This window comes from Malaclemys terrapin, chromosome 20 (assembly GCF_027887155.1).
Source record: "Malaclemys terrapin pileata isolate rMalTer1 chromosome 20, rMalTer1.hap1, whole genome shotgun sequence".
NCBI lineage: Eukaryota > Metazoa > Chordata > Testudines > Emydidae > Malaclemys > Malaclemys terrapin.
In genome coordinates this window covers 11,427,340-11,496,327 of record NC_071524.1, presented here as the reverse complement: position 1 = coordinate 11,496,327, position 68,988 = coordinate 11,427,340, and the positions used below count along the sequence as shown (strand labels likewise).

Genomic DNA, 68,988 nt, shown 5'->3' with positions numbered 1-68,988 from the left:
ACCTGCCTTGACCCCCTCTCCCTCTATATCCCCCAACACCTACCCTGATCTCTAACATCCTTTCCTGTAGCCCAGGGGTTTTCAACCTTTTTCATTTGCGGACCCCCAAAACATTTCAAAGGGAGGTGCGGACTGCTTTGGAAATCTCAGACGTACCCTGCAGACCCCCAGGGAGCCGCGTACCATAGGTTGAAAACCACTGACCCAGGACCCCCACCCCCGAACATCTACACCAGCACTTCTGTCCTCTAGACCCCCTGCCCACCCGCTTTCCTCCTCTAGCCTTCAGAGATGAAAGGAACCAGAAAGGTTCACGAGAGCTGGGCGGGCGAATGTGTTGCCCCCTCCACAGGCTGGCTGGACCATCCGAATAAATAATCCCTCCCCAGTTGTAATCTCAGCTCCTACCCTAATTTGCCTCTGGCGCTAATTCTGCCTCCTCTGATTCCTTCCCCACTAAACCTGCCTGTTCCCTTTACCCTGGCAATAATCCTCCCCCCTCTAATCCCACCTCCTTCCCTAATCTGTTTCTGGCACTAATCCCACCTTCTCCTCCAACCCCCCGCTCCCCAGGCCCCATCTCTAATCCTGCCCTCTCCTCTAATCCCCTCCCTGTGGCGCTAACTCCGCTTCCCCTGCCTGGCTCTAACCTCCTAATCTCCCCCAGATCTAATCTCAGCCCCTGGTCTCCTCCTAACTCCCCCACTCCCTGTTCTGCTGTCTGACCCATGGCTGGGCTCTTGCTCCGTTCAGCTGGCATGGAAGTGGTTCCACCAGAGGGTCACGGAAATCCCCGGCTGGTGACTTCGCTCTGGCTCCAGCCCTTGTCCCCGTGGGAGTGCCTGGACTCGGAGGGGAAGGATCCCTGGCCCGAGCCCGGCTCTCCAGATTGCGCCTCCTGGCCAAGGGGTGCGGCTGTGCAGGGGGCAGCTGGTGGGCATCAGTTGGGTTGAGCAAATATCAGGGCTGGATTAAGCCAGTCCGGAGTCCTAGGTGCATCATGGCATTGGGCTCTGATCCCCTTGCTGTGTCTCTGCCCCACCTGAAGTGACAGGGGGTGAGGCTCCCCTCCCCGAGAGGCAGGGGCATTGGTATGGGGTCCTATCCCCGGGAGTGGCAGCAGACCCTCTCTTCTCTGGGGCGGCAGGGCTGACAGCCCTCGCAGGGGGCCATACTACCTCCAGCAGCTGGGGAATGTCTGCTGGGATGTGGGCAGGCACTCTCCCCCTCCTGTCACACACAGCTCTCAGAGGGGTGGGCTTGGCCAGGCCCCCTGGAGCAGTAGGGCTGGGAGTCAACACCCGGTGAAGCTGAGGCAGTTCCCCCACACTCCGTGATAGGCTCAGGCTCTCGGTGGGCTCAGGCTCTCGGCAGCCTCGGGCAGCGTCGGTCACATCCCGAGCAGCTCCCCCCTTTGCAGCCATGGGCTCAGGCTCTCAGCAGACTCAGGCAGCGTCGGTCACATCCCAAGTACCTCCCCCCTTGCAGCCATGGGCTCAGGTAGCATTGTCACCTCAGTTACGCTCGGGTTACATTTTTTTGAGCTTTTCTTGCTAACCACAAGAACGGTATTTTGCTTTTGGGTGCAAGGCGAGATCCTGCTGGGGTCTCATGACTCTGGGAGCTGGGGGCCTCTGCCATCCCCCCTGGTGGTTTGGGGACAGGCTGGCACATGGCAGGAAGCTCCCAGTACAGTTTAACCAGACGAGACTGAGATGTGGACCCTGTTAGTAAGCGGGGGGAGCCATGGTGGGTGAGTGGGGCGGGCGTGTGGCTGCAGGTTGGAGGGAAAGCTGGACATCATGGCGTAGTGTGGGGTTGGTAGAAAGGGCTGGGGTTGGATGGATGGATGGTGTGGCATAGTGGAGGGTGAGGATGGGGGTGTGGCTGGCTGGATGGCATGGCCTAGTGTGGGGGGCCAGGAAGTGTGGTACACGGGGTGGCTGGATGGCTTTGTATGGGGTGGGCAGTGAGGCTGGGCCGCAGTGGGTTTAGCTGGAGAGACTCATGCCTGCATTTCCAACCGTGTGCCAATATCCATCCCTGGTGTCAGTCCCCCTGGAGAGCCCTTGTCTGGGCCCATTCCGCCCTGGGAGTGGCCGTTCCAGAGGACGTGCGCCAGAAACCCCAGGGTGCCGCTCAGCCGGTGCGCCCCGAGCCAGCTGCTCCATATGGAGACGGGGAACCCAGGTGAGTGTGACGGTGACTCCGAGCAGAGCCGCACTGGGCAGCTGGCCCCATAAAGCCAGGTGGGGGCCCCAGACTCCCCAGCCTGTGCTGATAATGCTCAGCATCAAAGATCTTTAATCTCTCGGGAGTTAGTGGCTAAGCTGGGAGTAGAACCCAGGCATCCTGGTTCCCAGCCCTCCTCCTGACCCCGCTCTAAGCACTAGACCCCCCTCGCCCCTCCAAGAACCGGGGAATAGAACCCAGGCATCCTGGTTCCCAGCCCCCTGCTCTAACCAGTAGACCCCACTCCCCTCTGAGAACCGGGGAATAGAACCCAGGAATCCTGGTTCCCAGCCCCCCGCTCTAACCACTCGACCCCACTCCCCTCCCAGAACTGGGGAATAGAACCCAGGAATCCTGGTTCCCAGCCCCCTGCTCTAACCACTCGACCCCACTCCCCTCCCAGAACTGGGGAATAGAATCCAGGGGTCCTGCCTAGTGCAGGGGATGCTCTGGTGCTCCCTAAAGCGACCGCTCCCCCTGCCCCTTGCGATTGGCGGCACTTTCTCTCTTGTCCTATAGCCTCAGAGCAGCGTCCAGAGGCCTATTTCCTGAGACCTCCGGTCACAGGCAAGAGCCAGGTGCCCCCAGGCAGCCCTGTCTGGCCCCACCGGGCCCAGTCCTGGGGGTCCCCCTAACTCATCTCCTCCAGCCGTGCCCAGGCCTGGGCATCCCTGTCTGGCCCCGTCACGCTGCTTCCCATGCCATGTGCCCTGTCCAACCCCATTGCGTCGCTCTGAACCCTGCCCTCTCCCAGGCCTTCTCCTCTGGCCTGTCATGCCACATGCTTCTGTGGCCAGTTCCTGATTTCCCCCCTCCCGGATCTCCATTGTGTCACTCCCCCAACCGTGTGCCTGATCTGACCCTGTCGCACTGCTCCCCCCAGCGTGCCCCATCCCCCCAGCTCCCTGCATGCCTGGTTTGATCCCGTCTCACTGCTCCCCCTGGTGTGCCCAATCCCTGTGCTGCTGCCCCCGGGTGCCCAGTCTGATTCCGTCGCACTGTCCCCCCTCCCCCATGTGCCCGGTCTGACCCCCACCTGGCATAAGGGGGTTACACTGACACCCATCACTGCAGCGTCTGGGCCGAGTCCCTCAATGCCCAGGGACCAGATCTGCTCTCTTCACACTCCCCGTCCCCCTGCTGCAGAAAACGTGTTCTCCCACGTGCATCGTTGTGCGGCCCTCACCAGCGACACCTTCGATCGGCTACTGGCAGGGGACCCACAGTACTGGAGCTGTAAGAGCAGCGTGGCAGCCTTCATCCTGGAGCGAGGTGAGGAGCATCTGGCTGGCCAGGCCCTGCCTGCCCCCCCACTTCCCCACAAGGCTGGATGGCTGCAGGAGAAGCTCACCCTTCCCCTGGCACCTTGAAGGAACCTGTTGAGCAGATGCAGCCGGGCAGCTGATGGCCTGCAGGGGGCTGACCCAGGCATTGCGGTGTGTGTTGGACAGAGGTGGCGCTCTCCCCGGCAGGGGAGATGCACCCAGCCCTGTGGGGTGGGAGGTTGGGGTGTATGGACTGGGGAGAACCCTCCGCAGATGAAAGAACAAATGGGTGGCTGATCATAAATGGGTTGGTGCGTTCCCTGGTGCTTGGAGCCAGGACTCCTGGGTTCTATCCCCAGTTTTCAGAGGGGAGTGTCATTTAAGGGTCGGAGCCAGGAATATAAGCTAGGAAACCTACCCACTGCCGCCTTCCAAATTCTAAGTGATGCAGAAGTCCCAGAACCAGGAATAGAACCCAGGAGTCCTGGCTCCCAGCCCCCTCCCCTCTTTAACCATTAGAGCCCACTCCTCTCCCTGAGCTGGGGATGGAACCCAGGAGTCCTGGCTCCCAGCCCCCCGGCTCTGATCACTAAACTGGAGGAGTCACAGTAGTTTGAGGCTGGGGCAGTGATGGCAGGTTACCCCTGACCCTGCTGCCTCCTCCCTCCCACCTCAGTCTTTGACCTCCTGGTGCCCCAGCACTGTGGTTTAACCCTTCCCTGCCCTGCAGAGGTGATGGACACGCAGCAGGGTTGCAGGGAGAGCTTTGAGCTGGTGGCGCTGGGCACTGGCGATACCTGCTACGGTGGCTGGCTGGATTTCAGGGGCTGGCGGCTCCATGACACGCACGGCCTGGTGGTGGCTCGCCGGGCGCTGCAGAGGTGAGATGTGCTCCGGTCGCTAATCTGCCATGGGAGGCTGGCTGGGCTAGAGATGGGGAGAGGCCCATGGGGTCTGGAGGAGCCAGCCCATAACAGTCAGGGAGGGGCCCCGATCCTCCTTATTGAGGATGGAGCCTAGCAGTTGTCATAGGGGACTCTGTCCCTCCCATAGGCAGGATGTGAAGGTTGGGGAGATCAGTCCGATCCTGTGGGGGTGGAGGCAGGGGTCCGAGCTCTTGTGGGGCCAGTCCTGGCCGTGACAGGGGATCTCTGTTCCCCCCCACACACACCCCGCCCAGCAGGTACCTGTACAAACAGCTGCTGCTGTGGTGCAACCTGAAGGAGCCGGCGGACCGGGAGAAATGCATCTTCCAGCCCTCGGCGGAGGGGGGGCTGCTGGCCCTCAAGCCGAAGGTCTTTGTGCACCTGTATCTGAGCCGCACACCCACAGGGGCCTCCGAGAACTTCCCGTGAGTGTGGGGGCTGGGGGGGGGGGGGGAGAAGGGTCGAGGGTGTGGGGCAGTGCTGGGGAGTGCCAGGGCAGTGCTGTGGGACATGGGTGTAGGGTGGTGCTGTGGGAGGGTGGGCGGGGGGGGGTTAGAGCTGGGGATCAACAGTGCGGTGACGGAGGCAGAGGAGTGGGACAGAACTAGAAGGCAAGGTGCTGCCATGGGGCAGAGGGGCACGGCAGAGCTGGGGAGCAGAACTAGGGTGTGGCAGGGCAGTGGGGTGGAGCTGAGGGGCCGAGATGTGGGGTGGCAGAGAGGTGCTGGGGGTGTGGTGCTCAGGATGGTGGGGATCTGCTGAGGGGCAGAGGCGTGGGTTGATGCTGGGGGGTGCTGCTGTGGGGCTGGGGACTGTTTGTCTTTTCTCCCTAGAAATCAGCCCTCTTTCTAGTGGCTGATAAACCCCAAGCTGCCCCCAGCCCAGTGCCCCTGTCCCCTGCCCCCCTGTGACCTGCCGTGCCCGTCCCCCCGCCCCGCTCACTGCAGCATCCCGTTCCCGGGGAGGAAGCCCTCGGTCGGCCTGTACGTCCATGCCAAGGGCGCGCTGACGCCCATCTCCAGCTGCCCCCCAAGCCTGCTGGCCGCCTGGGTCTGCTGCGCCTCGGGCAGTGACAAGCTGAGCCGCTGGAGCGTGCTGGGCCTGCAGGGGGCACTCCTCAGCCACTTCATGGAGCCGCTATACCTCTCCAGCATCATCCTAGGTGATAACTGAGGCCACCGTGGGCAGGGGGGGCTGAGTGGGAGGCGCTGTGCTGCAGGGGGCTTATGGGGAGGTGTAATGGGGCGGGGGGTCAGTAGCAGTGCCAGGCTGCAGGGAGTGGGGGGGGGCTAGTGGGGAGCAGGATGGTGCAGGGGGGTTCAGTAGGGGGCACTGTGCAGCAGGGAGTAGAGCATGGAGGGGGTTCGATGAGGGCACGGTGCTGAGGGAGTGGGGGAGGGGGTGGTCGGGGGAGGATCTGTGGAGTGGGGTGGAGGTTCAGTAGGGGGCGCTCTACCCGCACAGCACTGACCCCAGCATGGCTCAAGGGGGCGCTGTTCCCCCCGCAGCGGGGCAGGGGCTCATTAGGGGGTGCTCTCCCTGCATAGCGCTGATCTCAGTGTGTTACAAGGGGGTGCTGTGTCGCAGGGAGCGGGGCAGGGGCTCGGGGGGGAGGGGGGCGCTGTGCTACAGATAGCGGGACGGGCAGGGGCTCAGTAGGGGGCGCTGTCCCTGCACAGCGCTGACACCAGCATGGCACAAGGGGGCGCTGTGCCGCAGGGAGCGGGGCAGGGGCTCAGTAGGGGGCGCTGTGCCGCAGGGAGTGGGATAGGGACTCAGTAGGGGGTGCTGTCCCCGCACAGCGCTGACACCAGCATGGCACTAGGGGGCGCTGTGCTGCAGGGAGCGGGATAGGGGCTCAGTAGGGGGCGCTGTGCTGCATGGAGCTGGGCAGGGGCTCAGTAGGGGGCGCTGTCCCCACACAGCGCTGATGCCAGGATGGCACTAGGGGGCGCTGTGCTGCAGGGAGCGGGATAGGGGCTCAGTAGGGGGCGCTGTGCCGCAGGGAGCGGGGCAGGGGCTCAGTAGGGGGCGCTGTCCCCGCACAGCGCTGACGCCAGCATGGCACAAGGCGGCGCTGTGCTGCAGGGAGCGGGGCAGGGGCTCAATGCCTTGGAAGGGGCCATGCAGCAATGGCCTTGCAGCTGCCTCAGCCTCTCTCCTCCCGCTGCCCAGCGGACCCTGGCCCCAACCAGCCCGCCCTGAACTGGGTCATCAACGAGCGGCTGCAGCTGGGCCCCGAGGCCGGCCTGCCAGCCCCCTACGCCCAGCACCAGATCTGCTTCTTCCTGGGACCCCGCGTCAGCCCCCTCAGCTCCAGCGCCGAGTGCTGCAGGCTGAGCCTCAACTGGTGCCGCGGGGACGCAGCCCCAGAGCAGGTGGACGGTGCCACTGGGCTGGCCGTGCTGAAGTGAGTGGGGGGGCGGGGATCACGGTGTGTGTGGGGGAATTAATCTCTGGGTCCCCCGAGTACCCTGACTGGTCCTCTAGTGCCAGCAGGGTGGGGGGTGCTGGGGGGTGATCCCCAATGGACGGGGGTGAGGGGTGTACCCCGGGGGCTGCTCTCCAAAGCCAGGCTCCTGTGTTACATCCCCCATGAACACAGAGCTTGGGCTCCCCCCAGATGATGTCTCTGCCTCCTGCAGTGCCCCCCATCTAAGCCCCCTCCCCAATCCAAACCTGTATCCCCCTGGAGCTGGGGGGCTCTGGAAATGGGCACTGGAGCCTGGTTCACCCTCCGGTGCGGCCGCAGCTGGGTGTTCGCCCAGAGGCGTCCCAGCCCGGTGGCCCGTTTGTGACACTAAGGAGTGTCTCCGTTCCTAATGGCAGAGAACTGCCCAGGCCCCGGTGGTAACTGGCCCCTCCCTCGGTGGCTGCGGATGGGGGTGGGGCACTGGGACAGAGGTGTGTCTGTCCCCAGTCTGTGCAGAAAGCCGGGTCACTAGCACCCACAGCTGTTGATCAGCATCTGGAGCTGCCCTTGCCCCCTCCATCTGAGCGTCTCCTTCCCCCGCCCCTCCAGAAACCCCACCGTGGAGGACCAGGTCTTCCCCAGCCAGATCTGCAAAGCCGCCATGCTGCGATACTTCAGGGAGGTGGCGCAGCAGATGAACAAGAACGCCCTGCTGGCGCTGCCCACTTACCACCAAGCCAAGGTTGGGCGCTGCGGGGGGTAGGGGTGGGGAAGGGGGCATGTTATACGAGGGGGGAGGGGCTGCCAAGTGCGGAAGAGAAGATACAGGAGGGTGGGGTATGTGAGTATGTCAGGAAGAATGCTAGGAGTCAGGACTCCTGGGTTCTGCTCCCAGCTGTGGGAGGGGAGAGGTCTAGTGGTTAGAAGAGGAGGAGGGGGATGGGGACTTGGGGTCAGGACTCCTGGGTTCTGTTCCCATCTGCCACTAACTCTGCATGTGACTTTAGTCAGATCGCTTCCCCAGTTTATGCCTCAGTCCCTGTTCTGTCCTCCCCCCGCTCCGGCTCCGTAACATGGGGCTGATTCTGACCCACGTCTCACTGCCAGACTTAAACCTTATTGCTCGAGTTCGTTAACCCCGCCGTGCCCTGGCCAATTCAGAGTGTTTCTCTTTCTCCCTCTTTAGACCCAGGCGGAGTCTTACCAGAGTGCCAAGGACCAGCTCTTCGCTCACCTGACCTCCCAAGGGCTTGGCAAGTGGCCTCAGAAGCACCTGGTGGACAACTTCACCGGTCAGGCAGTGAAATAGACCCGGGGGGGTCTGGCCACCTGCCTCCCAGAAATGCCGGGGGGCGGGGGCATAGGAAGGAGTAAAATCTAGAGACTGTTGCAAATTTCGGGAGTTGGGGTTAGGGCTTTTAAACTCTGTTTGCCGTGCTGCATGGGGGAGGGGCCAGGGCTGTGAAGAAGGCCCACTTTTCATTTGATTTGTCTTTGAATTGCGAGGGCCGTCGATTTCCCCGAAGTGCTCCGGCTGGTTCAGCCCTGTTGGCAACCTGCTTTCACGGATGGGTTAGTGCCGGTGCATTTAGCCCAGAATGTCTCCCTCTGTATCAGCCTTGTCCAGTGGTTAATTACACTCATCTATCCCCTAGACTGAGCTGCTTTTAGTCTCGCTCGCTCTCAGGCAGATTTTCCAGCCCTGGAATCATTCTCGTAGCTCTTTGAGCCCTTTCCAGTGTGTCCGCAGCCCGTCTGAAGTGTGTCCATCAGAACAGGGACGTGTGCCCCAGGCTGCATTGAGCGGTCCCACCCCCCGGCCTTGCTCCTATAGGATCCCCCTTGGCCGTTCACCCGAGTGCACTTGTGCAGTGGTCTGCCACCAGACGCAGCGCAATCCGGTTGCTGCCTGTGGCACGCCAGGCTACAGCCCCACCCCGAGCTGGCTGCATGCGTGCGGTTCTGGGCCCCCGCTGGCCGGCCGGCCCGTTTAGCTGCCGGCACTGGTTGCAAGCAAAGCGTGAGCCCAGCTGCTCCCTGTGCTCAGAGGGTTTGGCCTGGCTCTTGAAATCAATAGGAAGGGGGGCAGGGTACACTGGGGGAGTATGCGGGGGTGCAGGGCTGTATGCTGGGGGAATGGGGGGGACACACCAAGAAGTGGTACGTGCCTAAATACCTTCAATGCAGAGGGTCGGGGTCCTTCCACAATCAGATGCTTTGGACAACGGCTGTACTGAGCTGCCCTGGCCACGCTGGGAGCTAAATCCATGACACCGTCGCATCTCTCTCTCTTCCCTAGATAAAATAAAGGCTCCTGGGTGGCCAAGCTGAGCTCCAAACTGGGTTTTAGCAGCCTGGCCCCTCAGCACTGTGCCTTTTGTTAGCTTTGTGCTTTGCACCCCTGCCTGGCTTCCCGTTCAGCAGCTGTGCAGGACTTGCTTCACCGGCCCATTTATTTTAACCTTTCGTCCTGCTCCGAAGCTGCTGGGGGTTGTTTGAGTCGCTGCAGTCTGGCCTTAAGAAACGCAAGAACCTCAAGGAGCGAGCTGGAGCCTGCTGGCTGGGGAATGTGATGCAGGCAGGAGGGAGCATGGCCCAGGGGTTAGAGCACTGGACACCTGATTCTATTCCTCGTGCAATGCCTGGGCCTGCTAGGGGACCATGGGTGAGTCATTTCCCTGCTCCGTGCCTCAGTGTCCCTATCTGTAAACTAGAGACAAGGCTGCTGACCGGCTTTGCAACGTGCTTTGAGCTGGACTGATGCACAGCTGTAGCTGCGAGCTAGGAATCAATGATAGGTGGAGCCTTTAATTCATAAGGCACCAGCAAGCCCTGCAAATCTCAGCGGTGTTAAATACTAGGAATAAATTGCTGGCCCACGCCGGCGTGTGCCATTTCTGGGCCCTGCGACCTACTGCCAGTGGTGGCTGGTGACAGTCAAACCCTGGCAGACAAGCTCCTGTTCAGAGCGTTAACTTTATTTCAAAGGCAATAAGAGAAATACCCAGAACAATTTTGCCAGGAAGTCCTTTAATCCAGCAGCCCATTCCAGCCCTTCCCCACCAACACCCATCACCTCCGGCCCCATCAAACACACATCCCTTAAATCCCCCATGCCTCAGGACAGGGAACATCCCATCCCACTCAGATCATGCATGAGCCAATTAATGCAGCAAGGTCCTTGTCCCTCCACAGGAGCTGTGTGTGTGTGGGGGGGTGGTATCCTGCCAAAAGATCAGCTGTGAGCCAAGGGGGTGGGGGAGGGATTCTGCCAGGGAGACAGAGTGGCAAATTTTAACCCAGGATCTCCTGTCACCTGCCCCCAATCTTTCTAGTCCAGGGGTGACGAACCTGTGGCTTGAGAGCCACATGTGGCTCTTCAGAAGTTAATATGCAGCTCCTTGTATAGGCACCAACTCTGGGGCTGGAGCTACAGGTGCCAACTTTCCAGCGTGCCAGGGGGTGCTCACTGCTCAACCCCTGGCTCTGCCACAGGCCTTGCCCTCACTCCACCCCTTTCCGCCCTGTCTTCTGAGCCTGGAGTGCCCTCGCTCCTCCCCTCTTGCCCCCAGAGCCTCCTGCATGCCATGAAACAGCTGATTGGGAGGGATGGGGAGGGGCTGAGCGGCAGGACTGCTGGTGGGCAGGAGATGCGGGGAGTGTGGGGGGGAGCAGATGGGGGGGGCTACTGACATATTACTGTGGCTCTTTGGCAATGTACATTGGTAAATTTTGGCTCCTTCTCAGGCTCAGGTTGGCCACCTCTGTTCTAGTCAAGACCCGCCCAGTTCATGTAAGTTTTGAAGGGCCCATTCTGCTCATCCCATATGACCTCTTGTGTAACCCAGGCTGGAGCCTCACAAAACCTGCTTCCTGCAGGCAGCCCCTAGCTGGTGGAGCTCGCTCGGCTGGAGAATGAGGCAACAATCTCGCTGAAAAGCCAGAGAGCTGAAGGCTCCATCCTGGCTCTGAGCTGTTCCATTGGTTCCCCACCCACCGTGTTACAAACCTGCACCCCAGTTCCCAGCTGAGACTCCCCACTCACGGGCTCTCGCTCTGCATTAGCAAGGCCCCTGCTGTCCGACATCACCTGCTGCTGCAGGTCCGGCGACACCCACATCGCTTCACCTTTTCCAGCTCCCCTTCCAGCCATACTCAGCCTTGAGCCGGGGGCGGAAGGGGGAGAAAGTCAAGCACTCGTGCTCTGCCTGCAATGACATTTGCGAAGAGACACAAATGGGGGGCGGGAATATCATTCGTTGATGCACTTCACATGCTCAAGGTTTATCTGATCGCCATATTTGGGGTCGGGAAGGAATTTTCCTCCAGGGCAGATTGGCAGAGGCCCTGGGGGTTTTTCCCCTTCCTCTGCAGCGTGGGGCACGGGTCACTTGCTGGAGGATTCTCTGCACCTTGAAGTCTTTAAACCACGATTTGAGGACGTCAATGGCTCAGACATAGGTCCGGGGTTTGATACGGGAGTGGGTGGGTGAGATTCTGTGGCCTGCGTTGTGCAGGAGGTCAGACTAGATGATCATAATGGTCCCTTCTGACCTTAAAGTCTATGATTCTTTCGAGGCTTTGGAGCTCCACGGGGCTCCTCGTCAGGCCAGCTGCAGAAGACCTCAGTGCAGCCCCACAGCCGTGTCTCTTATCGGCACAAGCTGGTTCCCTCCCCCACCTTGTCCTTCTCGTGCCCCAGGACCAACCCAGCTACGCCAACGCTGTCGCCTGAACCGGGAAGACAATTTCACACACCCCCCAATTCCATTTCACACCAACTACAGGAAGAACCAACGTCCAGGGCCGTGTCCAAGTCTCATCCCAAGACACTAACTCAGCTCTAGGCTCCCGTGAGGCTGCGTTAAGAGGGGATGCAGGCTACGGCGCAGCTTGAGAAGATTCCTGCTTGTCCTGGATGTCGCAGCCTAGGTCCTCGCTCCTTGGGCTGCGTGGCTGCATTTCCTTAACAAGAAGCCACTTCCAGCTCCACCCAGGAAGGTGCTGCACTGTGCTGCACATCCTCCAGCGTTCAGGGATTCCTTTCCGCATGGTTTGGAGCAGCTCGAGCCCCTCCAAAGGCCTGACGAGTGCAGAGCGGGGCTGTATGGCCCGTGCATGCAGCGGTGCAGTAGGGATCATCCAGACTGGGAATGGCTGTGGGAGGAGAAGATGGATCGTGGCTTAGCTCAGCCGGGAGCCCAGATTAGTAGCCAGTCCTGTGCGCCTTGTGGCTAGCGGGAGGGGAGGAGGTGCACCCACACGGTTGAAGAGGGATGGGGCGAGCCTAGAAAAATCTATTGCAAATAAATGGGGTGCTGCAAAGGCCCCCCCTGCCCAGCAGTCTTGGCCCCCAGCCATAGTCCCAGACACAGAGCAGCTCCCCCCTGGGGAGTGAGGAACAGCCCCTTCCCAACAGCCGCCCATGCCCCCATCTCTGCCCTCCCTGCTCCAGCCCAGCCCTGCTGCAGGGGGGCACTCTGGGTGTGGGGGGTTGGGCTTGTGGTTGTCATTGCGGGGAGGATCACCCGGTTCTTGAGCTCGGCCGCCATGGTGACGGAGGCCCGCTCCATGTTGGTGGCGTTCTTGGGGCTCGTCTCCAGGAACAGCACTTCCTGCGTGGACACATCTTCTTGCCCTGGGGGCACGCAAAAGGCCACAGGGCGTGCCAGGCAGCTGCTGGGTGTGCGTAGGTATGGCTGCCCCCTCCCCCGGCATGCAGAGTGGGGGCTGCTACCTGGTGCCAGCTGCGGGCAGTGGTCAAACAACCGAGGATTGCAGGGCGTAGCAAAGAGGTTTCCACGCTCAGCTGCTGCGTCCCTACAGTGCTAGGAAGGGGGCTTTTAGATTACCCCTCCCCCCCAGCTGACCATGTCTTATGCCAGGATCTCCTTGTTATTCACGGGAGTCCTCTCCTCCCGCCTTCCCCAGGATTATCGGGGATAATCCCCTGGGATTTCAGGGTGTACTAATCTGCTCCTCCCAGGGCCTGCCCTTGGCCGTGATGTAATCCAGCACCTTCTTGCCGGCATAGCGGCTGGTCTCTAGCCACAGGTGCATGTTGCTGATTTGCTGAATGAGTCCTGGGAGAGGCTCTGAGAGCACCCAGCCCCTTCCACAGAACCGAGCTCTTCCCTCTGGGAAGATCTGCTGCTGGGGAATTAGGGGAAGACCATTGCCTGCAGTCTAATGCCCATCTACAGATGGGAGCAGCTCCATCAGCCTTCACCTAGTCCATCCCCAGCCAGGGTGGGATTGCGCTCTACAAGTCCATTTCCTCCTTGGGAGGGAGAAAATGGCACCTTGTGTTAAATACAGTACGCCTTCCCATCCAAACCAGACTGAGACCCACCAGCTTCTATCACACACACACATGTTCCCCCCAGAGTGGCCATTAAGTGGGAGTGACTGTCAGTCATTACTCCCCTTAGCGGGATTAGAACCCACAGCCTGGAGGGAAAGGCTCCCTAGCTCCATCCCCAAGCAGCTGAGCTAACCAGTCTCGGAGCAGCCCTTCTCTTAAAGAGACACAGACACTCCTGGCGACGCAGCTCCTGGGATTCAGCCCAGAAGATTCATTTAAATGTCCAGTGAGACTTGATTTCTACCCCTCAACTTTACAAAGTTTGTGTTGTTATTTATCCAGAGCCCTTGGCTAGCACTGAGGGGCTCTGAGAGAACACAAAGATCATTTGCATCCAGCACTCAGGTCTCCCACCAAACACATGCGGCTGCCTCTAGGGTGGAATGTGGCAGCTGTTTTAAACGACATGGAGAGCACTGCTTCGCTGAAGAAATCCTGCATTTGAGATCAGCCCATGGCAGAAGGCAGTCAGGTCTGTATTCTCTACAGAGAAGCCAAAGAGAAGGACAGTTCGTTTAAAAATTATATCCCTGTGCAGTTACCATTAAACTTTCCCCTGCCCTTTCATTGGGATACTGGAGTCTCCTTCCTTCCCCACCTTAAAATTATGCAGTTTCTGTACAGCTGTTGAAACATCTCTCATATCCCAACACAGACGTAGCTTTATCTCTGCACTAGGTGACATGATCCCTGTATATAGGGCCACTGTGCCTCACCCCAGAGGTGGCTGCATCTCAGTGCTGGGTGAGCGATGCCTGTATAAACAGCTGCCACATCACTGCACCTCAACACTGGGCAACATAACTTCAGTATAAATAGTTGCCACATCCCACCCCAGAGGTGGCTGCATCTCAGTGTTGGGTGATCTGATCCTGTCCCACCCCAGGGCTATATACAGGCTGTGAAATATTTCAGGATTAGCCACGGCCATTTTTAACCAAGGGCTACAGCAAGTCCATTCCCAGCGTAACGCAGACGCCTTCCCTTAGGAAGGGCTCCGTGGTCAGCCTCACCTGGTCCGTTCCATCATACACGCTGCTCCTCCATAGTCACTGGATGTGACAAGCTGGAAGTGCTCCCAGCCGGCTGTGTCCCACTGCAGGGCAGGGAAAGAAAGAGACACAGCCCATACTCCTTCCCACCGCCAGAAGGGGAACCCAGGAATCCTGGCTCCCAGCCCCCTGCCCAATACTGCCTCCAAGAGCTGAGGACAGAACCCAGGAGTCCTGGGTCTGAGTCCTCTGCTCTGCTAGACCACAGAACCCAGGAGTCCAGACTCCCAACCCCCAGCTCTAGCCTCTGGCCAACATTCCTCCCTGCTCTACCCACTAGACCCCACTCCCCTCCCAGTGCCTGGGAGAGAACCCAGGAGCCCAGGCACCCAGACCCTTGCTTTAACCACTAAATGCCCCCCTCCCACCTCTGATAGGTGGCAAACGCAGGGAACGCTTCAGCTTTCTGCTTTCAGCAACGTCCCTGCTGGGCTGGGACTGCCCCAGCTGTGGGGAAGCTGATGTGGGGGGAGGACGGGGGAGCAACACATGGCAACAAGCGGAGGTCACCACCCCTAGGGAGCAGCCAGCGAGGACGCCCAGGAGCGTGCTGGCTCTTAGTTCTGCAGAGGGCGCTGCTGAGCCCCCCAGACTGGCTGGCCTTGGGATGAAAGCCCCAGACTCAATTCCCAGCTCTGCCCCAACTCCTCATGTGAGACGCTGCATCTCAGGCTCCCCAGCTGCCAGGTGGGGAGAACAGTCCTCTCTTTGGCTACTTCATCTGTCAGGACTTTGGGGCAGGGACTCCATGTCTGTGCAGCACCCGGTACGACCCGGGGGAAACCCCTCACCCTGCCTGGGGTCTGTGCAGCATCCGGTACAAACGGGGAGGACCCCCTGACTCCGCCTGGGGTCTGTGCAGCACTCGGCACATTAGGGGTGGCCCGATCTTGGTCAGGGCTGGTGCAGCTCCCAGCATGAGGGGGACCACCCAGTCTCAGCCAGGGTCCATGCAGTACCCCATGGCTGGGAGCAGGCCCCTTATGCCACCAGCATGGGAGGACCCCTGTGCGGCGGGGAGTTTCAGGGGGCCATGCTTGGCACAAAGGGGCTGGCAGGTGAGTGAGATTCAAGCCCTGTGCATGGGGGACTGGCAGGGAGGGGGATCAGCAAGGAGCCTTGGACATAATACAGAGGGAGCTTTTCAGCAGCCAGCAGGGGGGAGCTGAGTGTCCTCGGTGGTGTAGGGGGCACCAGGGAACAGGGCTGGGAATCGAGGGCAGGATCAGCTGTTGGACAGACCCTGCTGCGCCCATCCCAGCTGGTAAATGGCTGCTTCCAGCCTGACAACGCCAGGTGGTTCTGAGCCTTGGTCAGTTTCATTTCTGCCGGCTCTGTTGGGGAAGTCTGAGCAGAGCTGGACAGGCCCCATGGGGCTAACGGGGGGAATGTTTGCTTCCTGACGGGGCAAAAGGGGAATCAGCCCCCACAGCCTGGTTTACAGTTTAGTAAAATGCAGGTTCTAATAGGCAATCACACACATCCTGGGCCCCACAACTGATCCTAGATCTCCTGTACCCCCAGCCCCCCACTCTGAACCCCCCAGCCCTGCCAACTTGCATTCCAGCTCCTAGGCCACACAGACAGAACCCATATCCCCTATCCTGGATCCACACAGCCTCCAGATCCCCTATAGACCCTAGCTCCTCTTGCACCCCAAAAAGGACCCCCAGATTCCCCACCCTGTGTCCCAATCCCCACAGATCCTTGATGCCCTGCCATGCATCCCATAGACCCCCCTTGTATCCCCAAACAGACCCCAATCCCCATCATGTACCCCTGCTGAAGAGATCATAGAACCATAGGGTTAGAAGTCACCGCAAGGGTCATCTAGTCTAACCCCCTGCCAAGAGGCAGGATTTGTTGTGTCTAAACCACCGAAGACAGATGGCGCCAGCCACCTTTGGAAAACCTCCAATGAAGAAGCTTCCACAACCTCCATCCGCAATCAGTTCCATTGTCCTACTGTTCTTACAGTTAGGAAGTTTTTCCTTGAGATTTAATCTGAATCTGCTGGGCTGTAGTTTGAACCCACTGCCCCTTGTCCTGCCCTCTGTGGCAAGGGAGAACAATTCATCTCCATCTTTTTTATGGCAGCCTTTCAAGTATCTGAAGACCGCTATCCTGTCCCCCCTTCATCTCCTCTCTTCCGAACTAAATATACCCCGTTCCTTCAGCCTTTGCTCACATGACTTGCATTCCATCCCTTTGATCATCCTTGTCGCTTGTCTCCGGATCCTTCCCAGTTTCTCTACAACCTTTCTATACATTGGTGACCAAAACTGGACACAATACTCCAGCTGAAGCCTAACCAGCACCAAGTAGAGCAGTACTGTCACCTCCCATGACTTGCAGGCTATGCCTCTGTTCATGCAACCGAAAATTGCATTTGCTTTTTTTGCAAGAGCATCGCATTGCTGACTCACGTTGAGGTTGGGATCAACCACAACTCCCAGATCCTTCTCAACAGTGCTGCTGCCAAGCCAGTTACCCCCTATTCTGCATTTGGTTTTTCTTCCCTAAGTGTAGCAGCTTCCATTTGTCTTTGTTGAATATCATTTTGTTGTCTATGGCCCAGTCTCCAATTTATCAAGATGCCTCTGAATTTTAGCTCTATCCTCCAAAGTATTGGCAACTCCCGCAGCTTTGTGACATCTGCGGGCTTGATCAGTGTGCTCTCTATTCCTACATCCAGGTCATTAATAAAGATGCTAAACAACATCGGACCCAGAACCAATCCTTGTGGAACCTCTCTCCAATCTGACATCATTCCATTAACTCTTTGTTTGCAGTTATTTAACCAACAGAACTCCACTGGCCATCACCTACAGTCCTCAGCTTAAACCTCTCCAACGCATCATCAGTGATCTACAACCCATCCTGGACAATGATCCCTCACTTTCACAGACCTTGGGAGGCAGGCCAGTTCTCGCCCACAGACAACCTGCCAACCTTAAGCATATTCTCACCAGCAACCACACACCACACCATAACAACTCTAACTCAGGAACCAACCCATGCAACAAACCTCGATGCCAACTCTGCCCACATATCTATACCAACAACACCAACACAGGACCTACCCAGATCAGCTACAACATCACTGGTTCATTCACCTGCACGTCCACCAATGTGATATATGCCATCATGTGCCAGCAATGCCCCTCTGCTATGTACATTGACCAAACTGGACAGTCACTACGCAAGAGGATAAATGGACACAAGTCAGATATCAGGAATGGCAATATACAAAAACCTGTAGGAGAACACTTCAACCTCCCTGGCCACACAATAGCAGATGTAAAGGTAGCCATCTTACAGCAAAAAAACTTCAGGAGAGATTCCAAAGAGAAACTGCTGAGCTCCAGTTCATTTGCAAATTTGACACCATCAGATCAGGATTAAACAAAGACTGTGAATGGCTATCCAACTACAGAAGCAGTTTCTTCTCCCTTGGTGTTCACACCTCAACTGCTAGCAGAGGACCTCACCCTCTCTGATTGAACTAACCTCGTTATCTCCATACTGATTCTTGCCTGCATATTTATACCTGCCCCTGGAAATTTCCATTACATGCATTCGACGAAGTGGGCATTCACCCACGAAAGCTTATGCTCCAATACATCTGTTAGTCTAAAAGGTGCCACAGGACTCTATTGCTTTTAACCAATTATGTATCCACTTCATGGTAGTTCCATCAAACCCACATTTTTCCGGCTTACGTATCAGAATGTCACGTGGGACAACTGTGTCAAAAGCTGAAGTCCAGGTATATGATGTCCACCACATTCCCCCTACCCACCAAACCAATTACCCTGTCAAAGAAGGAAATCAAGATGATTTGGTATGATTTCTTCTTGCTAAATCCATGCTGGCTGCTAGTGATTAACCCATCATCCTCCAGATATTCCCAAATGGAATGCATGATGTTATCTGATTAAAATATGACCATATAGATCATTTTTTGTATCTGAAGTTATGAGTATTGGCTCTATACCTCAAAAAGAACAGGAGTACTTGTGGCACCTTAGAGACTAACAAATTTATTTGAGCATAAGCTTTCGTGGGCTACTGCCCACTTCTTTGGCTGCATCTATACCTGGATTTCAAATGTTGGCTCCTGGGGTAAAACCCACGAGGTAACACCCGGCATAGCTTGGAGGGACTTAGTCAAATTAAGTGGTTCATCAAGAAACACTTAACTGACAATGGACCATGGGAGATGCCCATCTACACTGAATGGCCTGTCCTGCAAACCTGCTGTCTGGGGTACAGGTAATGGCTTCTACTGTGTCCAAACCTTCATGTGTGAACATGTGACTTGCCCATGTGACTCCAAACACGATCTTGTCATGTGCAATTTTCCACTAGTTGTGCTGAGGGCTTTGTTGGAAGCAATGGGTTTCCCACCACAGGGCAGAAGATATAAAAGGCCCTGGAAACCCCTCCATTTTGCCTCTTTCCTGCTTAAACCTCTGGAACATGGACTATCCTAATGGGAGCATTCTAACCCAGGGACTGAGGTCCTGCCAATGATTTGGAAGCAGCCAGAGACTTGACTTAAGCCAGCAGTTTATTCCATCACTGCTAGGAGCCTGAACCAAGAACTTTGCCATTACTGTATGTAACTGATTTCTTTAACCAATTTTAACTCTTCTTTCTTTCTTTCTTTCTTTCTTTCTTTCTTTCTTTCTTTCTTTCTTTCTTTCTTTCTTTCTTTCTTTCAATAAACCTTTAGATATTAGATTTAAAATTGTTATTAAGATGATGTTAAAAAAAAAGTGAACAGTAGAGAGTTTAAGCATAGAGGGTGGGGATAGCTCAGTGGTTTGAGCATTGGCCTGCTAAACCCAGGGTTGTAAGTTCAATCCTTGAGGGGGCCATTTAAAGATTTGGGGCAAAAATCTAACTGGGGATTGGTCCTGCTTTGAGCAGGGGGTTGGACTAGATGACCTCCTGAGGTCCCTTCCAGCCCTGATATTCTATGATAGAAGTTTTTGGTTATCAGCGAATAACATATAGATTATCGAGGGTGCAAAGTTTGGTTTAAAATCGGGGGGGCATAAGGAATACATAATCTGTAATATCCCCGATTGGGGGTAAATGGTTGATGGGTCAAAGTACAGACATTGAGATATGAGGGTATGAAGTTCATAGAGTGGCTATGTTCGGGTGTGGAGTATAATGAGCGGATATGAGGATGGATTGACCCTCATTTGGTGAGATTTAATGTTCAGGGAGTTTATGGTTCCAGTTCATATGATCCAACGGAGAACGTCTCTTGGTCCCTTTCTCGTAGTCAAAGAATGATGTCACTCTGGCTCACGTTTCCTGTTGGTGGCCGGTGATGTGCTTGATGTAGATGTCCCTGGACCATTGGATGGTGTCTGAGACCATGAGGCGCCACATGAGCCGTGCGTAGCATCGACCGATCCTGCAGGACACGCTCATTCCAGGGGGTCTCAAGCGCCCAGGGCTCCGACGATCAGGGCGTTCATCTGCACCTCGTAGCCCTTCGCTCTCAGGGTGTCGGCCAGGGGGCGTACTTTTCTAAAGGATTAGCAACAGCATGATTTTTGGGTAAGATCTAAGTTATATATTGACCTGTGTGTGTGGCTGGTCCTTTGGGATCAGAAGAACCTTTTATTTGAAGAGATTGGTTTTAAAGGACCACTCATCTCATAGTGTTTTCGGTGGTAATACAAGAACTGGAATGCCTGAGAAAACTGCTTTTATGACTTCTTGTTAGCCAGTGGGGTGAAACAGAAGTTTGCTTTTGTTGCTGGTTTGATATATCCTATGGGGGATTAGCCACCAGTCTTGGGGTGTATCTGCCCTAGTTCTGAGCAGGTTGTTCTGAATTTGGCATTCTCAGTTGAGGGGTGCCATCAAACCTGAATCACGGCCTCAGCTGAGTCTGGATCCAACCCCCTGATCTCATGGGTGGGGGAGAGAGGTGGGGGTCAGGAGCTGTGGAAGGCTTCTCAGGTTTGCAGCTGGGTCTGTGTTCATTCAATGTGTTGAACCTCTGAACCAGGCTCCTAGCTCTAGCCACTAGACCCCACACTCCTCTTCCAGAGGCCATAAAACCCAGGAGTCCAACTCCCAGCCCTCCCCCGCTCCCCTTTTCTAACCCACCAGGCCCTACTCCCCTCCCACAGCTGGGAATGGAACTCAGGAGTCCTGACACCCCTGACCAGGGCCGCCTGGGGCGGGGGCAAGTGGGGCAATTTGCCCCAGGCCCCGCAGGGGCCCCCTCGAGATTATAGTATTCTATAGTATTGCAACATTTTTTTATGGAAGGGGCCCCCGAAATTGCTTTGCCCCAGGCCCCCTGAATCCTCTGGGCGGCCCTGCCCCTGACCGCCATGGACTCTGCCCAGTGCGCACTCACTATCTGGAGTTTGATAGTCTTCCACTCCAGCTTGATGGTCCGGATCTTAAAGCCCACCCCAGTGGTACTGATGGAGCTGTCCAGGTTGTTGTCATCCTAGGGAAGAGAGGACGGACAGTGAGTGATGGGGCAGGGGGAGCCCAGCAGCGCACCCCAGACTGAGTGCTTCCCCCTAACCAGATCATAGGCACCTGCCTCTGTCACCCTCAACACTGCACCTCCCGCCCTCACAGCCAACATGGTATCCCTGTGCTGCCCACCCCACAGCCCCTGGGAACTTCACAGCAATAAAAGGCTTAGAACCTGCTTCACCCTGTTCCAAAAGCCTAGCCACTGGAGCTAAAGGAGAATCCTCATCAGCTCTTAGCAGCATAGGGGCTAGGACACACTGATGAGCAGTTCCAATTCCATCCTGGAGAGGACAGTGCTTCACCACCCTCCTAGTGAAATAGTGTTTCCTAATATCCTAGACCTCCCTCCACTGCAACTTGAGACCATTACTCCTTGTTCTGTCATCTGCCACCATTGAGAACAGCCAAACTCCATCCTCTTTGGAACCCCCCTTCAGGTAGTTGAAGGCTGCTATCAAATCCCTCAGTCTTCTCTTCTGCAGACTAAACAATCCCAGTTCCCTCAGCCTCTCCTCATAACTCATGTGCCCCAGCCCCATAATCATTTTTGTTGCCCCCTGCGGGAGCAGGGCCTGGGGCAGAGCCGGGGGTCGAGCACTCCCCGACACATTGGAAAGTTGGCGTCTATGCACATCCTGATCTGATTTGCCCCTCTGTTAATCTGAAGTCCACAGGAACATGAGCTAACTCCGGCTTTTGGATAGAACATCTGCAGATGTCGGACCACAAGAGTGCCATGGCAACAAAATGACATATATGATAATAAGCTGAGCTCATGAATACACTAACCAATAGGAGAAGGACACTAGCAGAAGGACACCCCAATATTAGTAGGGTGAGGAAATACAAATAAGGAAGAGGGGAGAGACCCCTTCGGAATATGCATTAGACGTAGTGCTGTCAGTGTCACACGGTATAAAAGTTGAATCCCAGCCTGTGTGCAGGAAGAGAGGCAGATGTAGGCCTTGGGAGGTGCCAGGATGATGGCCACACCAGTGATGATGAGGAAGGTGATGGTGATGAGGAAGATGATGGCTAACATTTCAGGTTGTTCTGCATGGGATGGTGTGAGTAGACAGATGTACATTCTGTATTATCTCGATCTACCTTACTGGGCTAGAGTGTCTGGGACTTTGTTAAATGTGTTAATTAACTATTGTAAATATAAAAGGGTTCCTATAGGGCAGGGGAGGGCAAACTACGGCCTGTGGGCTGGATCCCGCCCATCAGGGATTTCAATCCAGCCTGCGGGATTGCCAGCACCGTGGCGCAGTGGGGCTAAGGCAGGGTCCCTGCCTGCCCCCCTGGCCCCACGGCCGGCACAATGTTTCTGCGGCCCCTGGGAGGAACCACGGCCAATGGGAGCTTCAGGGGTGGTACCCACAGGCGAGGGCAGCGCGTGGTGGAGCCACCTGCCCCACCCCACCCCCAGGAGCCACTGCCGGACATGCTGGCCACTTCCGGGAGCGGCTTGGGGCCAGGGCAGGGAAGGAGCCTGCCTTAGCCCCGTTGCGTGCCACTGCCACCCCGGAGCCACTTGAGGTAAGCGGCGCCGGGCCAGAGCTTGCACCCTGAACCCCTCCTGCCCCCCACGCCCCAGCCCCTGCCCTGAGCCCCCTGCTGCACCCCATCCCCCTGCTGCACCCTGCACCCCAACCCTCTGCCCTGAGCCCCCTGCTGCACCCCAACCCCCTGCTGCACCCTGCACCCCAGCCCCTGCCCTGAGCCCCCTGCTGCACCCCGCACCCCTCCTGCACCCCAACCCTCTGCCCTGAGCCCCCTCCTGCACCCCGCATCCCTCCTGCACCCCAACCCCTTGCCCTGAGCACCTTCTTGGGCTGCGGAGAGAGGACCCCAGTGACCTGACCAGCCAGTTCCAGCCAGTGGGGAACAAAGGATGGATGAGAGGAGTGGCTGAGTGGAGAGGTGCCCCGGTGGCCTGTTTACCTGGGACAGAAAACAAAGGACAGAGGCAGGACTTGGGGGAGATGATATTGCAGGGGTCAGCAACCTTTCAGAAGTGGTGTGCCGAGTCTTCATTTATTCACTCTGATTTAAGGTTTCGCCTGCTGGTCATACATTTTAACGTTTTTAGAAGGTCTCTTTCTATAAGTCTATAACATATAACTAAACTATTGTTGTATGTAAAGCAAATACGCTTTTAAAAATGTTTAAGAAGCTTCATTTGAAATTAAATTAAAATGTAGAGCCCCCCGGACCGGTGGCCAGGACCCAGGCAGTGTGAGTGCCACTGAAAATCTGCTCGCGTGCCGCCTTTGGCACGTGTGCCATAGGTTGCCTACCTCTGTGAGATGCCCTGCTGGAAGGAGGAGGCTCCTGGACTGGGGAGAGGGAGCAGCTAGTGCCCGCCTGGAGACGGGAGAGACCTAGATGTGCTGTGCTGAGGGTTGCTAGGCCGGAGGCCCTGAGAGTTTCCTGTGCTGGGTTCAGATGCTCAATAAACCCTCCTGTTTTACACTGGCTGAGAGTCGCTCCGGTCTAGAGATCAGGGTGTGGAGGCCCTGGGGGTCCAGAGTGAGGGGACTCCCTGAGGGGGCCCATGGAGAGAGACAGGCGTGCTGAGGGCTCAGAGAGGTGCGGTTCCAGGAGGCAGAGAGGCCTACGGCTTAACCCCCAAGAGAGAGTGGGCCCCCGAGAAGGACTGTCGCACTGAAGGGAGTTCCTCCCAGGGACCATATAGAGCCGAGAGAGAACACGAGTCCTGTGAGTCCGTGACACCCTGCACCAGGGCCTGCTCCAGGGTTTTTGCCGCCCCAAGCGGTGAAAAAAAAAAAAAAAAAAAAAAGCCGCGATCGTGATCGGCGGCAGCTCCACCGCACCGCTTTCTTCTTCGGCGGCAATTCGGCAGCAGGTCCTTCCCTCCGAGAGGAACAGGGACCCTCCACCGAATGGCTGCTGAAGAGCTCGACGTGCCGCCCCTTCCCCTTGGCCACCCCAAGCACCTGCTTGCTCAGCTAGTGCCTGGAGCCGGCCCTGCCCTGCACCCTCACTCAGCCATCCCTCTCCCCCTGTCCCCATGTGTCCCTGCACCCCACTCCCATTCAGCCCCCACCCTATTCTGTTCCCCCCTGACTAGCCCTTCTAAACTCCAGTCCCCAGGAGCCCCATGCTGTCCACCCCCACCCCCCATATCCCATGCCTCCTCACCTGGCTCCACAGGCAGCGTGCTGTGAAGAATGCAGCCTCTTCTCCTCTCTATCCACAGCTGTCTCCTCTCTATCCACAGCTGGCCGCTCCTGCACGGGAGCGGCTGCCCTCTGTTCTGGTGCCACAGTGGCGCAGAATTCCCCCACGAGTAACAGGGCTGGGTGGAGCTGGAGGGGAGTGAGGCTGGAGTCCCAGGTCCCACTGACAACTGAGCTCTTCCTGCCCACTGAGCCCAGGAGAAACAATCTGGGTTGTGAATGAGAGTCTGTCCCAAATCACGGTTGGATCCAAACAAGGAGCAAAGAAAAAGAGAGTGATTAAGCCTCATGGAGACTCCAATTCAAATTACAGGAGGTAACGTGTGACCATTACACCATGGGACAGAGTTTCTAAGAGCTTAACCCTGGAGTCGGCTTGTAGCTGGTTATTACCTGGTGGGCAGCCAGGGCCTCCCCTCCTGGTACTAATTAAAGGGCAAAATCTTTGTGAACCCAGAGGTAAGTTTGCTTGCCCCCTGGCAGATCTTATTTTCAGCAAATCTCAAAATTCTAAGAACAGGAAACACACAGTTAAGGTTACCCACATCATCTTAACTCTGCCCTCTTTCAGCAATGCCTCAATATCCCCCCTTAACACCAATACATTTCCTTTGCCAGCACCACAGCCATGGAAATGTACAAGCTCTTCACTTCCATTTACGACCTTTTGAACCACACCCCCAGCTCCAGTGGGGAGTTGGACTGACCAGGTACAACCCCAGGGGTTGTGCAGGCTGGGCCGGGCCATGAGAAGAACTGCAGAGCCAGCCCCCCATCATTCCTACCCAGAGATTCCCCCCACACATCACCAACCCCGTCTCACTCAACACCATTGCCACCTTATCAAGAAAGCCTGGGTGGGGCGAGCTCATTTTCCTAGCAGAGCTCTGAGCCAGCTGGCCTTCAGCTGCTGCCCTGTGACACCCAAAGGGTTAATTTAGAGGGAGCTGATTAGCCTCCAGGATGGCCTGGTTGATCTCCACCCACATCTTTATGGTTCTGGCCCATGTTTCTTACAGAACAAAATACGACTCGATGTCCCTTTGAGCCATTGTATAAATATGACCAAACAAATCAAATCAAGCCCACACAGCACTAAGGCTAAACCGGTATAAACACCACAACGCTAACTATGGGTTGAACACAGAGTTGTCAAGCTATGGGCAAATCAGTAACTCAATCAGTCAATGATATTGCATTGGAATCAAATCATCAATTTAGCCAGCTGATCAGAATAACACAACAGATAATCCACACTCATAAATCCTAAAACAGTAATGCGAGGAGCGGCGGCCTGTTTAGATATAAACCCGTCAGAAAAATTCATCCAGACTGTGCAATCCACACTGAACTGGCTGCAGGGCCGGCTCTGGCTTTTTTGCCGCCCCAGGCAAAAAGCCTCCAGCCGCCCCCCCAGCGCGGCAGGGGAGGGCGCCGGGGGGGAGGGCGGCCGGAGCCCCGGGGGGGGGGGAGGGCGGCAAGCCCCGGCCGGGGCTCCGCTCTCCCCGGCGGCCCGGGGGGAGGGCGCCGGGGGGGGGGGGGGGGGAGGGCAGCTGGAGCCCTGGGAGGAGGGCCGGGGGGAGGGCGGAGTGCCCGGCCGGGGCTCTGCTCTCCCCAGCGGCCCGGGGGAGGGCACCGGGGGGGAGGGCAGCCAGAGCCCTGGGAGGAGGGCGGAGTGCCAGGCTGGGGCTCTGTTTTCCCCAGCGGCCAGAGCACCGGGGGGAGGGCGGCGAGCCAGGCCGTGGCCCTGCTCTCCCCGGCGGCCGGAGCCGGAGCACCACACCGCCCCCCTCCAGGTGCCACCCCAAGCACAAGCTTGGTGGGCTGGTGCCTGCAGCCGGCCCTGCCTGGCTGAATATTTCAGTATTGAAACCAAATGACTGTTCATGTTTAAACTACAATCTTAAAGCCAATTAAAGCTTCCTCGTTAGATTGCATGATTGTGTGGGTAACCCTTCTCCTTCCCCCTCCAACACAGATACAGACCTTAGTGAGGCTTTTGAAGCAGAAGTTTAACAGCTCTCACTGAACCGTTCATAGCTGACAGTTTAGTTTCTTTAGAAGCTTTCACAGGATGAGAAGCAAATGTCAATGATGTTGTAGGGCAGAGTTTCAGGAGTAGTTAGATTTGGGGAACTATTCTTTCTGGCATCTTCCCTGTGCGGAGTTTACAGGTGATCAACACAGATGCATGTGAAATACACCTTGGAGACAGACAATGTGGCCCAATCTAATTGGAATGAGGCAGACTTTGGGCTAATCTCAGTTTGGAAAAGTCTCCCTTAACTCAGAAGTTTTCTTAATATAGCTGTTGTTACCAACCATATTCAGGATGGATGTGTGATCGCCAAAGGTATCAAAAAGGAAAGAAAAGCCCAGTTTTGAGGAGGTTTCCATAGCTTGGCCTCAGACTTTAACAGCCGGCCTCCTCAAAAGGAAAAGGGATCTCTGCACTCCTCAAAATAACTGGTTGCAAAACTTTTTAACAGAAAATTTACCCACTGCATCATGCATCCATCACCATTCTTAAAAACAAATGTGGACGTTTCATGACAGATGTCACCTCTTGTTTGCAAATAAATAAAACCTGAACTTAGCATAATACATCTGTCAAAACAATAAATATGCCTTTTGGGGCCTTGCAGTGAAAATGAGCACGTGAGTCAGGGTGGGGGAGAGCAAGCGACGGAGGGAGGGGGGAATGGAGTGAGTGGGGGGCGGGGCCTCAGGAAGGGGTGGGGCAGGGGCAAGGCCTCAGGAAAGAGGCAGGGCAGTGGGCGGGGCAAGGGTGTTCGGTTTTCTGGAATTAGAAAGTTGGCAACCCTAAATTTGGAGTGTGCTGTTGTTCATCATTTCAGACTGGAGATTTAAAAACACTGCAGTTTCCTTGGTAGCATGCCCAATAACTTGGAGTATTCTCTCCTGTTGACTGAACTGCACTTGAACTTTCTCGATGGCCTTGTGGATGGGCCAGGAAAGAAGCAAAAATAAACTAAGAAATAAAATCTCTACGTCCCCTGTAGATCTGAACTACATTTTGTCAAACAAAGTTACGTGACCAAATGGCCTTCAGGAAAGAGAGAAAACCGCATCTCAAAGAGGTAAACGACACTTTCAGTTTCATAGAAAGTCACATTCCAAGGTAGGTTAAATGGGATGACTCTGAATAAGGACAAGATTCTCCCACTGCGGTCACCTCTGACCTATTCAAACCTGTTTCACTCAGTACTGTCTCATTATTATGGAGTTGTGTTATTTAAGAAAATTTTATCATTATCATAATGGGAAAAAACCAGCCAGCCTTTTCTTCGGCAAATAATCCCAACTCAGCAGGAAAATGACCAGAAGTGGCTTTGGAAATAGATCCGAACTGGGATTTAAATTTCTAATGCTCATGTCATGTTTGGGATTGAATTCCCCTTTCCGGTTGGTGACTCTTTCATCTGCAGCCCTAATGAATCTGATTTCAGATCACAGAAATTAATGGATGATTTCCAAACACAGATAGCTGAGAACACTGCATCCATAGGCACCGGCTTGCTATTGTCCCGGGGGGGTGCACAACCCCCACTCAACCCCAGACGCCGCCCTCCACTCCACCCCTTCCCCAAATGCCTCACCCCCACCCCGCCTCTTCCCCACCTCTTTCCGCTTCCTCCCCTGAGTGTGCCCCGTCCCCACTCCTCCCCCTCCCTCCCAGTGCCTCCTGAATGCTGCAGAACAGCTGATCCATGGTGGGCGAGAGGCGCTGGGAGGGAGGGGGAAGAGTTGATTGGTGGTGCCATCGGCAGGCGAGAGGCGCTGGAAGGGAGGGGGAGGCGTTGATTGGTGGTGCTGTTGGCAGGCGAGAGGCGCTGGGAGGGAGGGGGAGGAGTTGATTGGTGGTGCCGTCGGCAGGCGAGAGGCGCTGGGAGAAGGTGGGGAGCTGGCTGCTGGTGCGTCCTAAGCACCTGCTACTTTTTTTCCATGGGTACTCCAGCCCTGGCGCACCCACGGAGTCGGCACCTATGACTGCATCATACGACGGTTGGGAGGTGGAGGGTAGGATGTGAAGAAAATAAACTCCATATGGCTTCAACAGAAGGTAACAGCTCCAGGCAGTGCAAGTGGGAATGAGACAACCTGTCCCAAGAGGGGAACTTGGTGACTCTAAAGCAATGGGAGGAACAGTAGAAATGAGATACGATGGGTTTCTTTAGACTAGGAAAATTATGGAGGTTAGGTCAGGTCATAAGGAAACATGCTAAGTAACCCCAGCCACTATAAATGGGCTATGCCTTTATTGCAGGAAGTTTTGGGTTTTTACAACGGGATATTTAACTCAAACCAGCTACAGCCGTGGAAAATCCTTGTGGAGACCCATGTAGTTAGTTGAGGTCTCCTTGTTGTTTTTACACCTTCTTGTCATTATCACTACAAAAGTTTTTTTTCTCCTGCTGATAATTGCTCATCTTAATTAATTAGCCTCTTAGAGTTGGTAGGGCAACTCCCACCTTTTCATGTTCTCTGTATGTGTATATATATCTCCTTACTATATGTTCCATTCTATGCATCCGACGGAGTGGGCTGTAGCCCATGAAAGCTTATGCCCAAATAAATCTGTTAGTCTTTAAGGTGCCAAAAGGCAACAGTGGGAAACTTATCTGGGGGACCCGTGAGTGACACAAATGGTGCAAACAGCCTTAAAGGTCACTATGTGGCACTGAAGAAAAACAATCTTTTGTCAGCTCTAGACAAGGTTTTGGGGGGTTTCTCTTCCCGGTGGATTCTCTGCTGACAAAGGGCTGAGCTCTCATGGAAGCTTTTCCCCACACTAGAAGCACCTACATGTTCTCTGTCCTGCGTGGCTCTTCTGATATGCGATAAAGAGTAAGCGCAGAGGGAAGGTTTCACTGCACTCCCAGCATTCATAGGGGCTCTATTCCTTGTGGATTTTCTGATGTGTAAAAAGGTTTACATTTGGACTGAAGGTTGTACTACACTCCCAGCATTCATAGGGGCTCTCTCCTGTGTGGAGTCTCTCCTGTCTAATAAGGCCACTGTGGCGACTGAAGTTTTTCCCACACTCAAGGCATGTGTTGTTTGTCTCTCCTCTGGGGATTCTCTGCTGGGCTCTGCTTTCCTTGAGGTCCTTTTCAGTTCCCTGACAATTACTGGATTTATCCACTTTCTCCCTGCTTGGTTTCCCAGCTGTCTTCCTGGCCTGTGCTGACTTTCCCAGGTTTTTCCCTGCTCGTGACTCCTGGACACATTCCCTTTCGATCTTTGTGATAATGTTCTGTGCAGTTCTGCTTGCTCAGCACCTTCCTGCTCAGAATTCTGTTCTGCATCCGCACTCACCATCCCATCACCTGCGGGGAAACAGAGAGAGAGAGAAGCCTGAGAAGTAGGGATGGAAAAGGGGAGAACAAACCAAAATAAGAGCTTGAGAGCTAAGGAAATAAATCAGGAACTGATCTGGGAGCAAGAAGAAGACCCAGGAAAAAACAATAACAGGAAATGTGGACATGGCGGAAGTGCTAAATGCCTTTTTTGTTTCAGTTTTCATGAAAAAGTGTAGTAGCGATCGAATGTCTAACACAGTGAACACCAGTGAAAATGAGGTCGGATCTGAGGCTACAATAAGGAAAGAACAAGTTAAAAATTACGTAGACAAGTTAGGTGTCTTCAAGTCACCAGGGCTGGATGAAATCCATCCTAGAATACTCAAGGAGCTGACTGAAGAGATATCTGAGCCATTAGCAATTGAGTTTGCTAAACCTCATGGAAGACGGGAAAGATTCCAGAGGACTGGAAGAGGGCAAATATAGGGCAGGTCCATAATTAAAATGCTGCACTGGCACAGCTGTGCCGCTGTAGTGCTTTAATGAAGATGCTCTAAGTCAACAGGAGAGACCTTTCCCAGTAGTTAATCCCCTTCCCCAAGAGGCACTAGCTATGTCAACTGGAGGAGTCCTGTTGACATAACACTGTCTACATGAAGACTTAGGTTGGTATAACTGTGTCACTCAAGGGTGTGGTATTTCACACTCCCGAGCAATGTAGTTATACTGATAACTGTAGTGTAGACCAGACCAGAGTGCCAATCTATAGAAACAAGAATAAGGACAATCCGGGGAATTACAGATCAATCAGTTTAACTTCAGTACCTGGAAAGATAATGGAGCAAATAATCAAGCAATCAATTTGCGAACACCTAGAAGATAAATAAGGTGATAAGTAACAGTCAACACGGATTTGTCAAGAACAAATCAAGTCAAACCAACTTAATAGCTTTCCTTGACCGGGTAACAGGCCTTGTGGATGCGGGGAAAGCGGTAGCTGTGGTATATCTTGACTTTAATAAGACTTTTGATATTGTTTTGCATGACCGTCTCATAAAAAAACTAGGCAAATATAGCCTAGATGGAACTACTATGAGGTGGGTGCATAACTGGTTGGAAAACTTTTCCTACAGAGCAATTATCAGGGGTTCACACTCAAGCCAGAATGGCATATCTAGTGGGGTCCTGCAGGGATCGGTCCTGGGTCTGGTTCACTATCTTCTTTAATGATTTAGATAATGGCATAGAGAGTACACTTATAAAGTTTATGGGCAATACCAAGCTGGAAGGGGTTGCAAGTGCTTTGGAGGGGAGGATTAAAATTAAAAATGATCTGGACAAACTGGAGAAATGGTCTGAAGTAAACAGGATGAAATTCAATAAGGACAAATGCAAAGTGCTCCACTTAGGAAGGAACAATCAGTTGCACACATACAAAATAGGAAATGACTGCCTAGGAAGGAGTACTGTGGAAAGGGATCTGGGGGTCATAGTGGACCACAAGCTAAATACGAGTCAACAGTGTAATGCTACTGAAAAAAAAAGTATTAGCAAGAGTGTTGTAAGCAAAACACGAGAAGTAATTCTTCTGCTTACTCCATGCTGATTAGTCCTCAGCTGGAGTATTATGTCCAGTTCTGGGTGACACATTTCAGAAAAGATATGGACAAATTGGAGAGAGTCCAGAGAAGAGCGACAAAAATTATTAAAGGTCTAGAAAACATAACTTATGAGGGAAGGTTGAAAAAAAATGAGTTTGTTTAGTCTGGAGAAGAGAAGACTGAGGGGGACGTGATATCAGTTTTCAAGAACATAAAAAGTTGTTACAAGGAGGAGGGTGAAAAAATGTTCTCCTGAATCTCTGAGGCTAGGACAAGAAGCAACGGGTTTAAATTGCAGCAAGGTGGTGTGACACTACGCCCCATATTCTTCATAGAGATAGTGTTGTGATTTGAATATGGCATTACTAAGTTGTATTTCATGCAAGATGGGTCATGTGCTGTATCATTGAAAAGGTTATGATTTACTGAATGTGATTATCCTATTTGTATGCATTTATCATTTCTGTATCTGAAGTTAGGAATATTGACTATGTAACAATTACAAGTGGTTTTTCACCTGGGGAATGCCCACCAGACAAAATACAATCAGTCTGACTGGTTAGACAATGGACCATTAGGAAGAACAATAGGACTTTGAAGATGCTAATCTCCCACCTTCGTGAGGTGCTTCCTGGGATGCAGCTTTGACACTGCAGGGGCATGTGATCATGTCACCTGGTACTGGACCCCATCTTGGACTGCTAGTATTTTTGCATTAGTGGGGGGCGGGGAGGGGATCAAACTGGGAAACAAAGGATTCCCGCCATATGTAAATCCTATTTAAGGATGGGGAGTGAGTTAATCAGAGTCAGTTCTTCACTGAATCCCCACCCAAGATGACTGCTGAAAATGCCTAAGACTGATCTGGAGAAGAAACGACTGGACCCAGGCTAGAAGGTGTCTGGCCTGTGAAAGGAATATCTGGAGTTTTAAGCTGCAAGCAAGATCAGTTTGTCTACACGAAACTCTGCAACTTGCTTAAAACAACATTTAAGGTGAGACATTACTACTTGTAGCCAGTTTCTTTAGTGTGTTAAGCTTAGTTTGCGTGTTTACTTTATTTGCTCAGTAATCTACTTTGATCCTTTATAATCACTTAAAATCTATCCTTTGTAGTTAATACATGTGGTTTTGTTTTTATAAACCAGTTTGTGGACTTCATAACGGGGGGTGGGGGAGGGGAGGGAAGCTGTGCAGATCTTTCTCCACATTGTGGGAGGGAGCGAATTTAATGAGCTTACGCTGTACAGTTTTCTGTGCAGTACAAGACAATATAATTTTGGGTTTACACTCTAGAGGGGGTGTGCACTTGAGGTGTGCTGGGAAATTCCTGAGCTGAGTCTTCCCACGCAGAGCTGATCTCAGTGTCTGTGTCTTTCTGCAGCTAGGGGTGGCCCTACCTGTGTGTGTGCTGGAGGAGGCTTGAGGGCCTGGCTCAGCAGGACAGCGTAAGGGAATCCAGGCTGGTGGAACCAGCGGGCTCAGGGGTACCCCAGTACATCAGGTGGCACCCCGGGGTGGGGGGACAACCTGTCACAGGGGGGTTTAGGTTGGACATCAGGAAAATCTTCCTAACTCTCAGGGCAGTTAAGCACTGGAACAAATTACCTAGGCAGGTTGTGGAATCTCTGTCATTGGAGGTGTTTAAGAGCAGGCCAGACAAACACCTGTCAGGGTTGGTCCAGATAATACTTAGTCCTGCCATGAGTGCAGGGGACTGGACGAGATGACTGATCGAGGGCCCTTCCAGTCCTACACTTCTATGATTCCCTCAAACTGTTCCAACTGAGGGAGAGAGGAGGGGAGCAATTTTCCCTCCACATCCCATGCAAACACTCCCATGAAGGGAGGTGAGGGAGGGAGCTACTGACATGAGTCAGTCGGGGTGGGTAGGAACTCATGAGCTATCTCTGCCCGGAAGATATGACACCTGCTGGGGACAATCCTAAACTCAGACTGCTCACAAGGTCTTTGTAGGGAATCCCAGCTGTTTCCGTCAGGTACTGACAGTTTCTGAGTTGGTTGAATGATTCCTCTCCTGTGCGGCTGCCTCTCAGGATCTCTCTTTCTCCTGAGCCCTGGAGATCTGGGACCCATGGCTCCTCCTCCCATTCCAGCTGGGAGATCACATCAGGTTTGGAAACTGGAAACCCTGCCCAGGGGAAAGAAAACAAGGGAGATCAAGTGAACTCTTGAGACATTTGTCACAAAAATGTTCCATTGTTTTAACCTCGGTCCATTGTAAAGCCATAAAAACCCAGGGACAGATGCCCAGGTGCTCAAAGGTGCAAAGCTCTCTGCTTATGAGGGATTTAACTATCCTCATCTGTGCTGGGAACACACACAGCCAGACACTCACCCTGAAAGAGGCTCCTAAGACACAGAGAAGATAAATCTATGTGCCAGATGGTGAGGACTCTAGGAAGAGGGACATCGCCCTGGAACTGCTTCGGACTGAGATGGAAAAAGGCCAAGAGACAACGGGTGAGGCATAGGTAAGGGTACGGCTTTGTCACGGAGGTTACAGAATCCATGACTTTCCGGGACCTCTGTGACATCTTCCTTGGAGGCAGGGCTGGAGCGGCTGGCAGCCCCAGGGCCCTCGGAGCAGCGGCCCCAGGGCTGAAGCAGCAGCTGGGATTGGGTCAGCCCTGCTGGAGCTGGTGCAGTGGTGGGGCTGGAACAGCTGCTGGCAGTCAGCCCCAGGGCCACCGCAGCAGAGACCCTTCAGCCTCTGGAGCAGCTGGCCAGCAGTTAGCCCCGGGGCCACCCGAGAAGCTGGCTGGTGGGCTGACCACTGGAGCAGCAGCCACGGGGTTGAAGCAGCAGCTGGAGTTGGCTCAGCCCCTGCTGCAGGAGCAGTGGCGGGGTTGGAGCAGCTGCCGGAGGTCAGCCCTCAGCAGCGCTCCAATTGTTAGTCACCGCCCCCAGGGTATATTTAGTAAAAGTCGGGGACAGGTCACGGGCTTCCGTGAATGTTAGTTTATTACCCACGACTTGTCCCTGACTTTTACTAAAACTACCCAGGACAGAATTTGAACCTCAGTCCCATGGAAGCACATGAAAAGATGGGAGTTGCCTTACCAAGTCGGGGGTCAGTGCTAACAAGGCTAATTCAATTAGGGTGGATGTGGCAACTGTTGGGGATGGGCTACACCCACCCTAATTGAATTGGCCTCATTAGCACTCACCTCCCACTTGGGAGTTGCCTTACCATCTTTTCATGTGCTGTATATTTATACCTGCCTACTTTTTTTCACTCCATGCATCTGATGAAGTGGGTTATGAAGTGGGTTATAGCCCATGAAAGCTTATACCCAAATACATTTGTTAGTCTTTAAGGTGCCACAAGGACTCCTCGTTGTTTTAACCATGGTATGTAACCTATCACTTAAACTAGTCTTTGTATCAGATGACTGGAAGATAGCTAAATAATGCTGATTTTTCAAAAAGGCTCCAGAGGCGATCCTGGCAATTACCAGCTGCTAAGTCTAACTTCAGCACCAGGCAAATTGGTTGAAACTATAGTAAAGAACAGAAATATCAGACACATAGAAGAACATGATATATTGGGGAAGAGTCAACACAGCTCTTGTAAAGGGAAATCATACCTCACCAATCTATTAGAATTCTCTGAGGTTGTCAGCAAGCATGTGGACAAGGGTGATATAATGTACCTGGACTTTCACAAAGCCTTTGACAAGCTCCCACTCCAAGCTAGCCGGACCATTGGTCTGACCCAACATGGCCATTCTTATGTTTTTATGAAGAAAACTGTCACAGTACATCACTGATCCCAGACTCCCAAAGGTGTCTGCACTCAGCAAAGTGAGTAGTCATGGAATAAGATGGAATGTCCACTCTTGGCTCAGTAACTGGATCGGAAACAAAGGGTAGGAATAAATCGTCAGTTTTTAAGTGGAGAGAGGTAAACTCTGGGTTCCCCCAAGGATCTGTACTAGGACCTTCTGTTCAACATATTCATTAATGATCTCAAAAAAGGGGGTGAACAGTGAGATGGCAAAATGTGCAGATAATACAAAATTACTCAAGATAGTTAAGTCCAAAGCGGGCTGTGAAGAGTTACAAAAGGGACCTCACAAAACTGGGGGACTGGGTGACAAATTGGCAGAAGAAATTCAATATTGATAAGTGCAAAATAATGCAGACTGGAAAAAATAATCCCAGTGATTCAACAAGATGAAGTGGATCTAAATTAATTGTTACCCGTCCAAAAAAGAGATCTTGGCGTCATTGTGGATAGTTCTCTGAAAACATCTGCTCAATGTGCAGCAGCCGTCAAAAAAGTTAACAGAATGTTAGGAACAATCAGAAAAGGGAAGATAAAATAGAAATATCATAAAGCCACCATATGAATCCATGGTACACCCACACTCTGAATACTGTATACAGTTCTAGTCATCCCATTTCAAAAAAGATATATTGGAATCAGAAAAGGTACGCAGAAAGGGGAATGAAAATGATTAGGGATATAGAACAGCTTCTGTAGGAGGAAAAATGAAAAAGACTGGGACTGTTCAGCTTAGAAAAGAGATGACCATGGGAGGGATCTGACAGAGGTCTTTACAATCATGAATGGTGTGGAAACGTGACTAGGGAAGTGTTATTTACCTTCACATAACACAAGAACCAGGGGTCACCCCATGAAATTAATAGGCAGCAGGTTTAAAACAAACATAAGGAAGTACTTCACAAAGCACACAGCCAACCTGTGGAACTCATTGCCAGAGGGTGTTGTGAAGGTCAAAAGAATACCTAGGTTCAAAAATGAATTAGATAAGTTCATGGAGGACAAGTCCATCAATACCTATTTGCCAAGATGGAACCAAGGCTGTGGGCTTCCCTAAACCTCCAACTACCAGAAGCTGGGGGTGGACAACAGGGGATGGATCACGCAGTAATTGCGCTGTTTTGTTCATCCCCTCTGAAGCATCTGGCACTGGCCACTCTCAGAAGACGGGATACTGGGTTAGCCGGACCATTGGTCTGACCCAACATGGCCATTCTTACGTTCTTATGACGAAGGCGGTCACTGTACACCACTGATCCAGACTCCCAAAGGTGTCTGCACTCAGCCTGACCTGCTGGCTAAGCATGGTTGATATACAGGGTATTGTACCCGGGGCCTGGTCTAGGATCTGGAAAATTGTGTAATTCCACTCCAGGAGATGGAAGGACCAGAGGCCTAACACCTGAGGGGGGCGCTCAGAGAGAACAGGAAGGGGATAGAGATACAGTTAGCCCTGTCACTCACTCTGACACCCATTTCCCTTCCTCCCACTGCTGTCAGCTCTCCCCAGCTCCTGGGACTCCAGGAACACCCACTTCTTGTGGTCTCTCCTCCACTCCTATTGCTTCTCTCTACCAGTTCCCTCAAATTTCCGGCTCCCCAACCACTTTCCAACCCTTTCCACTGTCCCAAGTGTTCCTTGCTCTTGAGTCCCAGGATCTCCTGCCCAAAAAAGTGTCCCTTCCCTGCCTCCCCTTGCTAGCACCTTCTTTCCTGGAGCAGCTGCCACCCTCTCTTTATTCTCACTATCACCAACCCTCCCAGCTCCTTGAGGTCCTGGTCCAGCACTGTGTCCCATTGTTCCCAGGCCCTCACTGCACCCCAACTCCTTACAGCACCTACTCTATGGAATCCCCCCTTCCCACTGTCCCCAGATCTCTTGGCTCACTGGTGCTGTTTGCCCCAAGTCTCCCCATACCCCATCCTGCCACCCTCCAGCCCCTCCCCTAATTGGGGGAGGGTTAGCTCAGTGGTTTGAGTATTGGCCTGCTAAACCCAGGGTTGTGAGTTCTCAAGGAGTCCCTCCTTGAGGGAGACATTTAGGGAGCAGGGCACACATGCGTGCACACCCACAAAAAACTGTCAGGGACAGTACTTGGTCTTGCTGGTGAAGGCAGGGGACTGGACTCAATGACTTTTCAAGGTTCCTTCCAGTTTTAGGAGATAGGTATATCATCTAGTAGCCTGAGTAATGGACCAGCATCCCCTTGTGCTGGACATTCTACAAACACAACAGGCCCTGTCCCAGAGCACTGGCAATTTAAGAATAAGATGAGAGACAGATGGACACAGATAGATGCGGGCGGGGAAGGAAACGACGAGACGTGTTGGTGACTCTGATAGGCAGTGATCTTAGTACACCAGCATCCTAGCCATTGTTACATTTGGTAGGCCCCATGGAAAAGGTGAGTTGTGGGGAGGGATGGGAAGGAGGAAGCTTGGGGGATACTTTTGAGGAGCTCCTCCCAAGCATGAGGAGCAGCGGCGAAGGCACAAAGGGGCTTGTTTGAAATGTTAACAAGTGGGTGATGGAATATGGCACCATGGTCCGGTGAGAAGTCAAAGTCAGCATCTCGACATTTGGCCTTAAAAGTGAAGATTAGCAGCTTATGTTTGATTCAATAGAGGCAGGGGAGCCAGTGGAAAGACTCAAAGAAAGGCCTTTGTCATGAACTGTCAGTGTCTTATATGCCCCATCCTTTAGACAGTCTCTCTCGGGACACCTCTCCACTGCATCAGGGGCCAAGCTTCCCATGTCCACAGACTTGTTGGTCTGGGGGAGCGTGGGCTCCTAAGCCCACCCACCCCGAGCTCAGCTTGAGAACCTGAGCTCCAAGCCAAGCCCTGTCCTGAGCTCCAGACCCATAGTGTGTAGGTGTAGCTTTCTCTGGGGACATCCCCCACAGCTTTACTATTCAGAGACCAGGCCTCCTGGTGGCAACACCCATTTTTCTCGTTGTGGTTCTCCAGGGAGTCCAAATAATTTCAAATTCCTGCTAGACACTCTCTCTCTGCAGGAGGAGATGTAAGCAGTAGGTATTGGCAGCATCGCAAGAAGAACCTGGCCTTTATTAAACAACTGGACTACAGAACGGAAGGGTCATTAGGTTAGTCTGATGGAACAAAACAAATCAAAATTTATGTTGGCAGAATCATTTGCCCAGCTTTTCCAAATCCTCCTCAATTTTCAGCTCTCTCTCTCCTTCCCTCTCCCCTGTTTCAGTCTCTGTGCCCTCCTGGGCAGCAGCAAACTCCTGTTCACACCCAGTCCCTTTGTCCCAGGTTGCACGTCCTTTGTGTTCCCATGTTCTGCTTCCCTTGTCTCCTAGTCATTACATATTAGTGTCCAGTTGTTGGTATTACAGTTCATGGTGACTGCACCTATATTCCCTGTCTATGATCCACCAAGGGCACCCACGCTCAGGCTTCGAGCTCCCCCGCTGTCACCTCTCTTGGGCAGTGACACACATCTCACTGCCTCCTGACAAGGGTATTTCCAGGCTGCACTATCCCCTGCCTAGGCTCTGAATTCCCCAGCAAGACATACTATCCTAGCAGGCCTGCCTTGCCTTGCCTTGCCTTGCCTTGCCTTCAGAGACGGTAAACAGTGTAATTGCCCACAGGTTAGACACAGCTCTGTCTAAGCAAGTGCATTAATTCTTAAGGAGAAAGCAATACAGAGAAAATATTTATTCAAACGGTAAAAGAACTGACATGCCTGCTAATAAGCTCACCAGAGATCAATCGCTGCAACTCCAACAAGCTCTGTGGCTGTGTCACCCCCATTGACCAGGAACCGTGGCCAATCGGAGCTGCAGGGGTGGTGCTTGCAGACTGGGCAGCGTGCATCAGAGCCGCCTGGCTGTGCCTCCATGTAGGAGCTGGAGGGGGGCTGCTTCTGGGAGCCGCTTGAGGTAAGCGCTGCCCCGAGTCTGCACCCCTGAGCCACCTCCCTACACCCCACCCCCCTGCCCCAGCCCTGATCCCCTCCCACCCTTCAAACCCCTTGGTCCCAGCCCAGAGCACCCTCCTACACCCCAACTCCTCATCCCCAGCCACACCCCAGAGCCTGCACCCCCAGTGGGAGCCTTCACCTCCCCCCATGCCCCAACCCCCTGTCCCAGCCCTGATTTCCCTTCCACTCTCTGAACCCATCAGTCCCAGCCCAGAGCACCCTCCTACACCCCAACCCCTCAGCCCCACCCCAGAGCCCGCACCCCCAGCTGGAGCCCTCACCCCCTGTCCCCTGCACTCCATCCCTCCCGCCCCAGCCCGGATCCTCCTCCCGCACCCTGAACTCCTCATTTCTGGCTCCACGCCAGAGCCCTCACCCCCAGCCAGAGCCCTCACCCACTCCCAGCCCCAATTTTGTGAGCATTCATGGCCCGCCATACAATTTCTTTACCCAGATGTGGTCCTCGGGCCAAAAGTTTGCCCATTCGTGGTTTATTCTGTGGTTACAAACTCAGAAGACGCCCACTCAGTTTTATGGGGCCATAGGTGCTGGAACTAAGGGTGCTGGAGGTGCTGCTGCACCTCCTGGCTTGCAGTGGTTCCCACCATACACAGGGTTCACAGTTTGGTTTGATGACTCTCAGCATCCCCACTACATAAATTGTTCCAGTGCCCCTGTATATGGAGCCTCAGTAGACCAAAGTCCCGCCCACCCTTCCCTAAGGATTGGGCCCCTCTTGGCCCAGAGTTCCTGTGTGCGTGATGAGAAAGAAGGGCCCGAGTCAGTTTCAATTCAGGCTATTGATCCCAAAATCCTTTCTGCATCTGTCTCTGGAGAACCCAGTTTGCATTGGTATAGGCGAGCCTCTGCAGGTGGTGGTGCTTTTCTGGCGGTGTTACAACATGAATAAATTTGCCTAAGCAATGCTCACTGCTCTCGGTTCCTGGAGGAACTACCCTTCCTCATAGCAATACATGCAGTCCCTGTTCCGCGTGGATACATAAACGATTCATACAATGGACTCCAAAGACATTTTTCAGAGTAACAGCCGTGTTAGTCTGTATCTGCAAAAAGAAGAACAGGAGTACTTGTGGCACCTTAGAGACTAACAAATTTATTAGAGCATAAGCTTTCGTGGACTACAGCCCACTTCTTCGGATGCATCCGAAGAAGTGGGCTGTAGTCCACGAAAGCTTATGCTCTAATAAATTTGTTAGTCTCTAAGGTGCCACAAGTACTCCTGTTCTTCTTTTTCCAAAGACATTGAATTTCATTCCATAAGGTGTGACCCGGATACTGCAGGAAATGGCCATGCCTGTCACAGCTAGGTCTTCCATTGTCTCTTCAGGGCACTCCATTCGTATGTGGACAGTTCTTGATAATGCATCTATGCCAATCTAGACAAGGCTACATTACTGTGAGAGTCATTACTTCCCATGTCCCAGAAGAGGAATTAACTCCACACCCAGAGCATGACAATGCAAAGTGAGAGTGGAAGCAGAGTCATGCATATTTTCATTGAAAAAAAAATACTACCAAACCGTCCCACTTTCTCCACAGGGTGACGTGGTCAAAGCAAAGGGCTAGGATAATGAATCATAAAATCATAGAAATGTAGGCCTGGGAAGGACCACCAGAGGTCATCTAGTCCAGTGGTTCTCAAACTAGGGCCGCTGCTTGTTCAGGGAAAGCCCCTGGCGGGCCGGGCCGGTTTGTTTACCTGCCGCGTCCGCAGGTTCAGCTGATCGCGGCTCCCACTGGCCGTGGTTCGCCGCTCCAGGCCCATGGGGGCTGCAGGAAGCGGCATGGGCCGAAGGACGTGCTGGCCGCCTTTCCTGCAGCCCTCATTGGCCTGGAGCGGCAAACCGTGGCCAGTGGGAGCCGCGATCGGCCAAACCTGCGGACGTGGCAGGTAAACAAACTGGCCCGGCCCGCCAGGGGCTTTCCCTGAACAAGCGGAGGCCTTAGTTTGAGAACCACTGATCTAGTCCATCCCCTACAGCCTTGAGGCAAGACCAAGTATAGCTAGAAGATCCTTGAGAGGTGTTTGTCTAACCTGTCCTTAAAAATCTCCATTGATGAGGATTCCACTGTTTCTTGGTAACCTTCTGCAGTGCATATCTATCCTTATAGTTAGAAAGCTTTTCCTAATATCCAACCTAACCCTCCCCTGCTACAGATCAAGCCACTTACTTTATGTGATATCCTGGTGGACACGATAAAAAATTGGTCACCCTCCTCTGTATAACAGGCCGTGCCATATTTGAAGACTGTTATCAGTCCCCCATAAACTAAATATGCTCATTTCTTTCAACCTTTCCTCATAGATCATGTGTGAGGATAAGGGGATAGCTTTGTGGCTGCACTTCTGAATGGCTATTTGTAGCAAATGAAAGACGTTACCATCACCTGGATGTGAGTGTGACACTGGCAGACCAGGTGCCAGCTCCCGCCAAAGCCCCTAAACCTCAGCTGAACTCTGCCAACCCCATCCCTGGAACCAGTCTGGGTCACCTGTGTGTTAGTGTTGTTAAAATAGGTATTAGAGTTATAAAAATGTGTTTAGAGTTCAGACTTACGCAACACTTGGAGGGAGCTGCATGTATTAATCTCACTTATAACATCCGTACCCTGTGTTGTAGAGAGATATTAAGCATTTGCACTGTAATCCTCTGTAACTATGTCATCAAACAGGGAAGAAGCACTGATTAATGTAAAATGCTGGCTTCCGACAGAAGGTGTTCGGTCCTGCCCACCAAGAAGGCCCAATGAAACCAAATGAGCCTTTACGAAACATCAAAGAACAAAGATTTTGTTAATTGCATTCTTTCCCTCCCTGCATAAAGAGGAGACACGCATGTGAACTCATCCCATCAGCTTGAATTTGTGGGGGAGGATGGTATAAAAATTCCTAACAAGAAGATACTGGATTTTTATGCTGCTTGGACTTTGGGAGGGCAAGATTTCTAAGCATAAGCAAGGGATCTGCAGCTGCTTAGACTGGGTTAGGCCTAAAGGACATATAGAGCTTGCACATTACAGTGGCTTCTATCACCTTTTGGAACTTAAGACTGTCACTTATTTGTGTGTACGTTTACCTGCTTTAACCTTTGTTATTTCTTATGCTTAGCTAATACATTTGTAAATAGTTTATTACAGGGTTGGCTACAAGACTTGTCTTTGGGGTCAGATCTAAAGTGCCATTGACCTGGGATGAGTGACTGGTCCTTTGGCACTGAGAGGAACCTGAATATTATTGTGATTTTTGGTGTAATGGACCATCTATCAGAAAGGCAAGCTTGCCTGGATGGCAAAATAGACCGGAGTTTCCAGGGGGACTGTCTGTCACTCCATGGTTAGGCTGTTATAGTGCCTGTACTTGGTTGGTGAAATCTAAGCATAGAACTCACAGCCAGTTTGGGGCGTGTGCCCTGCTTCTTAATAGTCTGCCCTGAGCCAGGAACTCATGCTCTTGGGCCACTCCAGACAGCTTGACCATCACAACCTAGAGAGAGGGCCATGCTGAAGATATTGCTCAGCCTGTGGGCCTGAGTGGCTGTGCTGCTGTCTGCAGTGACTGAGAAAGGTGGTGATGGGATGGCTTGGGGGGAATAGTAGGAGGCTGTTTTAGCCATTTTAGCCATTGAGCTTGAGCTGATGGCCAGACATCCCCAAGGAAATGTCAGAAAGACAGTCTGAGATTTTAGTTTGCCCAGAAGGAGACAGGTCTGGAGTAGAGAGGTAGACCTGTGAGTCATCAGCCTAGAGATGGTAGCTGAATTTGTGTTTGTGGATGGGATTCCCCAGAGGTAAGTGATAGAGGAAGAAGAGAAGGGGACCAAGGACAGAGTGGGAATGTGGAGGATCCTCTTAAGGACATGCTGAAGGAGAGAATAGAGAAGTAGCAGGAGAATCGGGGAGGAAAAGGGAAGGCAAGATTTCATGAAGAAGAGTATAGTTCATTGTATCAAAGGCTGCTGACAGGTCAAGGAGGATGAATGTTCCTCATTCTCGGGTAACCCGGAACTCCAACTCAATCCTTCCCCACCAACAGCACCACTGCTGAGCCCTCCACCTGCTTTTCCCCATAAGAACGGCCCTACTGGGGCAGACCAAAGGTCCATCCAGCCCAGTGTCCTGTCTTCCGACAGTGGCCAAGGCCAGGTGCCCCAGACGGAATGACCAGAACAGGTCATCATCAAGTGATCCATCCCCTGTTGCCCATTCCCAGCTTCTGGGAAACAGAGGCTAGGGACACCGTCCCTGCCCATCCCGTCTAATAGCCACAGTGGTTCTAATTGTCTCCTTGATGGATCTCAGTAACTTGGCATCCATCACACCCACTGCCTTTTTGGGGACGCTAAAAACCACAGAGACTGGAACTTCAGGTGCTCATGAGCCAAACTGATGAGTCCAACAGACTGAAATGCACATGTCCAGCAAATCTAAGGCTCTGTTAACCCCCCAAAAGTTTCCAGCAATCAGCTCTCAAAGCAATTCATTGACTGAAGAGGACACGCTGGGACCATTGAACCTGAGCTACACCCAGGCATTTTAGCCTGAGCCCAACTTGGGACAGCTTTCAGACAATGTCTGTGATGCGTTTTTCTTGCATTCTACAAGAATTCGTCTTGGAGGTTTTGCACCGATACCAGAATTTCTGGGTTAACAGCAATATTTGAAAGTGCTCTCAAATCCACAGGCAAATTCTGGCTCTGCCCCACCCCCTGAGCTGGGAGCTGGCAATAGCAACTTGGAATAGGTCAATGGAAAGGGAAGGGGCAGATTCTCCACCTCTTGAAGTCTTCATGCCAAGACTGGATGTCTTCCTGGAAGATAATTTAGTCAAGCACAAGCTATTCAGATCAATGGTCAGAACCATGGGCCTTGAAGCCGGGGCCACAGGAGCGGCCACACGTCAACCTTCCACTTGGCAGCCTGCTAACAATGGCTGACCAGCACCCTGGATGCCGAGACCCAGTTTGAAGCTCCGCCCCTGACATCCCATTGGCAGAGTCACAGAGTTGCCAATTGGCCTGCTGACCCTACTTAAACCAGCAACAGGAACTGGAAGTTGTCTGAATAACTGGGATCCGCCCTGCTCTGGATTGTGTATCTTGTGGCTCTCAGACCCACTCCCCTGGCTTGACTTCCGAGGGCCCTGACCTGGCTTGGCACCTGGCATCTGAGCCGTGGTTCTTTCTGATTTGTCGCCTGCCTTTGACCCCGTGGTATCCTGACTTCGACTGACGCTGGTTACCAACTTGTGGTTCTGAACTCTGGTTTATCTCCTGCCTCTAATCTCCCAGGATCCTGACCCAGGCTCTTGGCTCCTGACTGTGGACCCCAGCTCTGACCACTAGATCTGGTTGTCCATGACCCAGCCCTGACATCAGTACAGCAATAACTGGATGATGGTCTATAGCCTGTGCTATACAGGTCAGACTAGATAACCTAATGGTCCCTCCTGTCCTTAAAATCTGTAAATCTAGACTAGATATTGGAATACCAGCATTTCTCCAGCTGTGTGCACCGTGTCAGGGGCAACGATAAGTGAATGGTGGAGGGATCAGCGGAGCAGCTTGGCAGAGTTGTGACTGTGATAAAAGACAGGGGTATGTCAACCCTGAGGGAACGGGTGTGCCTCATTTAAGTGCTGATTGTTGTAGGTTGTGTCAGTAAAGGTGCACAGGGATTGTCAGCGGTTTGGTGGCATATACGCCAGGGTGAAGGGGCGGCACCATTTTGCCAGTCTGAGCTGGTTTGCGTGGATTGGGCTCACTGGTTCAGGGCAGGCCAGATGTAGGAAACTTCCATTCACGACACCAGACCCAAACCCAAGTTTGACCTTTGCAAAGAGGAGGTGTTAGATTGTGCCATGCTGCTCCTGTGTTCTGTTCCCAGAGTGCTCTGTGGCGTGGAGGGCAGACTGCTTGTATATGTGTCATTGGTACGTGGGGATGTTGCTGAAACAGGGCAGGGCTGGAGTTGCACGGTGGGGGTGGTGTGAACCTTAACTCTTCATTTCTCCTTCTAAGAACCGAGGGGACAGGAATCCTTACCCAGCGAGGTCACATTCTCATAGTTCTCCTGCATGACATCTCTGTAGAGGGCTCTCTGAGCGGGGTCCAGCAGAGCCCACTCTTCCCTGGTGAAATACACAGCCACCTCCTCGAAGGTCACCGGTCGCTGAAAGACAAGGGTCCCCCACTCAGTGCCTGCTGCCCAGTGACAACCCCCCATCACAGGAGAAAAGGGCCAATCGCATGGAAGCTCTGGGAGGTGGGCCGTCAGCAGAGTGCCACCTCTACCTCACTCACAGCAGCCAGGAGACAGGGTGGGGAGAGACCCTTTCCCCTCCCAGAAGACAGAGAGGGTGGGGGTCTTTGCATTCATCACACACCTACTAGCCAGAGGCAGATCAGAGGTGCCAACTTTCTAATTTCCCCGGGGGAGGAGGGCTTGATCCCTGCTTCACCCCAGGCCCTGCCCCCACTTCACCTCTTCCCCCAAACCCCACCACCGCCTCGTCTCTTCCCACCCCGCCTCTTCCTGGGCCTGCTCCACCCGCCCTGTTCCACCCCCTCCCCCAAGCATGCCCTGTCCTTGCTCTGCCTCTTCCTGGCCCCGGTCCTCCCCCTCCACTGACCAGCTGATCCTCGGCGGGTAGGAGGTGCTGGGAGGGATGGGGAGGAGCTGATCGGGGGGCTGCTGGTGGGTGCTGAGCACCCATTATTTTTTTCCTGTGGGTGCTCCAGTCCCAGAGCACCCACGAAGTCGGCACCTATGAGGCAGATACAGGAAATCAAGCTGCTAGCATGGTGCAGGGACAGCTCCCTGGTAGGAATCCCAACACCCTTCCCATTGCCATCAGCTGGATGTGAGGGGATGGGTTATCTCCCCTACACCTCACTGGTGGGGGTCCCCTTCATATCTCACACCAGCCCCTGGTTAGTAGATTGACACGCCAGCACTTAGAGGCTGGGGAGTTTTCCCAGTGCAGTCCAGGGGGTTGTTTCCTGCTCCATAGTTCAGGGCTTCTGTACCCCCAAACAGGGGCACTGGAACAATTTTTATAGTGGGGGGGGGCTGAGAGCCATTGAACCAAACGGTAAACTCTGTATATGATGGAAACTACTTCAAGCCAGGGGGCATTACCACACCCCCAGCACCTCCTAGTTCCAGCACCTATGCCCCAAACCTCATGGGTCTATTCCTAGGACCCAGCCCCCAGGTCAAACCAATCCCAGCGGGTTTGTCACACCCTGTCCCCTCCCTTTCTCCACCTCTCCCACCTCCAAGCCACACTGCCCAGCAGATCCTGTCTGCTCTGTATTCTCCTCTCTCTCACACAGGAGCCCCCCAGCAACGCCCTGGTCATCCCTACCTGAACTGGCTCCACAGCGGCCATTTCCCTTCCCTGTCGCCCGGGAAGAGGGGATGAGCAGGAGCGAAACATGGACGTTATTCTGCAGCCTGTCAGGACAAAAAGGGCAAGTGGGCAGATGGCAGAAAAGGCTTTATTTCAATTTACCTCACGATTCCCCACAGGCTCTTTCCCTGCAGAGCTGTTCTCGACTCTGCCATGCAGGGCAAACGCTTGGTCGCTTTATCACAGAGCAGACATGGCCCCTCTCACCAGCACTAAACCCACGGAGACATTTTTAAACCCTCCCAGGAACAAAGTCGCTGAACCAAATGCTAACCAAATGCTGATCTCATTTGTCCCCATGTTAATCTGGAGTCACTCCTCCAATGACTCTGGATTAACACTAGTTTCAGTGAAACAAGGCTTTGGAGCGATGAGGACAGAATCCTTTTAAACAGGTCACATCTGGGATAAGGACTCACGGCAACAGTTTTCCCTCCAAAATGTGAAGTTCCTGCAGTACTGAAGGTGGCAGTGCAGCAAAAGTTGTGGTGATTGTGATAGACCTGGTAATTTCCTTGGTAAGTGTTACCGAATGAAGTAAGCATCTTTGGAGACCATTATATGAAATGCAGAAGTTCTGTATTATTGTGGGCCAGGTAGATCAAAGGACTATATTGAACAAGGTGGCTGACAAGAATGGTCTTTGGCGACAAGATGTGTGAACTGGATTTCCTGGGATATATCTTGAATGTAAATCTCCCACCCCAGTTTATGCAAAATCCCAGCCTTCTAAAGCTATGCCCTGAGGAGTGGGCCTTTGTCTGCTGGCCACCTGTTAGTTGAGGCCAAGTTGTATAGAGGCAAGACTGAACTATTTATGGTTGTTCTGGTTCTAGTTAAGGCTGTTATGAACTTGTAACAACAGAAAAAAAGCGTAGTGGAGTTTGAGGGCCTGGCTCCTACCAGAGTCCTTGCTGGAGCTGGGGGTGGGGGCTGATTTCTGGTAAGCTTATGAGCATGCATGTAGGTTTTTATTGTTTTTAAACTGCTGATAGCCTCTGGAGACAACGCAAAGTGCAGACACTGGCCTGTGTAGGCAGTGTGGCTTGCTCGGAATATCACAATGTAGGCAGGAAGCTGTGCAGGCAGAAAACACTCTGGACAGGAGAAAGAGAAACATTGGACACTGCATTAGAGAGGTGATGGCTGGGAGCCAGAAGCCTAAAAGTGGGTGCCCTTGGTGGACCGTGCAGTGGAGATACATGTGCAGTTGCCCTGAACTGTGAAAGTGATTTCATATCAGTATTTGCTAAAAGGATAGAACATTAGCTCACCACCTGCTGGCCACTCACACAGGGAGCACTGGGTGATGCTTTTTTAACAGGAGAATGGAGGGTGTGAAATTTCCATGCCGTCACTGGCTAACAATGGCCACTGATCCACCCCAGAGGTGGCTGCATCTCAGTGCTGGGGAAAGCAAACCCTCATGGAGACCATTTGTCATAAGGTTTTGGGGATACTTCTGGTTAGTCATAGTGTTTAAGGCCAGAAGGGATCAGCAGATCATCTGGCCTAACACCCTGTATATCACACAGCACCAGCACCACGCAGCACCATCACACTAACCCAGAGACTGAAATCAGATCCCAGCATATCATGGGAAAATTAACTATTATGTTCCAGGGAGAGACTAGGAGGGAGTGAGGACCGCCGATGTCTGAGCCCTCTACAATGGCAGGGAGATGATTCAATGAGATACACAAAGACAATCCTGGTGATTGACCAGCACCCAACACTGCAGAGGAAGGTGAAACCCCCAGGGTCACTGCCAGTCTGTCCTGGGGGAAATTCCTTCCTGATCCCACCCACTCAGAGCCTGAGCAGGTGAACTAGAACCAGCCAGCCAAGCACTTGAGAACGAGAATGCTCAGTGCCACCTCAGAGGCCTGGGCCTCCCATCCAGTGTCCCATCTCCAAACATGGCTGTCTCTTACAAAAATCAAATCCCATGGAGGAAAATAGAACGAAACATTAACTGTGGCAAGTCACGGGAAGTAAAATTAGGCAGGGAGGCCGAAAACGAATCTGAAGAACAATTAGCAAAAGACACACAAACAAAGAGCAATTGTTTTTAATGTACATCAGAAGCAGAAAGCGGCCAGTCAGTGGGGCCACTGGACTATCAAGGTGCTACAGGAACACTCAAGAAAGACAAGCCTGTTGTGGAGGAGCTAAATGAATTATTTGCATAGGACTTCACTGCAGAGAATGTGAGGGAGATTTTCACGCGTGAGCCATTCTTTTTAGGTGACAAATCTGAGAAACTGCCCTAGACTGAGGTGTCAATAGGAGGTTTTGGAAGAAATTGATAAACTAAACAGTAATAAACCACCAGGGCCAGATGATATTCAACCAGGAGTTTTGAAGGAACTCAAATAAAAAATTTCAAAACTACTAACTGTGGTATGTTACTTACTGCTTAAATCAGCCTCTGTACCAGATGAGTGGAGGATAGCTAATGTAATGCCGATTTTTAAAAAAGGCTCCAGAGAGGATCCTGGCGATTACAGGCCACTAAACCTAACTTTAGTACCAGACAAATTGGTTGAAACTATAGTAAAGAACAAAATGATCAGACACATAGAAGAATGTGTTAGGAAAGAGTCAACACGGCTTTTGTAAAGGAAAATCATACCTCACTAATCTATTAGAATTCTTTGAGGGGGTCAACAAACATGTGGACAGGGTGATCCAGTGGATATAGTGTACTTGGACTTTCAGAAAGCATTTGAGAAGGTCCCTCACCAAAGGGTCTTAAGCAAAGTAGGCAGTTCCGGGACAAGCGGGAAAGTCCTCTCCTGGATCAGTAATTGGTTAAAAGATGGAGGGGGGAGGAGTAGGAATAAATGTTCAGTTTTCAAAGAGGAGTAAGGTAAATAGTGGTGTCCACCAATTATATGTACTGGGCCCTGTGCTGTTCAACATATTAATAAGTGATCTGGAAAAAGAGGTAAAGAGTGAGGTGGCAAAGTTTGCAGATGATACAAAATTACTCAAGATGGTTAAATCCAAAGTTGACTGTGAAGAGACACAAAAGTATCTCACAAAAGTGATGAATGGGCAATACAATGGCAGATGAAATTCAATGTTGATAAATTCAAAGTAAGGCACATTGGAAAACATAATTCCAACTATACATATAAAATGCTGGGGTCTAAATTAGCTGTTACCACTCAAGAAAGAGATCTTGGAGTCACTGTGGATAGTTCTCTGAAAACCTCCACTCAATGTGCAGCAGCAGTCAAAAAAGCGAACAGAATGTTAGGAATCATTAGAAAAGGGATAGATAAGACAGTAAATATCATAATGCCTCTATATAAATCCACGGTACGCCCACATCTTGAATACTGTGTGTACTTCTGGTCACCCCATCTCAAAGAAAGATATATTAGAATTGGAAAAGTACAGAGAAAGACAACAAAAATGATTAGGGGTATGGAACAGCTTCTACATGAGGAGAGAATAAAAAGACTGGGACTGTTCATCTTATAAAAGTGATGACGAAGGGGAGATATGATGAAGATATATAAAATTATGACTGGTGTGGAGAAAGTGAATCAGGAAGTGTTATATACCCCTTCACATAACATAAGAACCAGGGGCACCCAACAAAATTAATAGACAGCAGGTTTAAAACAAACATATGGAAGTACGTCTTCAGAAAGCATACATTCAACCCGTGAAACACATTGCCAGAGGGTTTTGTGAAGACCAGAAGTATGAATGGGTTAAAAAAAGAACTAGGTAACTTCCTGGAGGATAGGTCCATCAATGGCTATTAGCCAAGATGGTCAGGGACCCAACCCCATGCTGTGAGTGTCCCTAAACCTCTGACTGCCAGAACTTGGGACTGGAGAACAGGGGCTGGATCAGTCAAAAAATTGTCCTGTTCTGTTCATTCTCTTAAAGCATCTGACCCTGGCCACTGTCAGAAGATCAGACACTGGGTTAGATGGACCATTGGTCTGACCCAGTATGGTCATTCTTATGTTAAAGGAAGGAGACCCCCTCTCCCCCCTCAAAAAAAGACTATACTGGGGGGAGGGGGGATCCCTTCCTGACCCCTGCAGGTGATTGGCTGAAGCCCTGAAGCATGAGATGTTTAGGAACATAAGACATAAACTGGATTGGAGCCCCAGGACTGCTAAACCCTACCCCCTTTCATCAGAAGCAACCTGATATACAATCCCACTCATAAATTTGTCAAGCTCTCTCTTAAAACTAATTAAGTCCACCACCTGCCCCCGAGGAGAGTGAATCAAGGTTGGTCATGGGGAATTGAATCCCCCAGCAAATTCCAGTGGGGAGAATGACTCAGGTTCCATTGAAAACATGAGGCGTTGCTGTAATTAAAAGGCACTGGGAATACCTCCAACATGGAGAGGATTTTTTACCTGATATTTGATAATTATACAGAAAATGGCAGAATCTGAGGTTTTGTATGAATGTTCAGTAATTAAAGAAAGAATTGTGGAAATGGAGGTATTTTGAATCAATTTTCACAAATAAGAGAGGAAAGTGGGCATATGAGAGGAATTGTATGTTAATAGTTCATAACAGGAATAGAAGCAAAATTTGAATGAATTTCTTATCAGTATTTTATCAGTAGAGAGAAAAAAAACCCAACATTTGATACGCAATCTTTGAAATATTCAAGAATTTGAGAAAAGGGCAAAATCTGAGGAGATTTTTAATGTTAACATTTTATGATGAGAGAAATATAGAAATATCACAGGGGATATTAAATGAGTAATAGATAACTAGAGAGAAAATGGGGCAAGACTTTAGGGTATTTTATATCAATCTTGGGGAGTTTTATATCAGAATTGGGGAGAAGTGGGTCAAAAACTAAATATTTGATAATAGGGAGAAACATTAAGATCTGAGGGCATTTTACATCCATATTCAATAATGAGAGCGAAAAGTGGGAACACTTGAAAGGATTTTATATGGCTGTTTGTAACCAAACACCCCTCCCCCCTGCCACACACACATTCACATGATGAGCAGGGAGTCCTTTGAATAGCTGCTTTAAGAGGACAAGGCAGGGGAATATGGAGAAGGACGGCTCCCTGGCAGCATGGAAGGGGCAGCATCAGGGGACGGGCAGGTGACTGGTGGGAGCTGCATTAGGCAGTTGTATGTGGGGGGGGGGGGCAGTAGCTGGGACTGGGTAAACTGAGGCTGGGTGGGCAGTCTCCACTGGGGACTCTAGTTCCTCCCTTCTCCTCCTGTGCATCTTCCATGCCCGATGGCTGTCAGACAATGGCCACCCAATCGCACCCCACAGGCAGCCTGGTCTCAAGGCTCTCCCAAGCAGCGCCTTCCCATCTGGGGAGTGACACAGGACAATAATTTCCTGCCTAAACAAGGACAATCTGCTGCAGAGAAAACCGGCAGGGAAATATCCAAAATCTGAGGAGATTTGAAATTGACACTGGAGAATTAGAGAGAAAATGGGGCAAAATCTGAGGAGAATAGAAAAGGGGTCAATAATTTGAGAAAAAAAGTGTGTGGGGGAAATCTACATGGATTTTACCTCCATATTCGATAATTAGAGAGAAATGGGGGAGGACTGGAGAGAATTTTCATCAGTATTTGGGAGGGAAATGGCCAATTCTGAGGTGATTTCATCCTCCCTTGTCCCTGCTATTCTATGTTCTCTTCTCCTCTCGCTGTAATTTCCTGACTACACAGAGATAGTTAAATCTACATGTCTCTCGCCCCTCTTCCTTTAATCTCTGTTTTATTTTGTCTCTCTTCCCTTCCTCACAACTCCACCCCCAAACACAAAGGGGAAAACCCACTGGAGACAGGTCTCCTTGCTCCCCCCTCCACAATCCCAGTTTTGCTCCTGGAGCAGATCCTGGCAAGAGCTGAGAGCAACAGCGTCACTGTTGTTAACACAGCTCCAATGACTCCCGCAGGAGCATTAGCAACAAGGGAGCAGGTTCCGAGGCCGTGAGATGTGACATTCCAGGAGCATTTGTGCCTGTCCAGTCCCCAGCACTTTCACTGAGGTTTCACTCCATCACCTGGTGTCCCCGGCTCAGGGGTTGAAGTCAGCAGAGCCGAGAGCTGCTCTAGGGGGCTGGTTCCAGGCAGGGAAAGTCCCCACCTACTGCTGGGCTGAGGGTACGTTGATGGGGCATCATGCCGTGGTGTGGGAGAGGTAGCAGGGGCTTGTGCTCTTGCAGCCATTATAGACAGGAGTTGCTGGAACAGTTCTCTCTGTTGGGCTCTGTCCTCCTCCCTTAGCTGCCGTTCCTGTTCCAGGAACTGTTTTGCAAGTGCCTGCTCCCTGGCTGAAACGCTTGCCTCCAGCTGGATGGCGAGCCTCAGCCGCTCCACCTGCCTCTCAGCACGCCGTTGTTCCAGTCTTTCATCCCTCTGCTTCTGGTACTGCATCTGCTGCTCTACCCTCTGAAGAACATGGACCATGACTTCGTCACGGAAACGCTTTCTTTTGGAACGGTCCGCGAGGGTACGCTGGGCCAGGGATGGAGTTCCTGAAGAACAGCAGGCTGTGTAGCTTGAGGGTCCTGAAACAGGACAAGGAAGAGAGGGTTAGTGTCTAACCTAGCTCAGCAGAGACCGAATCAACAACTGAGGAATCCCAGGGACATAAAATGTAGCAGTTCTGAAGTGAACCTACCCATAGGGTGAAGGGGACGCTTCAGTCCTCACCCTATCTCTTGACACAGCCTGGTTAATCACAGTGACAGATGTGTAGAAGCAATGGTAAGGTTAAAATTAAAACCTTGACTCTGCTTCATAAAAACTTCGTCACTTATTGCCATATGGGGGAGAGGTGCATAGCGCCCTCGCTGCAAAAGGCTTTTTCTGTCGTTTCCTATTTCAGAAGGCATAATAGTGCCCTAGCGGCAGAGAGAGATGTTATTCTAAGCTGCTGGAGGTAAACCCACAATGTAAGCAGCAGAAGTATTTAAATGTATAGTGGGGGGGCGCCCTGGAAAATTCGCTCTTCCATGCAGTGTGACAAACTATCTAGAGTTCCTGCTTCAGGAGAAGTTTGCAGCTATGAGCAGCTAGGATTGGGTCAGAATCCATGAGGGAATTAACATGATGCTGTGTTAGCTCACACATGGCTTATCCCGTTATTACTGGTTTCAGAGTAGCAGCCGTGTTAGTCTGTATCCACAAAAAGAACAGGAGTACTTGTGGCACCTTAGAGACTAACAAATTTATTAGAGCATAAGCTTTCGTGGGCTACAGCCCACTTCTTCGGATGCATCTAATAGCTTATGCTCTAATAAATTTGTTAGTCTCTAAGGTGCCACAAGTACTCCTGTTATTACTGTATGCAAAATTTTCTGGAATCTGCAACTTTACTCCGCCCTTGCATGGATTATCTCTAACGGAAATGGACTAGATTTGGACATATAGAATATTGTTTCCCAGATACACACACTCAGTTCATTGTTTGTTTACAGGCAGCTGCATAAACGGACTGCAAATATCTGTCACGCTTCCCACCTTTCACGGGCCCACTCCTCCAGCATCCGGCCAGCCCCGCTTTAAAAAAAAAGATTGCGGAGTGGCCAATTTCTAATTACTGAAAGGAAAACAAGAATGACCATGGCAAATCGCTGTGACTGAATACTTAAAATAACCATTACAGCTGTTGTATGGAAGTTCGAAATTCCAAGTCACCACTGTCAACGCCATGTGATGGCGGAGGGGAAGGGGGGATGCCTAGGGACTGTGCTACAATCTGCCATTAGCAACAGAGGGTCCTGTGGCACCTTTAAGACGAACAGAAGGATTGGGAGCATAAGCTTTCGTGGGTAAGATCCTCACTTCTTCAGATGCAACAAGTGAGGTTCTCACCCACGAAAGCTTATGCTCCCAATCCTTCTGTTCGTCTTAAAGGTGCCACAGGACCCTCTGTTGCTTTTTACAGATTCAGACTAACACGGCTACCCCTCTGATACCATCTGCCATTACTAGCCACACGCTGGTAGCCGGGGGTAGCTTACTGGTTTTGCATTGCTTCTTAGAGCAGAAATCGCTCCCGTTACTGTAATAATCCCCTTTTAATTGGAATCAGACACTTACCGGCGGGTTCTAGGGCCGCTTCTGTCTCCACCGGGTTCTCAGAGGGCTGTTCTCCAGAGGCAGGAGGATCAAACAGCTCTTCTGAGTAGGGACTGAGCATTTGCTGTGGGTCCTGATCCACTTTCTGCTCTGGAACTGGTTGCATTAAAAAAGTCACTTCGTGATCCTGGCTGGGAGCCCGCTGCTGCCTGCAATCGGTCCCCAGGCTGGATTCGGGGGCCAGCAGGGCACCCTCCCGGCTCACCAGGTCGTCATGAAGCGCGGTTGGCTCTAGGCTGGGCACCGAGCTCAGGACTCGGTCAAAGTCCTCATAAAATGGGCATGTCATTGGTGAGTTGCCCGAGGAGCGATTCTTATCCCTGGTCCTCCTGTACTCTCGCTTTAGCCTTTTAATTCGCTCCCGGCACTGGTCACTTGTCCGGAAAATCTGCACCGCGGCCAGTTTTTGAGAGATCTGCTGGTACAGGTGGTCATTCCTGGTGCTTTTGCTGAAATCCACCGTTTTACTGGCCTCACACCACAGATTCACCAACATCTGGCTGTGCTCAAGTGACCAGGAAGCAGCTCGCTTGACAAAAGGCTTGAATGGATCCGTTTCCATGGCACACCCTGGAGGATTTCGGTTCGTGCGCTGGCAGATCAGGGCGCAGAAGACAATGGGTTAACACTGACTTGCTGCCATTCGCAAGGGGGTGGGGGGGCTTCCGTTTGCACTAGAGTGTTTTGCAGATTGCTGCACAGAGAGGACTAAGGAAGTTGTCCCAATGAACTCTGGGATACATCCGGCAGACTCCCAGGACCTGAATCAAGCCAGGGGCATGTCCACACTGCAAAGCAATAGGGCTCAGACTTCCAACCCTTCAGAGTCCTGGGACCCTGCTCAGGGATAGCCCAATTGCAGTGTGGAAGCAAGTGGGGTTTGCATCGAGCCTGAGGTTTATATTGCAGTGTAGAGACAGCCTTGGTCACTTTCCTGTTCCCAGGGCACTCACTGTCCCCTAGCTGGATTAGCTCCTACAAGGGCTAACAGGAGCAAAAGCCTCGGTGTGTGTGTGTGTGTGTGTCAGTAACGCAGCAGCTCTGGGACTCACAGATGCAGGAGGAGGAGCAGAGAGGGGGGCTAGTTCCCTCTGGAGAAAGTCCCTGTCCCAATGTGTGTGGCAGGCTGCAGCCCAGGTTGGTATTGAAGGAGACAGGAAGAGGCTGGGACAGTTGGGAGCAAGGGGTGCTGGCAGGGAGGACGCAGAAAGAACAAGACACTGGGCAGCTCCTGGCTGTGGGTGCTCTGTGAAACACAAGATGCTGCTACCTCCAGTGTAACCGGGGAGCCCTGGCTGAACCGCTTTCCCAGCCAGGTCTGTGGTGGGGAGAGACTTTCATTAAAGTTCTTCCTGTGCCCAGCTGAGGTGGGGACTTTCTCCAGCTGGAAACCCCCCCTCCCCTCCACTGGGCAGCCCCAGGCTCTGGTAGCACCAATCCCTGAGCCGGAGACACCAGCTAATTGAGAGAGACTTGGGGATGGGCAGGAAAGTGACTTTCAGAGCTCACAGCCCCTGGGAATCTGCTCCCTTATTACTGTGCCTGGATTGTAGATGCCTTAACAGCAATGACATTGCCCTCGGTCTGCGTCCAGCTGCAGTCAGGATATGCCCAGGGGGATTCAGGTGGGGAAAGAAAATGGGCCCTGTGGAGATGTCAGGCTGGGATGGCATGAAAAATAAGGTAAATATGGAGAGAGGGGAAAGACACTATGAAATGGGGGGGGGGAATTTAATAGTGTAATTAAATGATGGCTGTTAGCTGCATAGATCTATAAGAAACACATTTTGGCAGCCAAATCGTACACATTTTTCAGATTGGCTCGGGGCTCTGTTCACTGAAGGGTTTATACAAATAGTGATGATACATTCAAAGGATTAAGTTGGAGGGAGGTTTCTAGTGTGCTGTGGTGAGGATTTGAGAGAGTAAATGTCACCTCCGTGACATTAATGAATGGTCCTCAAGTTTGTGAGACTCTGCCACCCTCAGAAATGTTAAAAAGTATGTACCACAGGAGCTAAGAATATTTATCAGCTGGAAGAGAAGGAGGTACAGCAGAGAGCAAAATGGTAGCAATTGAGGGGCAGCAGCTCCTCAAAAGTAGGGTGACCAAATAGCAACTATGAAAAAACAGGACAGGGGGTGGGGGGTAATAGGTACCTCTATAAGAAAAAGTCCCAAAAAATGGGACTGTCCCTTTAAAAATGGAACATCTGGTCCCCCTCCTCAAAAGGTATCTGGGGAAAAGGCCCTAGAAAAGTGCAGCCCCACTCTGGGGAGATTTGGTAAAATCCAGGCATTCCCAGTGGAACTGGTGTTTCTGTAGCACAGTCTGTGGACCTGACCCCAAAGCCCATTGCTGGCAAAGGAAAGACTCCCACAGACAAGTGGAACTAAATGGCGGTATAAATGGCCACACTGGGGTACTGCCATTCACTGCAAAATTAGAGAGTTGGAAAAAATTAGAAAGTTTTAAGTGTAATTTGAACAATATTTATGGTGGTGGCAGCACACGGTTGTTTCTTCACAGCAGGGAAAGATTCCAGGTGGTCAATGAATTCGAAAAAATGCCGCAGAAGTTCCCAGGCCTGCTGTTGGCTCTGCCAGATACACCTCTGCATTCCTATTCGCTGAGCAAAGAATAGGCAAGGGAAGGGATGCGGGAGGGGAGGAGTAAGCAACAGTTACTCCTGGCTGCTGTGGGGAGGGGGAAGGAATAAGCAGCATTGCTCCCAGCTGGTGGTACGAAACTTGCCCCCCTTCCCCTAAATGGCACCCCTGATGACAGCAAGGAAGAGGGAGACATGCAGAAGGGAGCTCCAGGAGTTCGAAGACTCAGACCAGATTGCTCAGTTTTTGTGCCTGAACCATTTCCAGGGGCTGAGGGGTGGCTGGAGCACCTAAACCGAGCTAAATCAAATTAACTCCACTTAAATTCTTAATAAGAGCATCCACACGGGGGTTTAATGCGGTTTAACTAATCCACTTTAAAAGTTAATTGGGATTAATTTTCCTGAGCGTCTCCATGTAGAACAACTGTAGGTTCATGTTTTCTAGCTTCTTTTTACAGCCATAAGGGTGAGGAACTTGCTTTTATTTAAAAAGGAAAACCGAGGCTCTCATTTAATCCCATAACTCCAGGAGCTGGAGTGTTAAGAAAAACATCAAATATTGCAACACTCATGGTAAAATTCCACAGGCTGGCAACACTGTGTAGTCCTGCTGCTGTGTGTTATAAACCCGCTGCTATGTGCTCCTAGCTGTTGAAGGGTTATTGCGACTAAGGGTTCATGTTTAGGACCATTATTGGTAGCTGGTGGGGCCCAGTTGGGCAGTTTGTACCTTGGGGATTTATTTCTAACTAGCCAGTTCCCCCAGCATGGGGCTGGATCGGAGCCTGAGACCCCTATAAGGAAAAAGCCCTGTAGCCCAGTGCCCTGAGCCCCCCGCAACCACACTGAAGTTTCATTTCTGGCTAGTTTCAGAGTAACAGCCGTGTTAGTCTGTATCCGCAAAAAGAAGAACAGGAGTACTTGTGGCACCTTAGAGACTAACAAATTTATTAGAGCATAAGCTTTCGTGGACTACAGCATCCGAAGAAGTGGGCTGTAGTCCACGAAAGCTTATGCTCTAATAAATTTGTTAGTCTCTAAGGTGCCACATTTCTGGCTGACACTGGAGGGTTGAAGCCCTGGCTCTCTGGTCTCTGTTTTGAGGTGAGGCTGGCATGAGATTCCCTGCTGGGTGGAGGTGGAGGTGTCAAGGTGTTGTCAGGATATAGGGGAACAGAACCAGAGTGGGAGGAAAACATTTTCCTGTTGAGAAACCCAGCCCTTTCCTTATGCTGACTTTCAGAACAATCTGTTGTGGGAGTGGTCACAGGGATATTAAGTGGGTGCTAATAGCAGGGGATCAGGGCCGGATTAACTTTTTGTTGACCCGGCACCAAATATATTTGTGGTCCCCCATTGGGGAAATAGGGCATGTGATGGGAGGCGGTCCGCAGAGCAAGGGGCCGGTTGGGGGCAATGAGGTGCAGCGCAGCGGGAGTGGCCCCACTCAGCCCAGCACAAGGGCACTGTTTACAAACCCACAACTGCTAGACACACACTGGCCTGCCCAGCCCTGCGCTGCCAGCGTGCCCCTTCCACACTGCCCCCTGCCCAGTGCCCTGCCCTTATGCCCAGCACCCCCTCACCCAGAAACTTCCCCACAGATCCCTATACCCAATACCCCCAGACCCGCTATGCCCAGCACCCCCTGCCCAGAGACCCCTCCCGCTGACCTCCCACAACTGCACAGCACCCTGCACCATACTCCCTTCCCAGCCCCCCACCCACAGAGCCCCTACTGTCCAGCACCCTCTTCACAGTCCCACCATCACAGCTGTACAGCGCCCCATATTCCTGAGGGAATTCTGCATCAAATTCTGTGCATAACAAATAAATGTAGAAGCTCGATCATGGCAGTGGGGAGCACAGGCCCCTGGCTGCATGGAGGTGGGAGATCACCCTGCAGCCTCCCCCACCCCCTGGGACAGGGACTTGGCAGTGAGACTGAACCTGAACCTGACCCTGACACAGCACAAGGGCCAGGCCTGTCACAGAAACACCCTGGGGCCCTGCCTGTTTTGTGCCAGGCTCACCAAATGTGGGCAGGGAGGCTCAACCCAGCAGCAGGCTCCAAGTGCAGAGGGACTTAGTGTGGGGGGATCCAGATGGGGATAAGAGGGTTCTGTGGGGGGCAGTCTGGGTGCAGGAAGCTCAGTGGGGAATCTGGATGTACAGGAAGGTTCCAGGTCCAGGGGCAATGGGAGTTTGCAGGGGGGACCACGTGAAAGTGGTTGGAGCTCAGCGGGGATGGGGGGTGGGGGTGTCTGGGTGCAGGGGAGGTGGGGTTCATTTGGGTGGGGATCCAGGTGCAGGTGGTTAGGGCTTAGTGGGGAGGGTGTCTGGGCGGGCTCATTGGGTGTTACAGATGCAGGGGAAGTTGGGCTTGTCAGGGTGAGGGTTTGATGGGCCTGCTTAACAGGGGAGCCCCTGCTGCTGCTAAGGGGATCTGCATGCTGGGCCCCTGCTTCCCCTATCTCCTTCTCTTCCCCATTCCACCCCCTTCCTTCCCCACTGCCTCTTTCCCCGCCCCCGCTTCCCCATCCCCTTTTCTTCCCCATCCCATGCGCCTTTCCCACTGCTCCATCTAATCCCCAGGCTTGGGGGGCAGGGGAGAAACCGCCCCCCAGCACGAGCCAGTGGAGTGGGCTGGGGGCAGGTCACTCCACTTCCTGCCGCCTGGTGAGTGCAGGGTGCGTCCGACCCCTGCTGGAGTCCCCTGGGACGGGTAACTCAGGGGAGAGGGCTTGGGGGGGAAGAAGCGGAGTAGGGGCGGAGCAGGGATGGGGGCAATTTTCCTGGCCGGCTCAGCCGGCGGGGGATCGGTCTGGCCGGGGCCCCTTCTGACTCTAGGCCCAGTGCCATGGTAACCCCGGTACTGCAGGGGAGGTGTCTGTGAGACAGTCTGTCTGCTACAATCAGTTCCACAGGATGAAGTTCATGAAACCCTCCCTGATGTGGAGTCAAAAAACAAGACAAATGTGCACAGTTGCATTTATAGCTTTGGCCGGTAGATGGCGGCATTAATGTGTGTCTGGAAAAAATAGAGAGCCAAGGTGGGGGAGGTAATATCGTTTATTGGACAAGCTTCTGTTGGTGGGAGAGAAGCTTATGAGCTTGCACAAAGCTCTTCTTCAGGTCTGGGCACGGAAACACACGGAAACAATAGGTAAGGTGGAGTTTTGCAATGGGATTGTTGCAAAGCCTCATCTAGTGGGTAGGTAGGTATCTTCACCTGGAAAAGGCTGAAGAGGTCAGAGATGAAACATTACCAGGGGTTTCTTCTTATCTCTGGTCCCCTATTTTAAGAATTGCACGTTGTCTATAAACCCCACAATGGACCCTGATGCCACCATCTACGTTCCCAGATGTGAAAGTGTGTATCGTTGAAGGCCCTGTATAGACATGAGACATCCCAGGGGGGCATGCGTCCTTCCAGTGGTGGGAAAGGCCGCTGCATCCTACACAGGTTAGCCCTGACTGCATTTTGCCGTTATTATTTATATAAAAGGACCCTTCAGAGACCACAGCCAAGGTCAGGCCCCTTTGCTCTGGGTGCTGCACAGACACTCAGGTCTGGTCTGAATGGGGAAAATTGACCAGGAGAACCACATTGGTCTGCCTAGCCCACGAGAGCTATCCCTGGATAACTCCCCGTGGGGACACCTTTGTTCCAGTGTATGAGGGGCTTTGTCCAGTTTAGCTTATGTCACTTTGAAAATGGTGTAAACGAACCCTGACCAGGGCTCTCTGATTCCGGAATAAGAATGTCCCCACGGAGCGTTATCCCGGAATAACTGCAGTGATTTTATGACACCAGTGTAGTTCTTCTGGTCCATTTCCCTGTGCAGATGAACCCTTAGTGAAAGACAGCCCCTGGCCGGAGGAGTTCCCAAACTAAGGGGGAGATATTCAAAAGCACCTGAGGGAGCACCAAGCAGTGGGCACAGAGCACAGTCACACACTTGGGCTCCTAAATCCCTTAGGGGCTTTGAAAATTCTCCCCTTAGGCAAGGCAGAATTATTGTCCCCATTTCAAAGATGAGGAGCTGAGGCCCAGAGAGAGGCAGTGACAGGCCCAAGTACTCTGTTGCAGAGCATCTCCCAGAAGTTCCACCTTGGTGCCTTAACAACTAGCCCATCCTCCTTTTCTAAACTTACAGCCTCTCTGCAGGGATTATTTGTACAGAAGGAAGGAGCCGGGCTGGGCTGTCTGTCTGGGACAGCTCTTGGTTGGGTAAGAACTTGGCCTGGCCCTGGCCTGCCTGGGAGTGAACAGAGGGCTGCAGGCTGCAGGGCAGAGTGACTGACAGCATCCCAACTGGGGAAGGGAGGGGGGACTGAAGGAGGCTGCAGGAGTTACCTGGGCAAAGACAGTTACCGCAGGGGCCTATTGTGCAGCACTGACCAATGGTGTCTCCCCAACACCCACTCAGAGCTGGGCACTGGTATCTTCCCAGGCCTCTCCCCACCCCGCCTCCTGCTCACAGCTGGTCAATGGGGTTCTCCCATTCCCAGGCCTTTCATTCCCATGATGCTGCTGCTTCCCGAGGAGTCTCCTCCAGCCCTGCAGGCTCGGACAGGCCCCGTTTCTCCAGTATGAAGGTGATGACGGGAGCAGACACCAGGAGGAGCAGGACCAGAGCGCAGCGGGCGGCCCAGATGGTGAGGGACGTGACTGGCCCTGCAACGTGGAAAGGGACACGGTGATAGCCGTGTGCAAAGCGGCATTTGGACTGCAGTGCCAGCACTAGTCACAGAGCAGCTGCTGTGAAGCAGGGACCCCATGTGAGCTCCCGGAGGCCTAGATCTAAGGGGGATCATGCTGCAGAGGGGCACGTTCCCCCGACGGGAGGCCTAAGGGATGGAGGCTGTTGGGGAGCCCCCTCCCTTTGCCCAGCACAGCCCTGAGGGGTTAGAGGAGCAGGGAACGGCCCAGGTTTGCTCAGGCTGCACTGGGACACACAGGAGCCAGCGACAGACACAGTAGCCCAGACCCTATTGCTCCTCTCCAGTGTGACTGGCAGGTCACCGCGTGGGCTACCCCGCCCTGGGCAGAGGAGCAGCACAAGGTCTTGGCACCAGCTGTATTTTCAGACAAGGGTGAAAGTGGGATGTAAGTGATGCCAGGGGGCATGGGTGGTGGGTATAAGAGGCCAGGGGAGGCTAAGCCTTCCCAGATAGCCAGCCTGCCACCTTTGGATAGAGTTGCCAACTTTCTAATTGCACAACCAAACACCCTTGCCCCGCCCCCTTCCCTGTCCCTTCCCTTAGGCCCCACCACACCCCAGCCCTTCTCTGGGGCCCTACCCTACTCATTCCATCCCCCCTCCCTCTGTCGCTCTCCCCCACCCTCACTTTCACCGGGCTGGGGCATGGGGTTAAGATGCGGGAGGGGATTAGGGCTCCAGCTGTGGGCTCTGGGGTGTGGCGGGGATCAGGGGTTTGGGGTGCAGGAGTGCTCTGGACTGGGGCCAACGGGTTTGGAGTGTGGGAACGGCTCTGGGCTGGGGGTTGGAGTGCAGGAGGCGGTGCAGGGTGCAGGCTCTGGGAGGGGGCTCAGAGTGTGGCAGGGGGTTGGGGTGCAGGCTCTGGGAGGGGGTTCTGACCTTGGGCTGGGGGTTGGGGTGTGGGTTTGGGCTCCAGTCAGGCAGCGTTTACCTCAGGTGGCTCCCGGTCGGTGGTGCAGTGAGGCTAAGGCAGGCTCCCTACCTGTCCTGGCTCCTCATGGCTCCCGGAAGCGGCCAGCATGTCCACCTCCTAGGCACAGGGGAGGCCAGGCAGCTCTGCATGGTGCGCAGTGCCCGCGCCCGCAGGTGCCACCCTTGCAGCTCCCATTAGTCATGGTTCCTGTCCAATGGGAGCTGTGGAGCTGGCGCTCGGGGCGGGGACAGCACGTGGAGCCTTTCTGATCGCACCTGTGCCTAGGGGCCGCAGGGACATGCTGGCAGCTTCCGGGAGCCGCGCGGAGCCAGGAGAGGCAGGAAGACTGCCTTAGCCCCGCTGCGCCATTGACCAGACTTTTAATGGCCCAGCCACCAGTGCTGCCCGGAGCTGCCAGGGTCCCTTTTCGACTGGGTGTTCCAGTCAAAAACCAGACACCTGGCAACCCTACCTTTGGAGTGTGCTGTTGCCAAAAGGATACCCAGGCCCTGGCCCTGGCCTGCCAGCGATCCTCCTGGAGGCCCAGTTCCCACTCGTCCTCTTCCCCCCGAGGGCCTGGCCTCGCTCCGTCTCTTCCTGTCCTCACTCTGCGCACCTGAAGGCCTTGGGGGAGAAGGGAAAGAGGCACAAGTGGTGGGTCGGGGAGCCTTGGGGGAAAGGCATGAGCAGTGGGCAGGAAAGCCTCAGGGGAAGAGGGGTGAGAGGTGGGCAGGGGAAGAGGGGCAGGTGGGGGGTAGGTTTGCCAACCCTTCCGGTTTCGCCAGGAGTCTCCCGGAATCGGGCTTTATCTTCTAGAGGCTACGGAAGCCAAACAGGCAGATTGTAAGTCGGCAGCACAGTGGGGCTAAGGCAGGCTCCCCGCCGCCCTGCGGCCCCTAGGGGGGCAGGGCGTCTCTGCGCGCTGCCCCCACCCTGAGCACTGACTCCGCAGCTCCAATTGGCCAGGAACTGCGGCCAATGGGAGCTGCACGGCCGGTGCCTGCAGGCAGGGGCAGCGCGTGGAGCCCCCTACTACCCCCAGGGGCTACAGGGATGTGCCGGCCACTTCTGGGAGCAACCCGGGGCCAGGGCAGGCAGGGACCCTGCCTTAGTCCTGCTGCGCTGCTGACCGGGAGCCACCCAAGGTAAGCGCCGACTGGTCAGAGCCCGCACCCCAAACCCTCCACTGCAGCCTGCCTCTGCCCCAGCCCTAAGCCCCCTCCCAGAGCCAGCACCCCAAGCCCCCTCCTGCACCCCAAGCCCCTGCCCCAGCCCTGAGTCCCCTCCCACTCCCAAACTCCCTCCCTGAGCCAACACCCCTCACCCCCTCCCACACCCCAACCCCCTGCCCCAGCCCAGTGAAAGTGAGGGTGGAGGAGAGTGAGCGAGAGAGGACGGGGGGATGGAGTGAGCAGGGCAGGGCCTTGGCGAAGGGGCGGTGTGGGAGTGGGGCCTTGGGGAAGAGTCGGGACACGGGGCAGGGCACAGGTGTTTGGGTTTGTGTGATTAGACAGTTTGGCAACCCTAGTGGGGCGGGGGCTTTGGGGGAAGAGGCATGAGAGGTGGATGGGGGTGGGGGCAGAGCGGGGCCGGGCCGGGGGTGGAGTGTGGGCGGGGCTTTCGGGGGAGGTAGCCGAGTGGGAACAGGCCTGGGGCTGGGGCCACAGGCCAGGTGCGCCCAGCATCTCCAAATGAGCATCTCCAGCATCTCCACGCACCGCCCATGCTGTGGGGCTGTGCTGCCCCTCTGCCCGGGGGAATTGCACCGGCAGAGCCCAGCCCATTGGGGGTGACTGCGCTGCAGGCCGAGGAGTTACCCGGCCCCGGGGTGAGTTTGGCCCAGACTTTATGCCCTGAAGTCAGAGCTGGGGGCACAGAGCCGGGCTCTGCTAATCAGGGGGTGACAGAGCAATAGCCCGTTACCTGTGCGGGTCGGATCCTGCCCTCCTCCGCTGCTGCTCACGCCATCTGTGGGACAAGGGCAAAGAGAATCGCACCGTGTGGGAGAGACGCCTGCAGCCTCACTGGGGCCAGATCCCCAGCGGGTGTAAATCAGCATCACCCTACCAGATGATCCCCAGCGGGTGTGAACTGGCATCCCTCCATTGGAGTCCAGAGGGCTCTGCCAGTTTGCACCCGCCGAGGAGCCGGTCCCTGGACTCTCTCTCTTGCTCTGAGTGTCACACTGAGTTTCCCCACTGCAGACTCAGTGAGGACGTCACTGTCCATTTAACAAACCAACATTTCATTGATCCTGGCACCTGGCACTGAGGTCAAAGCTCCGCAGGGGTGAAAATGACCTGGGAAGCCCTGAGCCAGGATTTCCCGGCCCCCAAATCAGATGCTGTTTTCTGCGGAGCACCCTCGGGGACCTGAATGTGCGGGAGACCCCTGCACCCTTCAGACAGCCTGGGGCTCGCCTGGTGGGCAGAGCGGGTTGTGTGATAGGCTGTGTGCACGGGCGACATTCCCCAGCCACCCCTGTGCCTGGGGCAGTACCAGGCCTAGGCCCTGCTCACGCCCAGTGCTGAGGGTTCAGGGGAGTTAAGTGCTACCTGGCCCTGGGGCTGCCCCTCTGCACAGGCTGGGTTTCACCACAGAGAGCCCCTGCCCCTAAAGCAAGCCAGCCCCCCCCCCCCCCGCCATACCAGCCCCTTAGCCCCCAGACTCCTCCCCTAATACCAGCCCCTCAGCTCAGCCCTCAGCCCCCCTCCCCAATACCAGCCACTTAGCCCCCAGGCCCCTCTCCTAATACCAGCCCCTCAGCCCAGCCCTCAGCCCCCCTCCCCAATACCAGCCACCTAGCCCCCAGGCTCCTCCCCTAATACCAGCCCCTCAGCCCAGCCCCCAGGCCACTCCCCTAATACCAGCCCACTAGCCCAGTGCCCAGGCCGTTGGCAGTACCAGCCCTGGGCAGAGTTTGGGAAGGGGCCAGCAGAGGCCACCAGTGACTCCCACGGCTCTGTGTTGCTGAGTGCTGTAGGGCACGGGGAGCAGGGACAGGGGCTCCTGGCTCTCATTGGGTCCCCCAGGTTCACCAGACCCCTGTATCCCGATATCTGGGTCCTGCAGGTCCGACCCGCTGCCTGCCCACAGCCCTCCCTGCCCCTCAGCCCCCCTCCCTGCCTGGCAGTGCCCACTGTGGGTCTGGGCTCTGGCTGGGGAGCTGACACTGACCCCCAGTGAGAGAGCCAGGCTGGGCAGGCAGGGCCCAGGCTGCCCCCGGAGGAGTCGTCTCTGCCCCCAACCTGCACAGAACGAGCCAATTGCCTTCAGGGGAAGAGGCAGCAGCCGCCCGCCCTCCGGGTCTCTGGCACAGCTGATCCTCCCACACAGCAGCATCCCTCTGCCACCCCCAGCCTCGCCCAGCCATCCCGCAGGCCCAGCTCCCCGTGCCCCCATCCTGTCAGCCAGCACGTCTGCCCCTAGGGGCAGCAGCCTGCCTGGTTCATGGGCACCTGGCTAAATACCAGCCTGCCCCTTCCTGCCTCATCCTCTCCTGCCCTGCCCCATATCCACCCCAGTCACAGTGGCTCAGGCCCCGCTGCACAGCCGCCCCAAACCGGCTCCATGCCCACGTACAGCTCAGAGTGCTCTGGGCTGCAGCTTTTCTGCCATCCCAGCTGAGTCTGTCCCAGTGCATGCTGGGAGAATGGGGGCAGTTCCGATCCCAGATGTGGGGCACACATGCACACAGAGTGGCACCAGCAGCACCTGCTGGGCAGTGAGCCTGGGCCTCCTGTCAGCCCTGAGAGCTGGCAGGGGGAGGGCCAGGCAAAGAGCCCTGTGCCAGCCTAGGCTGATGGCAGGGACAATGCACCAAGCCTGAGTCATGCCCGAATCGGCACAGGGACTGCAGGGAAAGGGGCTGCCCCTCGGCCAGATGGGGCTTCTGGCCCCGGAGCCTGCTAGAGCCTGGGGGAGACTCCCGCTGGGACTAGTGGGTTTGCTGCTGTAACCCAGTGGGGAGAGAGTGTCCAGGTCCCCTCTGTGCCGAGCCGCAGGGCACAGGAGCTGTTACAACCCCACACGCAGAGCGCGGGCTCAGCTCACGCCGGCGCACCGGTCAGGCCTGGGGGCAGGGTCCGTGGGGCTCAGCAGCAGCTGGCACAGAGCCTCGGGCCCTGCTTGTGAAAGAGCCCAGCCAGTCCAGGCAGTCACTGCTCAGCCAGGCTTTTGGGCAGCATGGGACGCTCTGGGCACCCTGGGCTGTTCTGGGCTGTGTCGGCCCAGCCAGCTCCCTTAGACACAGCAGTGGGGGGTGGCAGAGAGACCCTGCCCTGCAGGAAGGGTGTGATGGGGGCTCCTTCCCAGACACCCCCGCTGCCCCAGGGCCCTCTGAGCTTGGCACAGCGACTGGTTCCCGTCCCAGCAGCAGGGTCAGGGTTGTCTCTGCCCAGCCGCTCTGGGTGGGGCAGGCCAGGGGCTCAGGGCCTCACCTGTCACGCGCAGGGTCTTGGGGGTGCTCAGGTTGGAATTAACTAGCTCGTTATTGTCACCCTTGTACTGGTACCGGCAGGAGAAATCCCTGGTGTCCCCCAGGCTGGAGATGCGATGGGTGAAGTCGTAAGAGAATCGCCCGGGGGTGATCGCTTGACTTGCAGCTTCCTGCCCATCCTCGCAGAAGATAACGCGGGTCATGGGGGACTCTCCTGGGACCCGACACCGAAAGGTAACTGTGTCCCCAACATGAGCCAGGGACACGCTCAGAGAGAGCTGGGGAGCCGGCAGGGACCCTGGGGGGAGAAGTGGGAGTGAGAGCCTGGCCAGGGAGCTACAGAGTCAGACTAGTATCACGGGTGCAGCTGGTGTAGATGTACCTGGCCTAGCTAGCTCCCATAGCACAGAGTGCACATCCAGACAGGTGAGCCTGGGGCGCACTTACCAGGGACCGGGGACCCGAGCCAGCTGGCTCAAGTACGTCTACATGAGCGGCAACCACTGCGCACAACTGCAGAATAGACAGACCCAAAGCAGGCTGTTGGGAAGGGGGCAGATCCTTGGGTGGAGGGGCATAAACCACATGGGGGGCAAGTGGGGAGACCCTGAATGTGGGGGAGGGGCAGAAACCACATAGGGAGCCTCCCCATCACAACACCAGTGAGTGTCTGGTTAGTTCTGAAGCCAATCGCAGGATTTTGGGGCCTCTCTCCTGCCCTGTGAGTGCCGCGGGGCTGGCAACAAGGCGTATGCTGATAGGGGGTACCCTGGTGGGGACCACCAGGTAGATCCCCTGGCAGGGGGTGGGGGACCTCACACAGCATAGGGTCCAGGGGATTGCCCAGCAGGGCAGAGCATTTGAGCCAGACATCAATTCCCAGATGGGGGGAGGTTCCCCCTCTGGAGTGAAGTGCAGGGTCCCTGGGGGGGATATCGGGGTCACCTGTGCTTGGCAGGGTCACCAATGATCATGAACCCGCCTAAGTCTAGCAGTGTTTGGGGTTCCCTTGCAGCCCCAGCTCCCGGAGCCCTGGGATCTGGGCTGTCCCTGCTTTTGGTTAAACAAAGTCAGGTCCCAGCCCTGGAGTTTGGGAAGAGAAGCTGGAAACAGGGGTCCCAGGATGCACCGGTGCCGGGAGAATGGAGGGATCCCATCCTGCTTCTCACTGGCCACGGGCCCTGGGGCTCCCAGGCTTGGCGTCCTGCCGAGATCGGTTGGCTTTTCTGTGGGCTGCTGGGGCACTCACCCTCCGGGCGGCAGGACTCCTGGCTGGTGACCTGCAGAGCCGGGGCTGGAAGAGAGAGCAGACAGCAGTGACGGGGACAGGGCACAGTGAGACAGTGAGAGCTACCATGCAGCCAACTTACTGCATCTGAGTGCCAGGCAAGGGGTCCCTGTATAAACAGCCCCTGTGTCCCACTCCAGAGGCAGCTGCATCTCGGCACGAGTCAAGGAGTCCCTGTATAACCAACACCCATGCCCTGCCTCAGATGTGGCCAAATCTCAGTGCTGGGTGAGGGGTCCCTGTGCCTCACCCCAGCAGCAGTTGCTTCTTGGTGCCAGTTGATGGGGTCCCTGTATAACCATCCCCCACGTCTCACCCCAGAGGCAGCTGCATCTCAGCACCAAACAAGGGGCCCCTGTATAAACAGATTCCACCACAGAGGAACCGGTCCCGGATCGGGCCCAGAATCCCAGCAGTTAATTAGAGCTGCTTGTCAAGTGGGGATTTTGGCCGAGTCCCACAGGCGACGGTGCGATTCCCCCAGACTAGAGCCAGGCGTGTGCGCCGCGCAGCTCCGCTAGGCCTGGCTACACTGGTCATAGTCATGCCCCACCCCCCCAGCAGCCCTGAGCTCCCAGCCAGACTCGGGGTGCTCAGCCCAGCTCTGTCTGGTTTCTCGCTGCACAGCGGCTGGTTTCAGCCTCTTGCGTTTTTAGCACGGTTCTGTGAGAGATAACCATGGCTCTGTAGCTGCTTCCCCATTCCCTGGTGCTTGGTGTCCCCACAGCACTGCTAGGTATTAATACATGATGTGTGGCTGTCACGGGCGTCTACACCGCAAGGGAG

The 68,988-nt window shown here is 53.7% G+C and overlaps 3 protein-coding genes across 5 annotated transcripts; 1 reads left to right on the top strand and 2 right to left on the bottom strand.

The window, feature by feature from the left end:
• Positions 1-2,018: 2,018 nt before the first annotated feature.
• Positions 2,019-8,490, top strand: ADAD2 (adenosine deaminase domain containing 2). The gene is made up of 8 exons (XM_054010118.1): positions 2,019-2,190; positions 3,379-3,504; positions 4,228-4,378; positions 4,678-4,848; positions 5,371-5,585; positions 6,599-6,833; positions 7,446-7,578; positions 8,023-8,490. Exons 1-8 carry the CDS (start codon positions 2,172-2,174, stop codon positions 8,143-8,145), a joined length of 1,173 nt encoding a protein of 390 aa, XP_053866093.1. The 5' UTR covers positions 2,019-2,171; the 3' UTR covers positions 8,146-8,490.
• Positions 8,491-10,960: 2,470 nt separating this feature from the next.
• Positions 10,961-20,886, bottom strand: LOC128826367 (ras-related protein ORAB-1-like). The gene is made up of 5 exons (XM_054009615.1): positions 20,878-20,886; positions 20,647-20,742; positions 12,806-12,989; positions 12,365-12,474; positions 10,961-11,044 (listed from the first exon to the last, which is right to left on the bottom strand). Exons 1-5 carry the CDS (start codon positions 20,884-20,886, stop codon positions 10,961-10,963), a joined length of 483 nt encoding a protein of 160 aa, XP_053865590.1.
• Positions 20,887-28,241: 7,355 nt separating this feature from the next.
• On the bottom strand, positions 28,242-54,874 carry LOC128826675 (uncharacterized). 3 transcript variants are annotated; one of them, XM_054010105.1, is made up of 7 exons: positions 54,186-54,874; positions 52,142-52,648; positions 46,062-46,150; positions 44,737-44,863; positions 32,917-33,060; positions 30,133-30,179; positions 29,275-29,334 (listed from the first exon to the last, which is right to left on the bottom strand). In XM_054010105.1, the coding sequence occupies exons 1-6, from the start codon at positions 54,784-54,786 to the stop codon at positions 30,157-30,159; spliced, it is 1,491 nt and encodes a 496-aa protein (XP_053866080.1). In that variant the 5' UTR covers positions 54,787-54,874; the 3' UTR covers positions 29,275-29,334; positions 30,133-30,156. The 3 variants fall into 3 exon arrangements, with proteins under 3 accessions (XP_053866078.1, XP_053866079.1, XP_053866080.1); XM_054010103.1 differs by lacking the exon at positions 30,133-30,179 and having other exon boundaries at positions 28,242-29,334; XM_054010104.1 differs by lacking the exon at positions 30,133-30,179 and having other exon boundaries at positions 29,229-29,334; positions 32,873-33,060.
• Between the last annotated feature and the right edge of the window lie 14,114 nt (positions 54,875-68,988).

Bases quoted from the DNA above. Each gene is read 5' to 3' on its own strand.
- ADAD2 (XM_054010118.1), top strand. The intron at 3,505-4,227 runs GTGAGGAGCATC...CCTGCCCTGCAG, and splicing joins AGCCTTCATCCTGGAGCGAG to AGGTGATGGACACGCAGCAG. The intron at 6,834-7,445 runs GTGAGTGGGGGG...CCGCCCCTCCAG, and splicing joins ACTGGGCTGGCCGTGCTGAA to AAACCCCACCGTGGAGGACC.
- LOC128826367 (XM_054009615.1), bottom strand. The intron at 12,990-20,646 runs GTGAGTGCGCAC...CTAATTCCCCAG, and splicing joins AGACTATCAAACTCCAGATA to CAGCAGATCTTCCCAGAGGG. The intron at 11,045-12,364 runs GTGATCCTCCCC...ATGTCATTGCAG, and splicing joins CGGCCGAGCTCAAGAACCGG to GCAGAGCACGAGTGCTTGAC.
- LOC128826675 (XM_054010103.1), bottom strand. From the start codon at position 54,786: ATGGAAACGGATCCATTCAAGCCTTTTGTCAAGCGAGCTGCTTCCTGG. The intron at 52,649-54,185 runs GTAAGTGTCTGA...GTCCTGTTTCAG, and splicing joins AGCGGCCCTAGAACCCGCCG to GACCCTCAAGCTACACAGCC. The intron at 29,335-32,916 runs GTCAGTACCTGA...GTTTCCCCGCAG, and splicing joins ATTCAACCAACTCAGAAACT to GTGATGGGATGGTGAGTGCG.